This window comes from Miscanthus floridulus, chromosome 7 (genome assembly GCF_019320115.1).
Source record: "Miscanthus floridulus cultivar M001 chromosome 7, ASM1932011v1, whole genome shotgun sequence".
NCBI lineage: Eukaryota > Viridiplantae > Streptophyta > Magnoliopsida > Poales > Poaceae > Miscanthus > Miscanthus floridulus.
In genome coordinates, this window is record NC_089586.1 from 7945685 (window position 1) to 8015195 (window position 69511).

A 69511-nucleotide genomic window follows, 5' to 3' on the forward strand; every position below is an offset into this window, starting at 1 on the left:
CCCGAATGGACTCCGGTGCTTCATTTAGTCACATCAAACCAGCCGTCTGGTTAGACGTCTTAGCTAATACATGAGCTACCTCATTACAATTTCGACTAACAAAGACAAAAGAAATATCATCAAAGTTGGTTATCATCGTCTTGATGTCTTAGACGATTGCTCCTATATGAGACCTATGCAGATTTTTTTTCCATGAGCTTTCCTACCAAGTTTAAGTAGTCCGAAGCAATTACCACTTTCTTGTTGAAGTGTTGATCACAAATGAACTTTAAAGCCCATCGGACAGCCAAAGCTTCAGCCATTTCTGGTTCAGAGACTCTGCAAATTACTTGGTTTGTTGCAGCCAAGAAACTTCCATTGTGGTCCCTTATCACACATCCAGCTCCCATTCTTTCTGATTCACTAAAACAGCAGCATCAACATTTGCCTTAACCCAATCTTCCGGCGGTAGAACCCATTGTTTGGTAGATGCATTAGGTTCACACCTGTCGGAAAAATTGGGAACATCATCGCAAAGCATTACCACTTGAATATATGCTTTTATTTTTTTCAACGATTCAATATGGGTGAACAATATCTTCCCCATTTCTAACACCATTTCTATTATCCCAAATATGCCAGATAATTAAAGTAAAAATAGTAGCCTCTTCATCGGATGCATTAGCCAAAAATTCCCATAACCACTGTTTTGGAGAGATAAATGGCTTAAGTTTACAATTTATACCACACAATTTCTTCATTTCGCGCCATATTTCTGCCACATATTGACATTTGATGAAGGCATGAGACACCGTTTCCACCTGTCCACAAATTATATACTTTGATTGAGGGAGCCTGTGGAACTAATTGACTATTTGACCTGAGCTACCGGTCCGTTTGAATAAATTTGTAGGACTTATCATTCGATTTGAATAATCACGTAGTACCCACTTGCAAAGGCGGTTTGGTATTTGAAGCAACGGTTCCATCTTTACACCCTGTCAAAGAGGTAAACATCAGTTTCTCTATTTTACATACACTCTGCTGTTCAGTTTCTGCCAGCCCGTCTCAAAGCATGGTTGGAAATTGTGTCTATCATATGGGGAAATGTGTACAACATCTGCAGAGTGTATTGAATTTATTCGAATAGCCACGTCCTTGGAATGGACAATCGCTGTGATGAGGTCTCAGATGATTAGATTCTTTTATGTGTAATGAAACTAAGTTAATATGGTAAGTTGCCCACTATAAACCCCGGGAACTGGCGAAAAAGGTTAATACTCTCCCAGGGCCCAAACTCCCTTTTTACATATAACTCCACTCCTACCATATACACCTCCGCCACCATAAACCACCTTCACATACAGCCTCCGCCATCTACCTCACCTTACCACAAAGTTAGGGCTTGCTGAGTACTTTATGTACCCAATCCACTCTATGCTACGTTTTTAGGAATCAAGCTACAGGAGTGTACGCAAGGATGAAGCTGTCAGCATCTACACAAGGATGGAGCTATCGAAGCCCGTACAAGGATGGATCCGGAGGGACATACACGAGGATGAAGTTATAAGGTTATGCACAAGGAAGGTGAAGCAAGAATAACTAAAGGATTAAGATACAAGAATGAGCTTAAGGATGAGATTTACGTTCGCACTCCAAGTTGCCTGTAAGAATAGAACCACGATGTTGTAGGACCACTGTGTTAGAACTCTGATGTTTGTTTGTAAGGCCAATGGCCTAAGCTTTGTAAATATAAACTTTGTAAATGTGTTTTCCCCGTTATCAATAAAACTATGGTTTTTGGTATCAATCTTGTTCAATCTGTGTGTATCAGCTACTGATCCAGGGACTGATACATGATGCACAGTGGACCCTAAAGTAGGGGCCCAACACCGGCGGCGCGGCTTCTCTGGCCGGTGATGGACACCGGCGAGTGGAGACGAGAGAGAAGAGAGAAGGAGCTGGTGAAAGGGGATCCGAGGCCGACGGCGTTGACGAGTGGATAAGGGTGACCGGTTGCCCCCATTGGCTTTGCGCCACGTGTTCGTGCGTTGCTATTGTGCAACAGCGCGCGCTTCATAGTGATTTCGGTCGGAGGGGGAGGGCATTTACAGGTGGGAAAAACACTTATATATTCGGTAAGCAATGGTACAAAGTTGCAAGAACAAAAACAGTAGTCCTGCGTTTTATGACGCCCAGTACACCCTGTAGTAGAGTGTTATAAGTGTGCAGTAAATACCTGCTAGAGTGCAAACATATAAATTGAGTTGCCAATTCAACGAAAAACATTGCAGGACAAAATTGCAAAATAAAGAGATTGAACAGATATTAAATCTCAACATCGATGGTGTGTATTTTCTAGTCCGCTATCATATTCTGCCTTGACCCCTAATGATCCATCACACCATCTCCATTTGCAATCGCCTCCTCCTCATATGGCGAGCTTTGTGAAGTCCAGCAAACTGAAGTCAAAAGTTTCATGCTCGGTTAGGCATTTGGGATTTTGTGTGTTTCTTTCTTCTTCTTCTTCTTCTTCTTCTTTTGCTTCCGGCAAGGATGGATACAGAGAGGTCCTTGGCCTAGTGGTGGCTAGTTGGGACTGCCCACACCAACAATAGAGAGGTTGGCCGGTTGGGTGGCGGTGGTACGCAGGGGTGTCACGATTTCAAAAGTTCTTTAGCACTGTGGTGGTTGCAGGCAACAACTTTATTGGTGGTGGCACCCCCAGAGTTGGTGAGGCTTCAACAAGAAGTCTTGCTGTATGTTCTCTTATTTTGGTAGAGATATAGCTTTATTTTTAGGAGTGTTTATACAAACACTGAGTTTTTTATTGAGCAAAATTCCAATCGCAATAGCCACAAAAGTGTGTTGTAAATATATGGGAGATTGCAATCGCATAAACCCTAATAGTGGGAGGAACCAATGATTCGGTACCATCTACATACGGCATGTCGTAGATCTGAACCCAACTATGACTAGAGAGCATACAAATCCAACTAGAAACGCCAAGAGCTAAGCGACAAACAACATCAACGATAAACCCAGAAACGCACCACAACACCACAAGCTAAACCACAAACAACACCAAAATCAACAAATCGAATAATAAATTCAATCGCAACATTATCTATTTATGTACAACCTAGATAAAGGAATATAATGAAGAAACGAATCAATGGAGCAATCAGAAAGGGAAGATGTGAAATCAACTAACTCTAGCAATCCCCCGGCGTCGCTGCGCTCCGAGGAGAGGATGTGTTTCCCCAAATCTGAAATAAAACGAGCAGCGATGAAATCAGCTTGATGCGCAAATGGCTAGTGCATTTCCCAAAATCAAACAGTATACCAAATAGTAAGAAGTGGGACCTAACTCTCCGTGGAATAAAAAGAATGTGAAAGACTGGGTCAGATCTGGTGGAGCTAGACCGCAACAAGTGACACATCAGACGGATCGAATGGACTAAAAATCACAGGCTCCGAGAGGCAAGAACCTTTGAGAGAGTTGTTTAGATTTTCCTTTTTGGTCTGTTCGGCTGTGGTTTTTGCGGCTGAATTTGGCTGATTCAATAGTGTTCTATGAGAGAGAATAAGCTGCGGAACAGGCTGTTTTTTTTTTTTCCTTCCCTTGACGCTAGTTCACATCAGTCCACAGTTGCTTGATTTTATGGAGGTGACTCACCGCTGCTTTTTTTGCTCCGCGATGCCTGCATTATGGCTATGTTTCACCTTCTAGCCGATTGTGAAGGCTCGATTTTGAGAAATCCAAAAGTTAGATGACTGTTAGAATCTTTAAAATCAGTCAGAAGTTGAAACAAACGGAGCCTATATATAAGTGAGTCACTGATACGTGTGGAGGTTAAATACACAGTTTTTCATGCAGTTGAGGATCAAATTTAAAATAATATATAATGACAGTTGAAAGAGTAAGAAACGAACGTAGCCTCAACGAAGGAACAAGTGAAATGAGCTCTCTTAACCCATCTCGCCTGCACACGTACGACATCGCTAACATTCATCAGGTAAACAGCAAGAAATTGCGGCGGCACTCAGGCTTGAGCTGCTGGGGGACCGCGCCGCAGCAGCTGGCCGCGCGCGCGGCGGGTAACTCTCGTCCGGCAGCGGACCATAGAAACAGTATCGAGGTTCCATGCCATCACGGGCTAGAGATCGCTGCTGCTCAACGCTGCCTGATTCCTTCGGTTAGACCTGGAGCTACCTACATGCCTCCGCCCTCCAGGTGCTCGATGGAATGCCCGCCCTCCTGTGGCGCTCTGCTCTGCCGTCCGTATGTACTGCGGCGGCCGCGTGGGCATCTACACAAGGATGGAATCGCAGCGTGCTTGAATGCATTGGGGCTCCTACCGGCTGCCTCAGTGCTTGTGTTAACAAGTTGCCGAGTAAGTTGGCAGCGTAAGGAGACTACCGGGTTTCCAGACATATATGATCAGGATTCCCTGTTCGTCGAACAAATCGGTAAGCTGCTGTTTGAGGTATAGGAAACCACAGTGTGCTTTTTATGTTGTTTTTTTCACAGTTTTGCATGCCCAGACGAAAAATAATAAGTAAAAAACCGTACACAAATGGCAGACTTAAAAGCAGACAATTTAGGTTGTGGTCCATGGAAAAACTGCTGACCCGTTCTTCATTTACAGTTTAGATTGTGTTCTGCGGAAAAACTGCTGATCTGTTCTTCATTTCACTGGCTTACTAGTGGCGATATCGTTTTCTCTTTGCCCATACATCATTGCACATATTATTTTTCTAGAGTCAAAGTCCATCCAACGAGGAACAATATAGTGTTCCAGATAATGGATACTGGGCCAGTGACGACTTGAGGCCCCCAAGTGGCCAAGTCGTCCTCGAACTGCTTCTGCAACTTTTCCCGAGAACCTTTTTGTATTGGCTTGATGACGGGTGTATGTTTAGTCAAAGATTGCTGAAAGGAAGAAATAATGGGTACACACATTTGTGTGGCGTGTCACATCAAAATGGTGAGGCAGGTTGCATTGCGGTAAACATCGTTGTTATGTTCAACTCCGCCTATGGTGGGTGCCTATGGGGTCCCAGCATAGCAAGTCCTAAGCCCTGGCAAAAGAGGAGGGTTGTGTTAGGCTTGGCGAGCCAGCCAATGTAAAAACTTAGCTACTCTTATGGAGATGAAACCCAAAAAAATCTCGTTGGGGGCGTAACCCTCTAAGCGACGCGTCATGTCGGAACCCGGATATGGTGTTAAATAAGCAAGGGCTGGGTCGTCACCCCCGTGATGCGCCGTGTCTTGATCTGGGCACGGTGTCAAGTGAGCAAGGATCGGGTCGTCGCATCCTCAGTGGCGCGGGTATGGTGAAAAATGAGCAAGGGTCTTCACACCAGTCTCGACGGGTGTGAAGGGTAACGAAGCTAGTCGAACCAATTAGAATCCGTTTAGGTAGCTAGAACGTAGGGTCTCTTATAGGTAAGTTAAGAGAGTTAGTTGATACAGCGGTTAGGAGGCAGGTAAATATATTGAGTGTCCAAGAGACTAAATGGAAGGGACAGAAGGCGAATGAGGTGGACAATACTAGCTTCAAGCTCTGGTACACAGGGACATCTTCAAATATAAATGGAGTAGAAGTTTTGATTGATAAGAGCCTTAAGGATGGGGTGGTGGAGGTGAGAAGACAAGGGGATAGAATCATATTAGTCAAACTTATCGTTAGTGATATGGTCTTGAACGTAATTAGTGCTTATACCCCCAAGTAGGCCATGATGAGAGTGCTAAGAGACAATTTCGGAAAGACTTTGACGACTTGGTTAGAGCGGTACCTAGTAGCGAGAAGCTTTTCATAGGAGGGGACCTTAATGGCCATGTTGGTTCAACAAGTGCAGGTTTTGAGGCGGCTCATGGAGGTTTCAGTTATGGTAGTAGGAACCAGGAGGGAGAGGAGATCCTAGCCTTTGCTACGGCTTTTGATCTGATGATAACCAACACTTTCTTTAGTAAGAGAGAATCTCACTTAGTGACCTATAGGAGCGGATATTCCTCTAGTCAGATCGAATTTGTTCTTACAAGAAGGGGGGATAAATGCGCTTGCGTGGATTGTAAGGTGTTGCCAAGTGAATGCGTGGTTTCTCAGCACAAGCTAGTGGTGGCTGACTTCCGCTTTCTGGTACGAGCTCGTAGGGTTAAACAAGCCAAGATTGCAAGAACAAAGTGGTGGAAATTAGAAGGGGAGGCATCAAAATTCTTCAAGGAAAGAGTTATTAAAGAGGGCCCTTGGGAGGATGAATGTGATGTAAACAACATGTGGGAGAAGATGGCAACATTCATTCGGAAGGTTGGGGCAGAGGTGATGAGGACATGGCACCTTCGGATACGAACAATGATTATAAGGTGCGCTCGTTCCTACATTTGCATAGTGGCTTTGGTTATAATTCACTTGGTTCCACATGTACATGTCACTATTTGATTGTAGGTTCAAATGTGTTTCATAATGTAAGTTCATCAAAGTTGAACTTTCGGTTCGTCGACAGCCCGACAGTGCCTCATTGGGAAGGCCATAACTCATCCATCCGGAGTGCGATCGAGGTCAATGAGCACTTGATGGAAAGCTTGTTTGATAAGCTTTCAAATAGATCTGGTTCCATCTCAATATCACGTCAGCAAGGCCTCCAAATCACCAATATATTCTATCGCTATTTCTGGCGGGAGCTACACTGTCGTCATGGGCTTGTTAGACATCCTTGGGACCCAGGCCCAAGTTGGAGCACGCCCCAAGAAGATGAAGAACACCTAAGAGATGGCCTTGGACGTCCTCCTCCTTGGCCACCACCTTAGGAGGCTAGCAAGGACGTCCAAGCCAAGCCAGAGGCCCAGTCCAATCCGAGTTCGAGTCTGCCTCGGCCATCAGGACCAGTCTGCAATAAAACGGACGCCCAGGACGCATCCGAACTCCGTTTTCGATGATCCACATATGGATGGAAATATAATTTGATAAGGAAGCCAATCCAAGTGGTTTCACATCAAAAGCTCTTCGGAATCAACGGGAATCATCGAAACAAGTCAGCGTCCAGAATCTGTCAGGGTGCTGCGACACTTTCTTTTGGGCCGTTGGGCCTTGTAACGTGTTGGGACACCTTTAGGACATGAAGAGGGATCCTTGGACGTCCCTTAGGCTATATAATCAGTAGCCACCACCTACTTTAGGGTTTGGGTTTTGCTTAGATTATTCTGTCAAGAAACAGTTTCGCCGTTCTTCGGTTTGTGAGACCCCAACTCGTGAGATTAATCATACATCTACAATTTGGTTGCGATCTTTCTTGTTCTTGCTTGTGTTCTTTGTTGCGCAGGCAGGGATTAGCCTTCTTGGCGAGGTCAATCTGGTCCGTGACTCGGTTGATAACCAGAGGAGCTGTGGTGCTAAGATTGCAGGGTTCGATCTTTCGATCTGAAGCCGGATCAGTGTGTCATTCTCCGCCACAACGATAGTTACCATCACCTGACGAAAGATCAGGATCCCCGTCTCCATTAAGAGGTACTTGGAGTGACCAAAGGAAGTGGATGCGACTTGAAAGACGCTTGGTGGTGGAACGAAGAGGTGCAAAAGGCTATTAAGGAAAAGAAGGAATGCTATAAGCGCTTGTACCAGGACCGGTGTGCAGACAACATAGAGAAGTACAAGGTGGCAAAGAAGACTACAAAACGAGCGGTGGGAGAGGCGAAGGGGCGGACTTATGAGGGTCTTTATCAACGCCTGAATACGAAGGAAGGAGAGAATGACATCTATAGGATGGCGAGAGCTCATGATAGAAAGACGAGGGACTTCAACCAAGTCAAGTGCATTAAGGATGAGAGGGAGCAGCTCTTAGTGAAGGAGGATGAGATCAGATATAGATGGCAAGAGTATTTTGATAAGCTATTCAATGGGGAGAATGACAACTCCACCGTTTGGTTGGACGACTCGTTTGATGACACCAATAGGCGCTTTGTGCGTAGGATCCAAGAGCAGGAGGTTAGAGAAGCTTTGAAAAGGATGAAAGTGGGTAAAGCGATAGGACCTGATGGTATTCCGATGAAGGTGTGGAGGTACCTCGAGGATTTAGGTATAGTATGGCTATCGAAGATGTTCAACAATATCTATTGATCGAACAAGATGCCGAAGGAGTGGAGAAGAAGTATATTGGTACCAATCTACAAGAACAAGGGAGACATCCAAAGCTGCACTAATTATAGGGGAATTAAGTTGATGAGCCACATGATGAAGCTGTGGGAGAGAGTTATAGAGCATCGACTGCGAGGAACGACGCGGGTACCTACTAACCAATTCGGTTTCATGCCCGGAAGGTCAACCATAGAAGCAATTTTCCTAATAAGACAAGTTATGGAGCGGTTCAGGGAGCAGAAGAAGGACCTACACATGGTTTTCATTGACTTGGAGAAAGCCTATGACAAGATACCAAGGAATGTTATGTGGTGGGCGTTGGACAAAAATAAAGTCCCAACGAAGTATGTTACCCTCATTAAGGACATGTACAACAATGTCGTGACTAGTGTCCGAACAAATGATGGTAACACAGATTACTTCCCGATTAAAATAGGACTTCATCAAGGGTCCGCCTTGAGCCCGTATCTCTTTGCCTTGGTAATGGATGAAGTGGCGAGGGACATTCAAGGGGATATCCCTTGGTGTATGCTTTTTGCAGACGATGTAGTGCTAGTTGATGAAAGCCAGGCAGGAGTAAATAGAAAACTAGAGCTGTGGCGGCAGACCCTAGAGTCCAAAGGTTTTAGAGTAAGTCGAACTAAAACAAAATATATGAGATGTGACTTTAGCAACGCTGCACATGAGGAGGGAGAGGTGCGGTTGGAAGGAAGTGGTGCCTAAGAAGGATACATTCCGTTATCTAGGATCGATGCTACAGAAGGATGGATATATTGATGCAGACATTTGCCATAGGATCAAAGCAGGGTGGATGAAGTGGCGCTAAGCATCTGGCTTTCTCTGTGACAAGAGGGTACCACAAAGCTTAAAGGCAGGTTTTATAGAATGGCGATAAGACCCGCTATGTTGTATGGAGCAGAACGTTGGCCTACAAAAAGACGACATGTCCAACAACTGAGTGTCGCAGAAATGCGTATGTTGCGCTGGATTTGCGGTCACACAAGGATGGACCGAGTTCGGAATGATGATATACGTGATCGCCTAGGGGTAGCACCAATCGAAGAAAAGCTTGTCCAACATCGGTTGAGGTGGTTTGGCCATGTCAAAAGGAGACCTCCAGAGACACCAGTGCATTGTGGAGTCCTGAGTCGAGATACCAACGTGAGGAGAGGTAGATGAAGACTGAAGTTGACATGGAAGGAGACAATAAAAAGATATCTGAAAGGATGGGATATACCTAGAGATCTCTGTTTGGATAGAATTGCTTGGAAAGCTGCTATTGACGTGCCTGAATCGTGACTAGGGGCTCATGTTGAGTTTCAACTCTAGCCTACCTCAACTTGCTTGGGACTAAAAGGCTTTGTTGTTGTTGTTGTATCGTTGTTCTGTCCTCTGATGTTGGCATCTGCTTAATGCTCAGATTCTGTTGTGCTTTTGGTCTTTTTATATGTCTTGCTCCAGGTGTTTTACAGCTTAAATTATCCTTGATCTCGGTTGCCTGTGCACACCACTTTCATTTACTTATATTTTAAGACATGTGCTTTATCAGATTTGTACTTAAACTATCTAGGCTGGTATGGGCATAGCCCTAAAGAAAAAATAGAAACAAGAAAAGAAACTCATACTGTGCAAGTCGTTGAGACTAACTCGCCAATAATCATCAAGGTAGAGCAGATTTGAGACCTCAAGATGTGTAAGATTCAGTTCCTTTGAATCTTTAATTTAGATACCGTGCTAAATAATTTTTGCTATTCAATACGGCATTATAATGCCTAGTTCAAACTAGCCTGTTTAACATAATGCTTTTTGTGTACCCCTGTTGCTTAAAAGATCTGATTTCCTGCTAATTTATATTGTGGCCATGCTACAGAGACAGAAGTATTGTACCTTTTTCCATATGCATAGCTGTTATACAACATATCTACTTTCTAAGAAACCGTATCTCAGGGAATGAAATGTTTTGACTGGGAGTCAAACACGGAGTGCCTATGAAGTAGGAACAGAGAGTACAAGCAGTGCACGTCTCATTCCACTGTTGCAGCTAGTGCCATACAGCTTTGGCACGAATTGAAAACTCCATGTACTAAGTCATCATCCAAGAGTTGAAATGATTACAAAAAATTGCAGATATGGAGTGGGCTGGGTTGGCGTTTCCCAGGGTTTTTGACTGGGGTTTCGTCATGCCGCTGGCTGCTTTTGCTCCCGTGACACCTAGGGTGAGTGCTTCTCCTTGCTTTTGCCAATATTCCAGACTGACTTTGACTCGGGAGAAGCTTGAGCCTCTGCCAGAGAATTCATGGCTTTTTTGGAAATCCTTGTGCCGTCTATTACCTACGCAGTAGGAAAAGAGCTTCAGGATGTCATGATGCGGAAGATCGGGTACTAGGAGACGTGGAAGACATTTGCGTTGACCAACAGTGACCTGCAGAACGCCTATAAGAGGATTCGGAAGCTGACCATATTTCTGTGCCGCTAACAGAGCCCCATCTCACAGGCAATGCAGTATACGCGCCAGGTGAGTTCAGAGGTATTTAGCTTCCTTCCTATCAGTTGCCTTATTGTGTTTGAACTGAAAAGTTGTTTTCTTTTTTCCTTCTCAACTTCTGTATTGTAGATTTCTCCCTTTGTTTCCTACATCTTACTAGTATGAGAATGTGCTGGAGACTCATTTCATATTTGTTAAGCATCATTTTGGGCCTTTTTCTGTTGATGTCATTTTAAATGAGTATGATAGTCAGTGCTTTACGTTTTTTGTGTTAGCTTGCAACAGTACAGAGGCAAATTTTGAACTATGTGAATTAGGTTTGATCTCTAAGGTATTAAAAAGGAACACTAGGCAGTATTTATGCACCATTACATACCTGCAACCAACCATCCATGTTGAATTATTTACACTCTGCTATAATTTCACTTGACCAGCTCCGTTCTTTTTCTTTTCTAACTTCCTGACAAGATATGCTTCATGATTTAGACAATGCAAACTGTAAATTTATTTAGCAAGGCGTGACTGTTTACTTTTGTAAGTGATGGAAAACAGCAACAAAGTTGAGTGTTGGGCTCAATAGCTTATTGGTTGAGTGTTGGGCTCAATAGCTTATTGGTTGACAGCTGTTCTTCTGTTGCACTTTGCTCATTGGGCACTCAAATATTGGCAGTCTTTTTCGTCGGATGTACAAGTGAAAGTCCACTGGTTTGTTTAGTGGAGCCATGATGGTTTCTAAATGGAATTTAATTGTCACACAAAAGTTCTGGCTTTTTTCGTTACACGAAATGTCTCAATACTAAGCATGCAAGGTCATTATGGTTATTGCCAATTCTTTGCAGGTAACTGTTGAAAAGCAGAACCTATGGAGTTCCCTGTTTCTGCGTTCTTGTTCCTTGTGCTACCGCTCTTACTGCTACTGCCGACTCATGCGACCTGCTCACCAATGCATGGGAACGAGACTGATCGCGCAGCACTACTTGATTTCAAGCTATCTTGTAGTGATCCTCATGGATCCTTTGCCTCCTGGAACATGAGCAGCCACTTCTGCCTCTGGAAAGGCGTCTCATGCAGCCGGAAGCATCCGCAGCGTGTCACTCAGCTAGATCTCACTGGCCAAGGGTTGTCTGGGTACATCACTCCATCCCTCGGAAACCTTACATATCTCAGAGCTTTGCACCTGTCAAATAACAGCTTCACTGGTGAAATCCCTGCTTCCTTTGGCCATCTACATCGGCTAGAGATGATTTCCTTGAGCAATAACTCACTGCAGGGATGGATTCCTGCCGAGCTCTGTAATTGTTCTAACCTCCAGACCTTATCCTTGTACTCCAATCATTTAGAAGGAAGGATTCCTGACAACATTGGCTCCCTCTCGAAGCTTGTTTTTCTGACTCTGTCAGGAAATAACCTCACTGGACCCATTCCACGATCAATTGGTAACATGACAAGTATCAATATACTTTCTCTTTCAGAGAACTACCTTCAGGGAAGCATCCCTCAAGAACTTGTGCTGCTGTTTGAGGTGTCATTTTTGGGTCTTGGTGGCAACTTGTTCTCGGGAAGGGTGCCGCAGATGCTGTTCAATCAGTCTTCTCTAGTTTACCTTGGCCTGGAGATGAACCATCTCGACAAGGCGGTGTTACCTTCTGATTTTGGAAGCCATCTTCCGAATCTGCAGCACCTCGGGTTAGATTCTAACAATTTTGAAGGGCCTATCCCTGCTTCTCTAGCCAATGCTTCAAAGATCCTTGATCTTGGGCTGTCCCGCAACTATTTCAGTGGTACAGCACCAAGCGCTCTAGGCTGTTTACATGATCTTACCTTCCTGAATCTTGAATCCAACAGTCTTGAAGCATCTGACAGGAAGAGCTGGGAGTTCATTGACTCATTGGCCAATTGCAGCAAACTTCAAGTAATTGCACTTGCTATGAACAACTTAGGAGGGGATGTGCCAAGTTCAATAGGTAATCTCACCTCTGAACTTCAGATATTGTACCTTGGCACAAACCGTCTATCTGGGATGTTTCCACCAGGCATCACGAACCTCCAATCCTTGATTGCCTTGTCACTTGAAAACAACCAGTATATTGGTGCAATTCCCCAGTGGGTTGGAAAGCTTGGGAATTTGCAGGCATTATACTTGGAAGGAAACAGCTTCACGGGGCCTATCCCACTTTCCATTGGTAATCTTTCACAGTTGACATATCTCTATCTTCAAGACAATATGATCGAAGGGGCTCTTCCGCCAACCCTTGGTAAAATTAAGAGCCTCCTAAGATTGAACATTACTAACAACAGACTCCAGGGGAGTGTTCCAGCTGAGATTTTCCGTCTTCCATCACTCATAAGCTGCCAGCTATCTTTTAACAAGCTTGATGGCAGTTTGCCTCCAGAAGTTGGCAACGCTAAACAACTAATGGAGCTGCAGTTGTCATCAAACAAGTTGTCTGGAGAAATCCCAGACACTCTGGGTGATTGCCATGGGTTAGATATCATAGATTTGGCACAGAACTCCCTTGTTGGAAACATTCCAGTATCCTTGGGGAACTTGGAGAGCTTGAAAGTGTTGAATCTTTCTCGCAACAACTTGTCAGGAACCATCCCCAAATCTCTGGGAAGTTTGAAGTCGCTCGCTCAAATAGATCTTTCGAATAATCATCTTGTAGGTGAGGTCCCTACAAAAGGTGTGTTCCTGAATGCATCCGCACTCATGCTTGATGGGAACTCAGGGCTGTGCGGTGGGATTTCTAAGCTCCATATTCCTCCATGCTCTGTTCCATCTTCACATTCATTGAAGCGAAAGCGGTCTATCAGAATGAAAGTAGTAGCCGCTGTAGCTATTACAGTCATATCTCTACTTGTGATAATAATCATTCTTATGATATTTTATAGAAAGAACAAATCGAAACAGGCAACTACGCTCCTACCTTCATTTGGTGGAAAGTTTCCCGCAATCACTTACAAGGATCTAACTGAAGCAACAGATAGGTTCTCACTATCCAATTTGATCGGCAGGGGAAGATATGGCTCTGTCTACAGAGCAATGTTGCATGGAGAGACTAACTTGGTAGCAGTGAAGGTTTTTGACATGGAAACTAGAGGTGCAAACAGAAGTTTCATAGCGGAGTGTGAAGCTCTGAGAAGTTTAAGACACCGCAATATCGTTCCCATCCTCACTACCTGTTCGAGCATTGATTCTGGAGGAAACGATTTCAAGGCATTGGTTTATGAGTACATGCCTAATGGTAGCCTCGACTCACTGCTACACCCAAAGGAAGATGGTTCCAATGTTCTCTGTCATCTGACTCTGATGCAAAGGTTGAACATTGCTCTTGACATTGCAAATGCATTGGAATATCTGCACCACAGTAGCCAGAGGCACATTGTTCACTCTGATCTGAAGCCTAGCAACATCCTTCTCAGCAACGATATGACGGCCCGCATCAGTGATTTTGGCCTCGCAAGATTCTTGGATAATGCAAGCACATCAAGCACGGTTGTGGTGAAGGGAACTATTGGTTACATTGCTCCAGGTAATGCTCAATGAAAAAAAAAATTATTATTGAAATTTAAGTTTGAAGATCTCTAGGATTGGGTGAACTTGATGCCATTTTGTTAAAAAAAAATACACAACCTCTTCTTCGATTTCAGAGTATGCTAGTGGAGGACAAGTGATGGCTCCTGGTGATGTGTACAGCTTTGGCATAATCCTGCTGGAGATGTTCACTGGGAGGAGGCCTACTGATGACATGTTCAAGGATGGGCTGAGCATTGTGAGCTTTGTAGAGGCAAGCTTCCCTGACCATATACTGGAGATTATGGATGCCCGACTGCAGGAAGAAATCGACGACTTCGGAGTTTACAACGAGAGCACGGTTATGGTCATGGAATGTGTGCATTCTGTGCTGAGCATTGGGCTGTGCTGCACTCGCCAACTGCCCAACGAGAGGATGAACATGAGGGAAGTGTCCATGAAGCTCCAGGCCGTCAGGGAGTCATATGATAGAGGCGAAGCTCTGTAACTGCAAGTGATCTCTGTTACTAGATTTCAGCCAAGGGCATGTGTGCAAAATCATGCCAGAAAAGTCATTCGCTCTTTTTTTTTTACCAAAAGGCTTTTGCTCTTTTGATTTGCCGAATTGAAAATAAGTGCAAAACAATGCATGAGAAGAGTGGAGAACAGCACTTACCTTGAGGTTCCAAGGTTTAATACAAATCGCTAGTTTCTTGCATTAAGTGAATCTGAAGTTTCTGGGTTTCGTGGAGTTCATAGATTCATGATTTCCATGAATGTTGATTATTATTGCTACTCTGTAACTGTCATCATCGTGTAATTTATCATGGCTGTTTCTTTCATTTACAAAGGTGTTGTCCTCTCACCAATCTAGTAGCTAGGGAGCAAAGCTATCTACCGTTCAGTGCCTCAGTGGTTGTTTCTACCAGTCTAGCGATAGGGGAGCAAATTAAAGCTATTGCTCAATCCATCATCACGTCCAACTGAATGAAAGTGTCCCTTCCACATCCTCACTTTCTTTTGGTAAAGGAAATGGTGCACAAATGCATGCTTTTTATTCAGTGTTAGCCTAAACGGTAAACAGTAAACAGTCGGCGGCAGGGGCTCGAGTAATGTTTAGACGGTGTACACAGCGTGCACATGGCATCTGCCGGGGTCGCACAGATTCATGAACTCAATTTGATGGAGCCGTAGCTGGCCGGAATACGCGGGGTTCCACTGATTCGTACAAAGTTATCAGGGTCGCATGACCCCGATAATTACACACTGGCTTCGCCGCTGCATGGCATTAAACGGATTACACGTTTTTGTACTATATACATATAAATAACTATTACGACATATACATATGCCTAGAAATAAATATAATGGTGAGCTGGACAATATATTTTCAAGTGAGAATGACTATGAGAGGGTTGAACACACCTTTTATGAACTGAATTTGAATGTTTTGTTCTCTTACATTGAAATTTTGAATTATGCACATACCTAAGAAAAATCGAACTACCAAAGTAGCAGCTAGCAAACAGTTGTCAGTGGTCATGTAACAGCGCCCAAAATTTCTATCACCCACTTGAACGTTGTTGTTTCCTAAACGGTCAAAAATACTGTTGTAAACGGTGTGTAACCGGTTTAATATCGAATTGTGTACACGGTTTAGACCGTGTAATCTCCGTCTTTACCGTGTACACGGCCGAACCGTGTAATGTACCGTTTACCCCCTAAACTACACGGTAGGCCACTGAATAGCGTTTACACGGCCTGTGCACGGCCGTTTAGGCGAACACTGCTTTTATTAGAGAAAAAAATGGAATGCGTTTATTTGCAAATGTGTGGAATAAAACTCGACTAGGTATTTACTCCGTCATACTTATGAGTTATGATTTTGATTCACTACATCTGCAACGGGAAAAGAAGAAAGGAAAAAGGTTATCCAAGAGATCAAGCTTAGAGGCGAAAAGATGTACACCTTTTTTAAACTATTTTGAAATATTTACACATTAAGTAGTTAAGCTTTCTCTAAAATATGAAGTAAAACAATTATAGAGCCAAATTTGAAGGAAGTACAATAGTCAAGGAAAAGAGAAATTCGAACGGAGAATAGTTAGTACTCCATCCGTTTTTAAATATATGTTGCCGTTGACTTTTGCGCAAAAGATTGACCGTTTATCTTATTAAAAAAATTGTGCAAACACAAACAATTATAAGTTATACTTAAAATACCTATAACGATAATTCTACAAAAGTTTTGAATAATATGAATCTGCGCTATACATACATTAAAAAACGGAGGTAGTAGTAAGAAGTGAAATTTTATTGCTTTTGTTCAAGTGAAGAGTTGATCAGGGCCGTCCGCGCCTTGATCCGACGGCGGTGGTTCGGTCGCGGTTGCTGCAGTCAGTTGGCCCGTCTTCTTCCTGTGTCTCCCCTCTCCCCCTCTGCAGCTTCGAAGGCCAGGGAAGGAGAAACGAGAAAGGCGGAGAGGGAGGAGGAAGAGGCCGAAGAAGGGAGGGAGGCGTGAATGGATAGCAGGAACGTGGTGGTGTGCGACAACGGCACCGGGGTAAGGGCCCGTCCCCTCCCTAATCTGCTTCTCCCTGCCCCCCTCTCCCATTCGCTCCTAGATCCGCTTACCGGCGTGCTCATGTTCCAAATCTTGGCCGAGTTTCTGGAGTCGTCCCCCGCGAAATCCACCTCTGCCTGTTCGGGGCCCGGTCTCCGAGTCGGTCCATGAAGGCATGGCGGGGCCATGGGTGATCGGGGATCAGTAGTCGTGCCGTGTGCCCCTGGAAGGCGGCTGCCTGGCTGGGGGCGACGGAGCGACTGGAATCACTGGGGTAGTTTAATAGCGTTGGAGACTGCGGCGCCATTGCCTATAGGATATTTTGTGCTAATTTTGCTGTGTTGCATTCGGAAGTACCCTGGCGATTTTCTTGCCTCCACTGACACAATTGGTATTTAGGTTGAGATGACATCTGCTGCCACATCTAATTGTGAAGTGATGAATACAGTGTGCTAGATTGTGGTGAAATGCTTGGAATACACACCGTAGGTTTCACCTGAGCTATTGGTGGTTTTGATGAAACCCAAAGGCTTGCTAATTTTAGGATGTTTGGTCAATTCTGTAGTTCTTTTCTTTGCTGCCAATGTGCAGGTTTTGTTTTTGGTCTTTTCCTTTTTTTCTAATAGAGAACAAAAACTAATATTATGCATAGCAGACATGTAAGACCATATGATTGCCCATGGCTTTTATTAGTCTAGTGCAGCCAAAATTTCCTGAAACCAAGGGATCTCTGAAAATGTTTTATTACAGAACTTGTCCTACATCATTATGGTGAGCCACATTTGTCTTAGACATATGCATGAGGCGGTGTAGCTTCTCTTGACTCTTGGTTCTTGCTAATACCAAATATTTGGTTGTCAACATATGTAGCTTTTTCTTAATCTGTAATATGGTTAGATAAAAGTACCCCAGATTACAAAGTGTTTTTTTCCTGTCTCCAATATGATTAAACAACAATGAGCCAAATTAAGTGGATATCTCCAGTCTCTAGTATGGTTAAACAATAAAACCTCAGATTAAAAGCGGACAATTTCATTTTTCTAATTTGAAACCTTTGGTTGCAGTATGTAAATTGTGGCTTTGCTGGCGAGAACTTCCCTACATCTGTATTCCCGTGTGTCGTTGGAAGGCCATTGCTTCGCTATGAGGAGTCACTCCAGGAACAAGAATTGACGGTCTGAACTCAGTGCCTCATAAAATCCTTTTCGGTCCTCATTTTCTTTCTTACATCTTATGATAAGTGCTCGTGTACAATGCAGGATATTGTTGTTGGAGCAGCATGTGCTGACCTGAGGCATCAACTTGATGTATCATATCCAGTCACCAATGGGTTTGTTCAAAATTGGGATGATATGGGCCATATATGGGATCATGCCTTCTATAGTGAGCTCAAGGTATATCTGTCTCAATATGCTTTGCTCTGCTTGTGGTGCCAGACCCTTTCCCCAAGAAAAAGAAAACATATTAGCAACACCCTTAAATATATTTCTTCAAGTAAAGCAACACCTTTCTCGGTTCTTCATTTAGGTTGATCCATCTGAGTGTAAAATCCTACTGACAGATCCACCACTCAATCCTGTGAAAAACCGTGAAAAAATGGTATGCTATTTTCTTTTATCAAGTTGTCATGTACTTCCACATTGCAGTTACTAACATCAATCACTGACAAATTGGATTCCCTGATGGACAGATTTTTTCTCGAATACGCAGCAGAGCTGCATATCATTTCGTTAAGAAGAAGAGTTGTAAAATACAACACACACACCACCCACACACCCCTTAACTTTCAGTTACATTCGCGCCTGTCAAAATAAAACACGACCAACTACTAACAACGGTGATGGGATTAACCGTTTGCTATAGGGAGCCGTGCAAGCTCCCTTGCTCCAGCTAAACACCACAGATGCGCTTCCTCTTCGATGTGTGTTAGGATTCTCTGCACGTTTGGCGACGCCCCGTTGAATACACAATCGTTTCGCTGCTTCCAAATCATCCATGCTCCCAAAATAATCAGGGAATTGACTGTAGGCGCCAGCTTGTCTATCTTGATGCACCAATCCTCAAATGAAGTGTCCGCAGAGCTTGAGGAGCTAGAACTGAGAGTCCCACTTTACTGAGCATTTGAAACCACACTTGTTTAGCGAAAACACAGCCAATGATGATGTGCTGGATGTCCTCCTCGACTTGATCGCACAGCACACAACAGGTTGGGTGGGGTAGTCCTCTTCTCGCTAGTCTGTCTGCCGTCCAGGAACGTTTGTGAACTGCCAACCAGATAAAGAATTGGCATTTCTTAGGCGCCCAGCTCTTCCAGATGAGTTCCCATGGTTCAAAATGTACTGCTCCAATGAAGGTGTCATAAGCCGATTTTGACGAATATTTTCCAGAAGCTGAGAATCTCCATTGGTGCTTGTCTGGGACGCCCGACAATAGCTGCACTTCCTCCAGCAGGTCCACGATTCCTATGAACTCGGCAAGAGCAGCGACACTGAGAGCACCCTGGATGTCGTCAGTCCATTGAAGCTCATGCAACGCTTCACTAACTTTACGTCGATTCCGTCGCCGTTTCGGGACCAGGGCAAAAATGTGAGGAACTAGGACAGCAAGGGACAAGCCGTGGAGCCAATTGTCGGTCCAGAACAGAGTAGTATTTCCATCTCCCACAATTGTGTTCGTGGCTGCAGCAAAGAGAGCTTTGATTGGCTCCTGCACTTGAATAGGGAAGGTAGCCCATGGTTTGTCCGGCTGAGTTTTTTTCTAACCATAACCATCTCATCCGAAGTGCCCAGCACAAAGATTTTAGATCATGAATCCCCAGACCACCAAGTTCGAGTGGTTGAGTTACTTTCGGCCAAGCCAGCAAGCAGTGACCCCCTTTTGCATCTTTCCTTCCTCGCCGAAGGAACCCTCTATGAATCTTATCCATGGCCTTCAATGCCCAAGGTGGCAGATCCACCGCCATCGCAAGATAGATAACCATGGAGGTCATAACAAATCTAACCTGTACAGTTCGACCGGCTCTATTCATAAGGTCTGCTTTCCATCCCAGTAACTGGTTTGCGAGGCGATCAATGATAGGCTGGACTTGGGCTTTCGTCAGCTTCTTGACTGATAAAGGTAAACCAAGATATTTGCAAGGAAGCTCTAGAATCTCGCACGGGATCCGCTGTTGTACCAAATCCAATTGCTCGGTGGTGCAGCGAATTGGGGTGACACTGCTCTTTTGAATATTTGTTTTCAGCCCTGTAGCTGCGCCAAACACCCGTAAGATATCCATGACAAGGTCAATATCCGTAGCAACCGGACGGAGGAACATGACCATGTCATCCGCATATAGGGAAACCCGATGTTGGAGAGGGTGTCGTGCTAAAGGTTGAAGCAGCCCCATGTCATTGGCCTTCTGTACAATCGCATTAAGAATATCCATGACCAATATGAACAACATAGGAGACAGCGGGTAGCCTTGTCGCAGTCCCCGTTGGTGTTGAATTTCCTGTCCTGGTGAGCCATTAAGTGGAAGAGGAGAAAAGGATGCCGCTGATGATATCTCCGAAACCTCGATGCCTTAACACCTCCAACAGAAAAGGCCATGACACAGAGTCAGAAAGCCTTCGTTATATCCAGCTTGAGAAGAATGCGAGGGAGTTTTTGTTGGTGAAAGAACCGGGCAGTCTGCTGTACCAACATAAAGTTGTCTTGTATACATCTTCCTTTGACAAAGGCGCTCTGATTGTTGGCCACTAAATCATGAAGTTTAAGGGCCAGCCGATTGGCCAAAATCTTGGTTACCAACTTAGCAAAGCTGTGAATCAAGCTGATGGGCCGAAAGTCCTTGACCTGATCTGCTGCCTCCTTTTTTGGAATGAGGGTGAGAAATGCTGAGTTGAGCATCCACAAGTTCTGAATATTGCCACACTGGACTGCAATTAGAGCCGCCATAATATCTGATTTGATGATGGGCCAACAACTCTTATAGAAACGGCCGGTAAAACCGTCCGGACCAGGGGCTTTGTCAGAAGGCATACCTTTGATCGTTTCCCACACCTCTTCTTCGGTAAAGAAGGCATCTAACTCCTGAAGGTCCTGTGGCGGCAGCTCCAGCTGTTCAAGGTCAATTGAGATGTCACGCTGTTCAGCGGTTCCTAGCAAACTGTTGTAGAAATCAAAAGCTGCCTGCTCCTTGTCTTCCTGTCTTGTGAGGATATTACCATTTGCCACAAGCTTAGGAATGAAATTCTCTCTCTTCCGGTGCCGGGCGTGGAGGTGGAAGAGGGCCGTGTTGGCATCCCCATCTCTTAGCCAGTCAATACGAGATGGTAATCTTGCGATAGTACGCAGCAGCGATGATAAGGCAAGGCCATGCTTTTTTAACATACAACGCAGGTTGGCTTCGTCGCTAGATAGCTGTCGAGAATCTTGTGCAATCTCAAGTTGGTGGACAATTTCTTTGGCTAAAAGAAGCTGTGACTTAATGTGTCCAACTCTCCTTTGACTCCAGCTTTGAAGGGCGCGAGTGAGAGCCCTGAATTTGAGAGCACGAGTCTCTATCGGGCAGGGCGTTGCTTGTACCGATCCCCAAGCTGTAGCCACTTCCTCCGGAAATCCCTCAATGGATGGCCAGAACGCTTCAAAATGAAATCTCCTCTTACCACCCAGTGACAGAGGACAATGATCCGAGTCTTCAGTCGCAGCACTTTGCAGCAAGCATCGAGGGAATTTTTCCTCCCAATCCGAAGAGCAAAACACTCTTATCAAGTTTTACCAAGGTGGGGGACTCTTGCTCATTGGACCAAGTGAACCTTGGGCCAATTAGGGGGATATCTGAAGGAACGGAAACGGCGACCAGAGGGGGGTTAAATGGGAGCCTCAAATTTCTTTCGAAATCTTCGACCACTGTCCCAATATCAATCCCCAAAAAGCATACACGATAGACTTGATGACCACGACCCTAGAGAAGGGTGGATGCTCCCTCAGAACACAGCGGGTCACCACAAAGCAAACGGAACACAGATCGGAGCCCAAACGAGCAAACTCCCAAAAGAAAACAGTACTGCCCCTGCAAATATCGGACACGTCCGGTATTTTCAGCAGCAAGCTGACCAAGGGAGAAAAATCCAAAACCCCGTCAAACGGTGTCCAAAAAACATGAAATTTTTAACCATAGCTCTTAAACACCAAGGGAAGGTCTCCACCAAATTTCAGCTCAAAACTCCAAAGTTAGAAATATCGGACACGTCTTAGATCATATCGGACGCGTCCGGTATGAGCGAGCAGTTTCTCGAGAAAAATCAAATCAAGCCATAACTTGATCAAATCAACTCCAAATGACTTGAAACTTTGCACAAGGGTTCACAATGGAGTAGAAAGGCAACCTCTAAAGGATCATGGCCTGAGACAAACTTTAACTCCATGAATCGAAGGAATTGAAGAATCTCCAAAAAACAGGTCAAGAACTAAAATTGCCCGGATCTGCGATCTCGTGAGGAATTAGTGGATTTCCTTCGGTGGAAAGCTTTCACTCATGTGATTGATCGATCCAAGGCAACAAGAACGAACCAAAACAATCCCAAAACGAAGAATCGAGAGGGGAAACAAGAGGAGACAAAAGGAGCTCGTGAAGAACACCAAAATCACATCAAGAACACAACTAAATCATAAATCCCGGAGGGCATACGGTGGTTACGGCCACCGATTCCTTCAAAACCAAGTCACAATTTGAGTTGTGGACCTCTCTCATACATGGAAGCAAACTAGAGGAAGAAACCCTAAAGGAGAAAATGAAAACTAGAGGAGGTAAGAGAGATGGGGGCTCCCTCATCCTATTTAACAGGGCTATTACACATTCCCAGTTTTGCCCCTGGATACAAATGAGTTGAACCGCTAAGCCCAAGGGCGTTGTTGTCCAACCCGGTGTAATCTTGATCCGATGACCACCGCGCCTTCTCACCGGTAGCTTCGCTTCGACGCGAACTCCCCGATGCCGCCACGTGCCGTCCGTCCCTCCTCGGAACCTCCGCCCGGGTTTTGAGGCACAAACCCATAAACCGTCCGTCCGATGGTTTTGAGACCCAAACCATCAAACTGTCCGCGGGTAGCGTACTCCATACGCGTCCCCCGCCATCCGACGCGTGTCACCGCCGTCCTCGACCGGCCAGCCCGCTAAGTCCTCCTGAGCCTCACTCGACTCGCGCGTCCGTCGTCTTGACCCGGTCAACACCGTCACTCCATGTCTTCTTGCACTTGTCGATGTCCCAAGTGTCAGCCACCGCGGCTAGTCACCCGGCCTCTGGGTCCCTCGGTCCAAGCCTCACGTCCGTCCTTCACCGCTCCTGGTCTGTCGGCACGGCACGTCCTCCTTGACCTTTACCTCGCCGTCGACCACCGCATCCGAGCTCCACACCTGCACAACACAAGCCAAAAGACACGTCGCACACATAGCTTTCGCCATGGTAGGGTTAGTCACCACTCAACCCACTTCGTGGATCACATTGACAATCACTCATCACAAAACGAACACACAAGGGTACTTGTCAATCTTGTGTTCGCAATCTCCTCCTTGATGAGTGCATTGTCAACACCAATACACAAACAGCTTGAGCAAAAGAAAAAAAAAAGAAGAGAAAAGAAAGAACTCACCCAAACGACCAAAAGCCAAGAACCGGGTTATTTAAAAATGAGCAAAACTTGGTCCCCAAAGACATGGGCAACGGCTCGACGCAACCAAGTAAAACAAAGCTAGCCCTCAAGAAGAGGCAACGGGCTCAACACCACTAACAAAGCTCGAAAAACCGAAAACCTGCTAGACCCTCCAGAAGAGGCAAAGGCTCAACACAGAAGAGGCAAAGGCTCAACACATCTAGCAAAACACCTTAAATGCAACTCCCCCTGAACAAGTGCAATCTCTCTCAAATGAATGCATATCTCTCAACTTTAGGTGAAATTGGAAGTTTTCTCCCCTTGTGTCCCCTTGTGACATTGTGAGTGTGGAAACTTCTCCCCCTTGTTGACACATGCACTTATCAAGCTAGAGCCCAAGAATTGCAACTCCCCCTCAAAACAAGCTATGAATGCAGAAATGCACGAATGCATAAGCTTCAAGATTATAGCAAGTAGATTGAAAGAATGCTCTAGTGGATGCTGTCATGTATATATAGCAACACATACAAGTGCTAGCAAATGCTCAAGGTGACCAAATGAGACGAAATATAGCATTTAAGCAAGTTTGATCAAGTTTGAGCAATTTTAAAAGAGGGTTCACCACCAAAGGAGCACATAGCAAAAATAGACAGGAGATCGACCTTGTGCTACACATGTATGCAAAGTGAACTATCCCAAACAAAGTTCACACATCATGTCAAGAGACAAACTAGTGGTTTGATCAAATTTTAGACACCAATTGAAATTTATCGGAGTTATGCAGCTTATTACCAAAGTTTGTCAGACAAGTGTGTGTGAGAGGTTATCTGTGCCATCAAAACCTGACTTAGCGACCATGTCAAGCCTATGCCAAAGGCAATCAGAAGCTTAAGACAATGATCTCGGTATCCATTACAGAGCTCAAGTTCACCAATAAGTGCAATTTGGAGCTGTCTCGATACTCTGACATAGGATAGTATAGACCCATACCGATCTTTTCAAATCACTGAGTTTGATTTTCAAGTTTTAGCACAAATTCAAGTTTCTCAAGCAAGTGTGTAACTCAAAGTATGAGCCATAGCAACTAAGCATATACATGAAGCAAGAAAAAGATCTCGACACATTCTACACATGCTAGTGCCACAAGTAGTGGTGAACACATTTCATGTTTCAACAAGTTTTAATCAAGTTCACAGTTTGGAAAACAAGCTTAGCTCATAACATGCATCAATTGATCAAAAGGAGCCTAAGCCAAAAGCACATCATGTATATCCATAACATCCCCAACAAGAGCATAGTGTCAATCTAGCTACTATAAGGATGAAGCTCAGGATGCAATATGATACATGATGATATGATATGCAAGTATGATATAAAAACAAAGGCTAAACTTCAAAGAAAAGCAAAACTAGAATACAACAACCAAAGTTTCCCTCCTCTAAAAAGGGAAACAAACTCCAAGCTCCCCTCGCAAGCGAGCAAACTGGGCTTGGTCAAGTGGTTTGGTGAAGATATCTATGAGCTGATTTTGGGTATCAATGTGGTGCAGATCGATATCACCTTTCTCATAGTGGTCACGCAAGAAATGAAAGCGAACTTCTATGTGCTTTGTCTTTGAGTGAAGGACTGGGTTTTTGGCTACACTTATGGCACTTGTGCTGTCACAAAACAAAGGCACTCGCCTAAACTCTAACCCAAAGTCTCTCAGAGTAGCTATCATCCAAAGCAACTGGGAACAACAAGCAGCAGCAGCAACATACTCAGCTTCTGTGGTGGATTGGACGACGCTAGACTGCTTGCGAGAAGACCAAGACACAAGAGAAGATCCAAGAAACTGACAAGTCCCCGAAGTGGACTTCCTCTCAACACGACAACCAGCATAATCCGCATCAGAATACCCGCAAAGAGAAAGAGAGGAGGAGGCTAAAAACCAAAGACCAAACTCAGGTGTGAAACGAAGGTACCTGAGGATCCGCTTGATGGCTTGACGATGAGACGTGCGCGGCGAAGACTGAAAGCGCGCGCACAAGCAGACTGTGAACTAGATGTCCGATCTCGTCGCCGTTAGATACAGCAGGGACCCGATCATGCTTCGGTATTCCTTCTAGTCCATGCCTTCTCCCTCCTTGTCCTCATCCAGGGCCATCGTGGTTGACATAGGCGTCGAAAGAGGCTTGGCCTCACCCATATCAATTTTCTTGAGCACGTCCTTGGTGTACTTGCCTTGGTGCACGAACGTCCCCTCACGAGTTTGCTTGATTTGTAGCCCGAGGAAGAAAGTCAATTCGCCCATCATGCTCATCTCAAATTCCCTGCTCATAGTATCTGAAAACTTGGCAACAAGAGCATGAGAAGAGCCACCAAAGATTATATCATCCACGTATATCTGAACCAAAAGGATGTCTGTGCCTTGCTTGAGGAGGAACAAAGTCTTATCTACGGAACCCATCCTAAAACCCTTATCAAGCAAGAAAGCTTTCAAACGCTCATACCAGGCTCTCGGGGCTTGTTTCAAACCATACAAGGCTTTGTGGAGTTTAAAAACATGGTTGGGGTACTTTGGATTTTCAAAGCCAGGGGGTTGCCTCACATAAACCTCTTCCTCTATGTACCCATTCAAGAAGGCACTCTTCACATCCATCTGATACAGCTTGAACCCTTTCGAAGCTGCAAATGCTAAAAGAATCCTAATGGCTTCTAGACGGGCAACAGGAGCAAAGGTTTCTTCATAGTCTATTCCCTCTTTTTGGCAAAAACCCTGAGCCACTAATCTCGCCTTATTTCTCACCACCACCCCATCCTCACTCTGCTTGTTCTTGTAAACCCACTTTGTACCTATGGGGTGGCACTCTGGTGGAGGTGGAACTAAAACCCACACTTGGTTCCACTCAAAGTTCTCTAACTCCTCGTGCATAGCATTAACCCAATCGGCATTAGATAGTGCGTGTCCAATATCTCGAGGCTCAAAAGAAGCTACGAAAGTAGAATGAGCGAAATGGGAAATATGATAAGACTTGGAATGCGTTACCCTTTCGTCGATGTCGCCGATCATGGTCTGAGGAGGATGGCATCGCTGGATATGTCGAGGTGCACCCAAAGACGAAGTCGCCTCCCCCTCATCCATAGCTGGGGCCTCCTCAGTCGATTGAGGAAGCGGCTCGCGCGGACCCCATGAAGTAGAGGTGGAGGGCTCGGGGCCGTGAGCCGAAGTGGTCGAAGCTAGCTCGATCGGGGCAGCCGGTTGAGATGGCTTGGGATCATCCCAATCGATGTCATCGTCATCCTCAATGAAAATGCTGTCACCCATCTCTTCATCACCTGCACGTTCAAAGACAGAGATAGAAGAGGGCATGGTTTTGTCGAAGGTGACTTCACAAGTCTCCACGACACGGTTAGTCTCAAGATTAAGCACACGGTACGCATGTGAATGAGAAGCATAACCGAGAAATATACCGTCCGAAGATCTAGATTCAAACTTGTCAAGATTACCTTGCTTAAGAATGAAGCACCTGCAACCGAAGACTCGAAAATGACTCACCTTGGGTGGATGCCCGAACCACAACTCGTAGGATGTCTTCTTTAAGAAAGCACGAAGAAAAATGCGGTTTGAAACATGGCAGGCGGTGTTGATGGCTTCGGCCCAGTAACACCTAGGAGTCCTATGCTCATCGAGCATCGTCCTAGCCATTTCAACCAAAGTCCAATTTTTGCGCTCAACAACACCATTCTGTTGAGGGACATAGGGCGAAGAAAACTGATGTTCAAGACCCAAGGAAGCACAGAAGGTGTCAAACTGAGAGTTTTTGAACTCAGTGCCATTGTCACTGCGGATAGCTCGTATGGCATTCTTTGGTAACTCAGTTTGCAACCTCAAGATCAAGTCACGAGCATGAGAAAATGCTTCGTCCTTGCCCTCCATGAAAAACACCCAAGAATAGCGAGAAAAATCATCCACGATCACAAGAACGTACCACTTCCCTCCCTCTGACCGAACCCGAGCCGGACCAACAGTGTCCATATGGAGTAGCTCACTGGGTCTCGTGGTCATGACCTGAGTCACTGGAGGATGGGAAGCAGCCACCATCTTTCCGTGGCGACAGGGATGGCATACCAGATCCTTCTCAAACTTAAGTTTGGGCAATCCTCGGATCATGTCAAGAGAACTCAACCTCACTAGGAGATTGAAGCTCAAGTGACCAAGTCTCCTATGCCACTTCCACAAATCAGAAGAAGATCCGGCAACCAAACAGCGAGAAGAACCGAAAGACTGAGAGAAATCAGCTCTGAAAACTCGGTCGAAAGGAACGATCTGACAAACTAGATGTCCCTGAGAATCGAGCACACGAGAAAGTCCAGTCTTAAAGCGCACCTCAAACCCATCTTGAAGGAGTTGCGAAACAGAGAGCAAATTAAAATGCAGGCTTGAAACAAGAGGAGACAAAAGGAGCTCGTGAAGAACACCAAAATCACATCAAGAACACAACTAAATCATAAATCCCGGAGGGCATACGGTGGTTACGGCCACCGATTCCTTCAAAACCAAGTCACAATTTGAGTTGTGGACCTCTCTCATACATGGAAGCAAACTAGAGGAAGAAACCCTAAAGGAGAAAATGAAAACTAGAGGAGGTAAGAGAGATGGGGGCTCCCTCATCCTATTTAACAGGGCTATTACACATTCCCAGTTTTGCCCCTGGATACAAATGAGTTGAACCGCTAAGCCCAAGGGCGTTGTTGTCCAACCCGGTGTAATCTTGATCCGATGACCACCGCGCCTTCTCACCGGTAGCTTCGCTTCGACGCGAACTCCCCGATGCCGCCACGTGCCGTCCGTCCCTCCTCGGAACCTCCGCCCGGGTTTTGAGGCCCAAACCCGTAAACTGTCCATCCGATGGTTTTGAGATCCAAACCATCAAACCGTCCGCGGGTAGCGTACTCCATACGCGTCCCCTGCCATCTGACGCGTGTCACCGCCATCCTCGACTGGCCGGCCCGCCAAGTCCTCCTGAGCCTCACTCGACTCGCGCGTCCGACGTCTTGACCCGGTCAACACCGTCACTCCATGTCTTCTTGCACTTGTCGATGTCCCAAGTGTCAGCCACCGCGGCTAGTCGTCCGGCCTCTGGGTCCCTCGGTCCAAGCCTCACGTCCGTCCTTCACAGCTCCCGGTCTGTCGGCACGGCACATCTTCCTTAACCTTCACCTCACCGTCGACCACCGCATCCGAGCTCCACACCTACACAACACAAGCCAAAAGACACGTCGCACACATAGCTTTCGCCATGGTAGGGTTAGTCACCACTCAACCCACTTCGTGGATCACATTGACAATCACTCGTCACAAAACGAACACACAAGGGTACTTGTCAACCTTGTGTTCGCAATATCTTTGAGCGCTGTGTCATCTAAACATCTTCTGAACCTGCCTATTGATGTTGGAGTTGTTGTTATCTTGTTCGCCGATATATGAGATTAAAGTCTCCAGCAACCATCCACGGACCCATGCATTGGGCTCTGATATCTCATAGTTCTTGGAGAAAAAAGAGCAGCTTGTTTGTCAGCTGTGCGTTGTGGTCCATACACGCATGTCATCCACCATGGTGTTCCATCAACCGAAGCAAACCGTACCGAAACAGAGAAAGCATCCAAAACATCCGCCGGTGCCCAACCAAACAAGGCGGCCAGGGCCTGGATGTGAGCTTGCGTGAGGGGCTGTCATCAAGGGGCTGGCTGAAGATTTGTGCATAATCATCAAGAGCCTGCTGGTTGATTTGCACCTTATCATTGACAAGCCCAAGGGATCTCATCGCTGTCTTCTCCTGCGGGTTGAGGGGTTGCGGGGGCGTCTCCACGCCCACACTAGCGATTCCTTTGCTACGGGGGGGGGGGGGGGGGGGGGGGGGGGGGGGGGGGTTGAAACCAGCAGGCACTATCTTTCCTCCTACGCTTGTGGATTGGTGGGGGGCTGTTGCCACAGCCACCGCCTTCTTGGTGATGTTTTGAAATGAAACTTCGTCGTTCCTCGGTTCTGGGCGGAGAGCTTTCAGCCGCAGCTTGAGCTCGCCGCCGCGAGTAGACCAGCACCGAACTCACGCCTTGTCTTGCTGGTGTCCGCCTCCCGGACCTGGGCGTGGCGGGTCGAGCGGGAGACACCCCAGCCAGGGCCGCAGGGGGAACCTCGCCTGGTACCGGGGAGGCCGTCGCCACTGAACTGAGGAGGCCTCACCCGGTGCATTTGCTCGAGGAGACTGCAGTTCGTGTCGGAGAGGCCACCTCAGGAGCGTTCCGGCCAAGGACGTCGGTCACCGCTGGTTGCGTCGACTGGGCAACCTCCAATTGAAAGACCACTTCCGATTCACAACCTGTGTCGTGGCCATCATGGTGTGCCTCAGGTCCCTGGAGGAGACGGCACCGCTCCACTGCCCCTGGCACGGCGCCTCCTACGGCGAATACGGCGACGTGGCATGTTGCAAACTCTCGACTTGAGCCCCTTCGCCGGCCATGACCGCAGGGGCCGCCATGGACGGGACAACATCCGTCGCGTCTGGGGGAGAGATCCGCCGCCACACCGACATTCTCTTCGGCGGGGCAGAAGCCAGCTTGGCCGGAACACTCCAAGGAGCGATGGCCCGGTGCACGACACCGGAAGCAGCGAGTCCGCCGGCGACTGACTGCAGCCCGATGCGAGGGAGACAGGCAATTGAAACACCGACCCCGGAGATCCTCAGGGACCGGTCGACGGGGGCGGCGTGTAGCCAGGATCCGCCGACGGCGAGCTCGCCGACCTTCCACTACCAGATAGCCATCCTCATCAGGCTCAGGCTTCTCCGGCGAGGAGAGGACAGCGCCCTTCTGTAGCACCACTCTCGCCCGGAGAGACGGCTTCGCGGCAGGCTCTGGCTACTCCAAAACATTTGAATTTCAAACACATATTTGAGACTCTAGATGATTTTAAATCAAAAACTTATCAATATCAAACATGTAGATCAGGATGGCCACTAGAATTTTAGTATTAACTATGTGAACATTTGAGATCGTTTAGGAATTCTAAATTTTAAATTTCAAAATCTATAACCTTCGAATACATATTTGGGGCTCTAAACATCTTCAAATTTAAAACTTTTTAATTACAAAGTTGTAGATTCTATTGAGAACTATAACTTTTGTATAGACCATGTCAATATCCGAGATCGTTTGATAATTTTAAATTTCAAATTTCAAAATATGTGCACTTACAACAATATTTTGGGACTCTAAACGGTTTCAATTCAAAAACTTTTCAACTATAAAGTTGTAGATCTTGTCAAGAGCTATAATTTTGATATAAAGTTTGTCTTTATCTAAGTTCATATGAAAAGTTATGAATTATTTTTTTGTTGGAATAATTAACCGAGGCGGACGACTTAAGACGACAGCCTCCGTAAATTAATTTACGGAGGCGGACGCTTAGAACGACCGCCTCCGAAAATAATCGATTAACGGAGGCGGACGTCTTAAGTTGCCCACCTCGGTTAATGGATTAACGGAGGGGGGCGCCTAATGCTGCCCACCTCCGTTAAGTATTAACCGAGGCGGTCGCTCGGCCGACGGCCCTGCCACCGATTAGCGGAGGCGGCCGCCCAGCCCGCCCGCCTCGGTTAATCAAAACCCATCGCCTCGCAAAATCATTTGTGTAGTAGTGGCCGCCGCCCGCCCCGAGCCCCCGATAGTAGGCGGCAGCCAGGCGCCCAGGCCAACCTCCGGCAGTCCTACTCGGCTGCTCCGCCTACCAGCCACCGGCTCCACCTTTGAGCTGCCGACGGGGGCGCTCGCTGGTTGGGGGAGCGACCGGAGGCCCACCACCGGTCAAGGGAAGGGACTGGATCTCCCTTCGCCCTCCATGGATCCACCACCGAAGGTCCTCAATTGCTGTCGTCGGGGGTGGTCGTCGTGGTGGGGGAGGGCTGCCGCGGGCACCGTCGTAGTGGGGGAGGGCCGCCGCAACCGTTGTCATGGTGGGTGTCTGGGTGAGGATCACCGTGCCGCCGGTTGGGGATGATGTTGGGAACTGTCTTACACTGCTGCAAAAAATCGGTTATTCGGTTCGGAACCGAAACCGAACCGAAAGAACCGAGAACCGAATTGGCATGTTCCAGTTTTTTTGAGAACCGATTGGTTCCAGTTTCTCAGGAACCGAATTTCTTAGGTAACCGAGGAACCGAACCCAAACTGAACCAAAGAACTGAATGCCTAGGCTGACTAGTAGAGATATAAAAGTTAGGATTAGGGAGGCTGTGGCTAATAAATAGGGTAGGCGGTTTTTTACAAGAGACTGTCTCTGTAAATTAATTTACAGATATGAGATATTGTATATTGGACTGTAGTCTCTGTAGATGGGTCAACCATCTCTTAATAATAAATTTCAGTATGTATTTTTAGATAAAGAAAAGTTAGACCGCTTCTGTAAATAAAATAATATGTCTCAAAAACTGTTTCTGTACTGGTTAATATCAAAATCTGTTGTTGGCCTAGTTTTAGACGTTCACAGGGCTAGCTATTCATACGGTAAGTAAGCGTCTGTATATATTTTTTTTTTATGGAACAGGAGGGTTTGAACCCCTACTCGAAATTTTATTGAATTTTAGAACAAAAGGGGTACAAAGTTGAACTCACGAAACAAAAAAAGGTCATAAAAAAATAAGGAAAATTACACAAATGTTTCTAGCCATAAGTCAATCCTAGGAGGATAAGCTGTCTTTGCCCGTGGCATAACTAGAGAAAATTCTCTCTTGAAGACCGATTTACAGTGTTGAACCGAACGAGGGATGCCTTTGAAGATAACATCATTGCGCATCATCCAAATTGACCAGCACATTGTAAACGTTGACCGGCGTCTGTATATATATGCCTGTACCATATTATTCGAAGAATTTTCAAGTGTAAAAGTTGCCCATGTATCTTCTCCAAATATATATTTCTTTTTTAAAAAAATAGTGAATTTGAAAAGGTACTGTCGAAACACAAAATAACGAACATGCAAAGTAAACCATTCGGCCTCCCTAGAATTGATTTTGCAAGCATGATATCCAGTCCCGACATGTTAATTTCTCGAGATTTTTATACAGGAACTTACGGATGCTGTTTTAGTTTTACACAAGGACCTTCTACAATTAAGTCGAGGAACAAGAGAAAAATGAAGCAGAACGTACGTACATTACATGCTGTCTGTAAGAAAACAACCCTACGTACAGGTACAAGAAATACATCATCAAAATTAAAGGCTAAATAATGAACAAAAAAATCTATCAGAAATGAGCAACAGTGAAAGCAAGCAAGCAAGGAAGAAGAAGTGAGGAAGCAGCAGGAGGAAGGCTAGGTAGCGGCTGGGTTTCTTAGCGTCCAGAGGAACTCCTCGACCTGGTAGTTTGTGTCGGCGGAGAAGACCCTGAGGCACATGGGGGCGGGTTCACGTTGAGCAGCGACAGGATGGACGACGGCAGCGACCAGATGCCGTCGCCGCAGATGAGCCCCGACGCGACGGCCGACGCGAACACACCCGGTCCGACTTGCTCCACAGGTACAGCACGATGCTCCCCACGCACATGTCGATGGTGAAGAAGGAGCCCAGGAAGAAAGGCACCGCCATGCCCAGCGCGCTGGGGATGTAGTCCTGCACCCACCACCGCCGCGCCTTGGCCACCTCCTTGAGCGCGCAGATGGCGACGGCGAGGAGGAAGAAGGCGAGGCAGAAGCGGAGGCAGTACTTGGGCAGCTGGTTCCACCCGTTCACCCCGAGCAGCGCGATGCCCCGGTAGATCTTGGCGTACGGCGCCGGGTACCCTTCCTCCAGCCCGATGTCGTACGCCTTGTAGAAGATCCAGAACACGACGGGGCTGATGACGCAGCCGAGGCCGGTCCCCATGACCTGGCTCACGAACATGGACCACGGCGAGGTCAGCGTCAGGTACCCCGTCTTGAAGTCCTGGATGAGGTCGGAGGCGGTGGACCCGATGCCCATCATGAGCCCCGCCACCACGCCGCCGTCTTCCAAGCCCACGCTGGCGCCGAAGATGAAGATGGCCAGCTTGCCGTAGCTGCTGGAGAGGGACCAGTCCGTGAGCCCCGTCCCGTAGGCGTTGCAGAAGGCGAAGACCGGCGCCACCACGTACGCCCACACCACGTGCTTCGGCTGCAGCTGCAGCTGCCGGAAGATGTGTGGGATCGCCACCACCGAGATCGCCGCCAGGAGCACGTACGCCCCCGCGGCGATCGACGTCGGGATCTGGTCCTTGAGGAACACCTATTATTCCATTCATTATATAGCAGGTCACCAGTCAGTCAGGCATATCATCATATCATCGAACAGCCAACGTGCATGCATTGCCAATTGCCAATGCCGACCGACCTGCGTGCGGCGGCGGTCGTCGAAGCTGAGCGCCTGGCGCTCGGTGACGTCGACGCCGGCGAATGGCTTGGCGGCGGCCTCTGCTGGGCGAGTGCGCTTGAGGTACATGTCGTAGGAGGTGCGGACGAGGATGGACAGGAAGTTGAACAGCCCATCGCCGATGATCATGGCGATGGATCCGTGGCAGCTCGGCGTCGTACCAGAGCCCGCGCTTGCTCTCAATGTAGGGCCACATGAGCCCCCAGCTCACGACGGATCTGAGCAGCAGCGAGAAGTTGATGATGTAGGGGCAGATCATCCCGACGCCGACGTAGGTCGCCGAGAAGTCGAAGAAGAAGCGGCGGCGGTAGGCCTCCATGCCGAAGGTCGGGAAGGAGCTGAACCCGCACCCGGGCCCTGCCGAGTAGAACCACTGGAAGAGCGACCAGAGGAAGCTCCCCGCGAAGGACTTGAAGAGGATGGACACCTGCTGCTTCGCCTGGATGGCGCCCTGCGGCGTGTGGAAGCTGTTGATGAGGTGCGCGGTCGCCGACCCACTCGGGTACGTCAGCTTGTAGCTGATGATCATGATCTTGCGGAGCGGCACGATGGAGAAGAGCCCCACGAAGCTGACGAGGAAGAGGAAGGCGATGATCCACCCCAGCGACGGTTCCTCGACGTTGATGCTCGTCTTGGCCTCGTCGAACCCCTCCGCGATCTTCTTGCTCATGCCCAGGATGTAGGTGCCGAAGCCGCCGGAGAAGGCGATGCTGGAGCAGGAGATGACGCAGGTCTGCACCACCGTGTTCTCCTGCCGCGTGAAGGGCTTCGGGAACACGCCGCAGCGCTCCAGCGCGGACGTCCACGTACTGCACGTCTTCATGAGGAAGAAGGCGAGGAGCCCCGCCGACATGTTGAGCGACGGCACGATCCCGGAGGTGAGGTAGAGTTTCATCACGATGAAGATCAGGAACAGGCCCAGCGCCGAGCTCACCACCACGGACCGCACCGTGATCTGCTCCGACCACGCCGGCAGACGCTCCCCCTCGAACGCCTTCTCCGTCGACAGCGCCTCACGCGCCGCCGCCTCCGACCCCTCCATTGTTATGGATCGGTCGTGTTCGTAGTATAATCGTAGCGCTAGCTCCTGCTAGCCGCTGCTACGACGACGTCGACAATGGTGGCGCGGTGGCGGGCAATGCAACGGATCGATCGATGGGTCGATTCCCCTGCTAGCTGACCGGTGCCTTGGACGATGACACGCGCCACGGCCGGCCGGACGGACCGGACGATCGAAGAAAGCGGAGGAGGAGAGAATGCATGCAAAAGGAGCGCTAGCTAGCTAGATAGGTGGGTGATATGCAAATATGCAATTGGCTAGTGGCCGTATAGAAAGTGCGAGCTGAGTATTTGTGCTCTCCTTTTTTTTCATTCCCAGCTGATAACAAAGTACTAGGAGTAACATAAATAATTGTTGGGATAATAATTGCTGAAGAAAATCTTTTTTTTACAGGCTATATAATTATCGGGAACAGCAGCGATACTCCAGGCTGGATCTGCAGCTCCCCCTTCTTACTCCATCTGGAATTAATTCTGGATTGTTTTTTTATTTTTATTTTTGTGGTCATTGTTATGGATCAGGCCGGCCCTCTGCTTGCTGCTATCAGGCACAAGAACCAGATACCGGAGCGATATATGGTGTAGCTGCGGGCTGGCGACGCCACCGGTCTGCCAGAGCTCAACGCGCTCCATGCATATAGATGGGCGACAACGACGACAGCGGCGGCCATGAACGACAGCTCCTCATCGCTTCCTCCTCTGGGCGCAGTGACGAAGCCAGAAAAAAAATTTAGGAGGAGCTGAACAAAAGAATAGATGTTTTTTATCTTTTCTTAACCTTAGCCCCTCCTACCTAATACATGTATGCATAAAATTTTAAGGGGTGACTTAGAAAAACTCCACGTGCTCAGGATGGGTAGGGGGGCTAGCCCCACCGCTCGCTACATCCCTGTCGACTGGGCGGTGTCGGTGACCCCCTCCGTCTCCACCAACGACCTAGACAGCAGCAGCAGCAGCTGGTTGCGCGGTAGGCGCCATTCTGATGCTGACACGATTAATTGCTAATCAGTGATTAGGTGTTCATGTAATCGGGTTAATTAAGATCCTGTCTAAGTAGGTGTTTCGTGTAATTAGGTGTTCATTGCTAACCATATGTTGTGATGGACTGATCTTAGCTAGTATGGTTGTAATTGGGCTTTGCTACGGTACTCCCAAACAACTGTGATGTCGATTAGCACATATTAATAGAAGACATAGGGAAAAAATCATTTATTGAATCTAATATACACGTGTGATCAAACGACTTACCTATTTGACATGTGGATAACATCTAAAGTTTCTTTCCTCTAACATGTTTGTTTTGTAAAAAAAAATCAAACGTGATTTGTTTGTAACACTGGTACAAGTGCACCTGTGACAAGCATGTGTTTATGAAAATAATTTCATATGCCATATTACCTCGTCCTCCTTTTTTCTCATCATTAGCGTTCACTTGACTTCTTCGTCCTTGATCAACTCCAAATCATCCCCACCAACCTCTGCCAACTCGTGCAGTCAGGTATTCCATTTAAAAGAAGATAAGTACATAGATATTAGAGTTAATTTGATCTGTGCCATTATAATTGTCACGTTTTTGAAGTGCGCCATTACTATTTGTCTAACTACGCCAGTGCCATTATAATTCCTCGGTTGCTTGAGACACGCCACTATGTACGGCCGACGCCGTCTTGGACCCACTGTCAGGCGTACAGGAGGGAGCTGTATTTCTGCATGGACCATTTTGCCCTCCCGCGAAAGGATAAGGGTACCGACGCCCGCCTTGTCTGTTCATTCTCCGTCCTCGTTCCCTACTCCCTTCCCCAATCCCTAACCCTAGAACTGAGCGGCGGCAATCTTCTTCACCGACGGCTAGGCGCTTGGCAGCGGTGCACTAGATCTCGGCAAAGTGGGCATCCTCGATCCATGAAGGTCGACGTCGTTGCACCCCCGGTCTAGTAGGGTTGCAGCGGGCATGAAAGAGCGGCGACATGCCACCTACGCCAGCGGCGGCAACGCCGGAAGACGTTGACCCTGGATCCAGGTATGTTCTCGCGATGTGGAACGCTAACTCGTGGTTGACTGTTGTGTGGGTTAACTCGGGACGATTATGCGCTATAAGTAGGTTTGAAAGTAGTCTTTTTCGCTATTCATTGTTCCAATTCAGCTTTTACGGTTATCGTTCTCATTTCTGTTGTGCTAGGATTTCTATATTTTCGTTAGAGATCAAAGTTGAAGCCTTTATGACGAAATGCAGTGATGGGGAAAAAATCGTACTGTAAGAGAAAGGTTGTTAAATGGGCTGTGGAGGTAGGCATGATTACATTTGATTTGCTGCTTTCTAGCCTATCTAGTGAGGTCAGTTGGAGCTTTAACCAGAAGGCCACAGTTTGGTTCTTTGACAAGACCACGGGTGAGGATGTAATGATTGTGAATGAAGTGCAGTTCCAAAACTTGTTTGAATTGTTTAAGTCAGAGATGCATTGCCAAGTCATCTTAGTTGTGGTGGAAAAAACTGTGTTGGAACAACATGAGTTTGATGATTTAGACCCCTTGTGTGTTGTTCTACCTGACTTAGATCCACACCTACCACATCCCACTGGTCCAAAACCGTAGCTTGATCCACCAATGCAGTCTGAACCACAACAACGTAATCATCCAGAACCACATGTTGATCCATCAATGCAGCCTGATCCATCAATGCAGCCCACTACTACAGAGCCTAAACAATCCAAAGGTATCATATTTGAGACAATTTCACTTTGTTACAATTGTCAGTATCATTTTGGTAGCTGCAATATATCATGGCAATACTAAATCCTACATATATGCCATCCATGCAAGTGATTCAACCAATAATATGGCACGAACACAATATTGAAAATGATATTTGCTTCACTTGCACATTCCATTTGGCATTGCAACACAACCAGTCTTTTTCAGGTGCTCGCAGCACAAGCAAAAAGTTTTGTCCAACACCATCAGTACCTCGCTAGCCATAGCTCCATCCTCCAAGAGAATGATAGTGTCGTGAAGGGTAAGTAATAGAAAAAATCAAGCTGAGAAAATAATTACTTAGCAACAAAAATTGGGAATTAGCAGATGAAGAATATGGTTTAATACTCATGGATAAATTAAGCTGGCCATGAACACGGTAAGTGAGAAGGGGAATTACCATAATGTGGCGTCAATCGATCACTATAAAGACATGGCCAATTTACCATGATATACAGTTACAATATTCAAATAGCTTGAGACCATGCTTTTACTATAATCTGTATATTCATTATAGTAAATTACAGCATGAACTTTCACTATAATATGTATATGCATTATAGTAAATTACTATACTTTACAAGAATAACCATGCCTTTTCATGTATGACTAAAATCAAATTTACGATAGTCAACTAATATGAAAATAGCCATTTACTAAGTTCTGAACTTCTGATATCATCATTCACATATATTTGGTTTTACAAGCTCTTTTGGAGAATAGATTAGAAGGACTAAATCAATTTCAGACCGCAAGAAAAGTGAAAAATAGTAAAATTCTGCAGCAACAAAGACCAGTACTAATAAGTCAAATAAGCATCTAGATTTTTTTCACAAACAACTGAAGGATCAACTAGTATTTGTATATTGCTTCTGAAATAACCGTAAAAGTAATGTACTTGCGTTACCAGTAGTAGCGCAGTAATAATCAAGCAGTAATTGTTTTTTTCTCTAATTGGCATAGCAATAATCAAGCAGCAATTTCGTTTTTCTTTTTTACTTTAATTGGCGTCATCAGTAGTAGCAATAATCAAGCAGTAATTTAGATAACCGGTCTCTAAACGTTTTTGAACTATTAGGAATATTTTTTTTCCTCCTCCCAAACCAAACCGTAAAAGGAGCCATTCCAATAGCTAAACCCGTCACTGACATGACAGTAATTTGGCGCTTTGCAATAATAATAAGTGAGAAAAAATTACAAAAATCAAATACAAATAATTCCTTGCTGTATCAGTAATAATATATTCATCTATACTTTACAAAAATCAAATACAAAATCCATCAAAAATTTAAATCTATCAGCCGTAATAATATTCCACGGAGTAACGATTCCCTGGTTGCGCTTGCCGTCCGTAACAAGCATGAATTGTGGAGGAAAAATCAAACAAAATCATCTCTATTTTGTACATATAAAATCCATTGGAAAACAAAAAACCAAATCTAGAATCATCTCTGTTCCTGGTTGAGCCACCGTTGCATGAGGTTGGATCCGTCGCTTGGAGAGGGTGGACGCGCCGGCAACAGCAGGGCGAGAGGCTGCCGCCGTCATCTGCCGGCAACGGACGCGAAGCATTAGGAAAGAAATCTGAAGAGAAATAATATTGAAGAAAATCTGTCAGAATTAGAAATAAGAGATGCAGATCACAGAGACGCAAGGGTAGGAAATCTCATGGGAGGAACGAAGGCGCCTTCCGCTGCCGACTTGTCATGCCGCTGCTACTGCCATAGGAGCCGGTGAACGGAGGAGCCGCCGACGCATCTAGGATAGAGGAGCCGCCGACGCCGCATCGGATGGAGGTCGCCATGAGAGGGGCACCGCGGGGGGTCGGCGCCATTGTCACCAAGGGGATGCCGCTGCCATCACGGGGAGGCCGCTGCCACCGCCACCTATTCGTTGGAGGAGCGCGTCACCGCCGACTCGGGGGAGGAGCGCGCCGCCGCCGATTCGGGGGAGGAGTGCCCCGTCGTCGATCTGGTGGAGTGCACGGGCGAGACGCACTGTCGCCGCGGGGTGCCTTCCGCGTGGGCAGGCCGCGCCGTCGCCGTGAGGTGCCGTCCGCGCGGACAGGCCCCGCCGTCACCGCCGTGGATGACACTGGGGAGGGCGCCGCCGCCACGGAATCCGCTGGGGGAGGGAGCCCGCCGCCGGCAGGATGGAGGGAGCCGTCGCCGGGTGGACGGGAGGCGCCACCGCCGGCAGCATAGAGGAAGCCGCCGGGGTAGGCCCTGATGCGGCGCCCCATGCCCCTGATGCGCCGCCGCCGGGGCCAGCAGAGGACTCGCCGTCGGTGGGAGCGAGAGGGGCCGCCGTGCCGGCCCGTGAAATCCAGATGCGAGAGAGAAATGACAGGAGATTAGTGGGGAGGTCATTTCTATATAACGATGAAATAGAAGGTAGATTAACGGCGCATTATTTAATCAGAAATTTCAATACGGCTGCGGTTTGTGAGTATAGTAGTAAAAACATCGGCCTTTTACTGTTGCGGGAGTCGCAGCTGGCTCCGTGATTTTGGGCACGACGACGGACGGTGGTGCTCGGCCGGCGCTCTAAGTATTATATACGATCCTTTTTACTCGGGTGCTATTAAAAAAAGTTCGCAATTATTCATAAGCTATTAAAAAAATTAAGCTCCACTAGTGTTATCGTTTTGAACTTCCTGGCTCTTCAAGCCATTCTATCTATGTTCTGTTTGTTTTTTATCATTTGGCAGCGCTTACGTATGGAGCCGGTCAGTGTAAACGTCCAAAATACCCTTCTCTTGTCCTATCCTCTTCTTATTTCTCTCTTTGTCTAGTGGGGCCAAAATGTCAGTGACCCGGCTCCACCTTCCTCCTCGCCACGCGCCAGCCTCGCGCAACGCTGATGCCGGGGTGGAGCTCGCTCGCCCGCGCCCGCGCCCGCACCGGGGCGGAGCTCGCTCGCCCGCGCTCACTCCTCCACACGCGCACCCGTGACGGCCAGGCAGAGCTCGCCTGCGCCCGCGCCCGCTCCCATGAGCGGCCGGGGCGGAGCTGCCCTCCACGCGCACCCATGGTGGCTGGGGCGGAGCTCCCCCTTGAGCGCGCTCGCGGCGGACGGTCTTGGCGAGCAGGTCGTCGATGGTGGAGAAGATGACGAGCTCGGCCTCAGCACGGGAGGACTTGAGGTCACACGACGACGGGATGTAGTGCTGCACGTACGGCAGGCACGTCTCCTCCCCGAGCCTGGACCGCTCCAGCAGCCACGTCATGAATCGGACACTGCGCTCGTCGAAGCCCGGCCACACGCAGGAGTGCTCCAAGAACGTCGCAAACGGGACGTGGCAGTTGGGTTTGGTGCGGAAGCATGCGAAGTCCACCAGGTACACCGCGCGCGCGCCGGAGCATCAGGTACAGGGGCTTCAGTCACTTGAGTTGCGCCGAGGAGTCGCAGTGGAGGAGGGTGCGGGGAGGCAGCATCCGCGACGCGCGGGTGATCTCCACCGGGCGAGCGAGACGGTGGCTGCGACGAGCTCTACCGGAACGCGCGCAAGACGATGGCTGCCTCGAGCACAGCTGGCAGCTGCGCCTATGGAGGGTCATCCAGGCCGGTAGCGGCAGCATAGTCGGGCACGATGCGATGCTCGGCAGCGGCCACGTCGGTGCAAGGCAGCGTGAAGCAGGTAACATGCGCTTCGCCAATGGCATGGATTAAAACAGGAAAACTTAATTCATTTCCACAGAGCAAGCTTACATACGACTTTCCCTTTTAGAAAACCCAGCCCTTAGCACAAACCTTAGGGATTATCTTACAAGCGCAGGAAGATCACGGGGACTTCCTTTATTCTCTAATTTACAATGGTGGAGTAGCTACTAAGTAAGTGGAGTATTAGTACTAAAGGTGGACGAACTCAGAAAACTCCTGAGATCGTAGTCTTCATGGTGTATGTGTGTGTGGAGAGATGGTGGAGTGGTGGTGTGGAGTGGAGTCTTCAGTGGAAGAGTTCGTTGTAAATTAGAGAATAAATGAAGTCCTCATGATATTTCTGCGCTTGTAAGATAATCTCTAAGGCTTGTGCTAAGTGCTTGGGGTTTTTCGAAAGAGAAAGTCTCTGTGGAAATGAACTAAGCTTTTTTGTTTTAATCCCTGCCTTCCTTTAAGATCATTTATATGGGACGATGTCTCTATGCTAGGGACCCTAGAGGAGAAACATCTGCGTGTGTTGTTCTCGTGTTAGCCCTGGTAGCGGCGTTTGTAGAGAACCCTATGTGCGTAAATAAGTGTGTCCCTTCGAGTGGAACTGTCTGGGAAGACGATAGAGTCTGAGTCATGTGTGTGCATGACTGGGGATAGCGAGGGAGAAGACCGGATTAGCCTGGTTCTGAAACGAGTCAGTGATGCATACGGTGAATACCAAGTAGGACTGACACAAGCATAGTCGCACGACCGGCTGAAACAGTGGTCTCGCCAGCCTGCAAAAGATCCTAAAAATATTAATCCACATATTCACTAATCGCACGCATAACTAATCACTCACTCATCCTGCATCCACCATCCACCCACCATATTTGCCTAGTGCTCCAAATAGTTGCAAAAGAGTTTGGGTGCCTGAGCCACTGCCGGATGAGTGCTTGCGCACTGTTCATATTTTGAATTTAAATAGTAGCGAGTATTTTGAATAGTGCCACGAATTTAATAGTGACCACTGAATTTAAATAGTGCTATAAATAGTAACTCGAGAATTTTAAATTTGAATTCTGAATCCGAGATAGTTTCTCAGTGTTTGCTGTAATATCTACGCCACCGCAACAGTGTGTGTATATATATATATATATATATATATATATATATATATATATATATATATAAATGGAATGAAATTTAGTTTAATTTTACTCCAACACTCTTCAGTACACTTGGACTAAGATGAATTCATACACATAAAAAGGACATGAGAGTTGAGATCGTGGATGTGGATCTGCACTGGTGCTAGCCGATGGCGGTGCAGGGCTTGTAAAATCAGCGCAGCTGTTGCTGTGAGCACAGTGAGTTTGTGAGACAAAGAGCTAGCTACAGCCGCTGCAAGAATCAACTGCCGAACCGGCTGAAGGCACCTAATTTCCCTATCACCAGCGATGGTATATTTCCTTCTTCCTGCACATGTCTTTGCAAGAATTCTGCTCTTCCACGGCGTCATTAAGCTTTGGTCTCAACCAAGATTCAGACATTAACGACAATCCAACTGAAGCTTGTTTGGATGCATGTGTATTCACTTTAATCCACATGTGTTAGGGTGAGATAGAATGGAATTTAGTTTAATTCCACTTCAACTTACGTGGATCAACATGTCCGCATCAAACGGGACCTGCCTGGAAGCCATCGGCGACAATAATCTATCCAGATAGGGCCTGCAGATACGTGGGTGGATCTCTGCATCATTGGTGCTACCGTGCTGCTAGCCGGTGGCGGCCGGCGTCGTGCTTGAAAAAGGTCAGAGAACAGGGGAGTGTCTTGGTGTACTAAGAGCATCTCCAAGAGTTTCCTAAACATTCTCCTAATCCTTGGTTTTTAGAAAGAAGTAAAAAAATCCCTCTCCAACAACTCCTAATACAACCTCCTAATATTTTAGAAGTTGGGAAAAATCCCCCTCGTTCGTGTAAAACTACGCGGACTCTCGTCGCGCGTATCCTCCTCGCGCTGGTTTTCTCCGGGAGTCGACGTTGTCCTGTTCCGCGGCGTCTTAGACTAGCCCGGGTTGAGCGCCTGCTGCGGATGGACGAGGCCAGCACGGCCGCCATCAGCGTCGCGCTAGCTCTGGCGCCACCACCTCTGCGGACGTTGTCTGCGATGGGTCTGCCGTGGCTGTCGAGCGTCGTCGCAGACTCGCAGTCGTCATCAGCGCCGCCGCCTGCTAGGTACGTGCCCTCCGCTCTTTTCTTTATTGTCTGGCAACCGTCGCTTTTTTTGCCTTGAGTAATGGATGGTCTTGGGAGGAACCACGTGCAAGGCCTTGGGAGGAACCAAGGCCGGTGGACGGTCGTCGGAGCTGCATGCAGATTGATCTTGGTTTGAGTTTGGTCATCTTCTCATCCTGACCTGGTTACAAAACGCAGCTTCATTCTCTTCGTTTTCGTTATCATTCTGATCTGGTTGCACGTCGTGGCGGACGCTCGCGTCAGTCGCCGCGGCGCTCCACCTTGTCATTACCGCCCCCAGCCTGCCACGCTCAAGGACGTGGACACGCAGGCAGGGCGAGAGGTGCGGGAGGAAGAGAGCATCCCGGAGCTTGAGGAGGACGACGCCGTCGTCAAGCAGGTAGCCAGTGAGTTCTCAGCGCCCCGGAGTGGCGCACGCAGCCGACGCAGCTCGGCTCGGCAGCGTCAGCAGCAATTGTCGAACCAGCCGACCAAGTGGCGCCCAACGACGAGCTGATCAGGAGAAGATGAAGTTTTGGAATCTGATTTTGGGGAACTGTTGGAGTTGTAGCTTTTTTCTGCCTTCCAATATGTTTTAGGAAGTTTGGAAAACCAATTTTTTAGGAGTATTTTTTTTAGATACTCTTGGAGATGCTCTAATGTCGCTAGCTGTCGTTTCGGCGCTCGGGCATGCTAGCTTGGCATCCAGACAGAAGACGTGCGGGAAGGCAAAAACAGGAGTGACGCGTTAGAAGTTATTGTAGGTAGGGAAGTCAAAAAGGTTTTGAGGGTTAGGGAAGTCAAAAAGTTAGAAATAGTATTTCGTTCTCTGACAGTATTATTTATACTTCGATCAACCTATGCTCCGGGCAAAGAATGCCATCTCTTTCGCGCAACCTACAGGTGGGTGAAATCTTTCTTTTTCCTGCTTCCTTTTGGGGAAAAAAAATCCATGAAATCGTGGTGTATAAGGACAGTCCTAATGCACAGTTTCTAGCGCAGTTTCTAAGAGCAATAAATTTCATTATATATAGACTCAACTCTTCCGATGTATAGTTTCTAGAGTAGTTTCTATAAGACAAAAAAAGTTAATGAACCGTGAATGTTTTACAAAGAGAACATTGATTAGCTGTGGCAAGGATACACGTAGCACTCACATGGCCACAAATTAGTAGTATCTAGCTCGTGTTCAACAAGATAACTCTGATGTCCATCCTGTGCTTTGACGACGATAGCTTGCTTTCGTTCTTTGACGCACAGCGACACATGCATATAGTTGCACAAAATACAGATGGCAAAGCTGACGCTGAGGCGTCGAGGCGTCAGCGTCCTCGGCGAGCTCGTCCTGACCTTCCGCTTCGTTTATAATCGGCGTCGGAGCCTCCATGACTGACGACATGTAGCTAGCTAGCTACCATCACATGCGTGCCCTCCAGACGTCTGGTGGCATCGGAGAGCTCCCGATTCTCACCGCGCCGGCGATGGTGAGCAACCCGTCTCCGTCGCAGACTCGCAGATCATCTGCGCCTCCTTCAATCAGGACAGCGCGCAGTCAACAACAGGTGCGTGCGCTGAGAATACCTGTCCCGTGGTGACTGGTTAGATCGATCTCTTTCGTTAGTTTCTCCATATTATATATGAATCTGCAAGTGGGCTGGGCAGTTCGGCTTGGACGAGCATGGCCGCCGCACCATCCTCCTCACCGACGAGAGGGAACGCGCTTCGTCAAGACCATGACCGACGTCGCGCTTGACGGAGACACAGAGGAGGGACGCGGCAGCGCAGCTGGAGCAGGAAATCTAGGCGGAGAAGGAAAGAAACGAGCGGTTTCTCCCCAATGCAGATTGGCTCGTTTCCTCGCGCATAGACTTCGTTTCTCTGTTAGGAAACGGTTTCTCTATTTTGCCTTATCTCTACGCCAAATCTACTGCCACGTCAGCAATTTGCTTACACTATTAGAATGAACAAGTTTTCATAGGGTTAATAATCCTAGGGAAAGGCTGAACAACCGTAAGAAAACGGTTTCCCTAGAGTATTTGGTAGGGAAAGCCCCCTAGAGAGGAATTCGACGGGAAAGGCCTACGGTTTTGGTGGAAACGGTAGGGAAACATTATTTGCCTAGGGTTGTATCCCCTAGGGAAGCTTCCTCAGATACGCAGCTCCCAGTCCGATGTGGAAAGCTAGACAGCGTGGAAAGGTTGTTTCCTTAGCAATCTTTCCCTAGGAATTAGAACTCTAGGGAAAGAATATATCATAAAGGACAATACTTCAATCAATTCTTTTACACAGGATTTATATTTGAATTCAAATATCATTTTATAGTTGAATTCAAATACAAAAATATTTTTAATTCAAATTCACACATGAACACATAATTTAGTACTCATTTCATCCAATGTATAACCACAAATCCATACATTTAGAGTTATAATATTATCATAATACAACCATGCTGTCATCCATACTTAGCTTACAAGACCTGCTGCTCCTTTTGGTGCCCACCAGTACTTAAAACAAAATATGCAACCAGCAATAACAACTACAACTCATGGTTTGACAACAATCAAAAGAACGGAAATTGATCTTCCTCTGCAGGAGGAGAGTACGTGCCTCCACCAATTCACTGGACTTGTCGCATTTACTCCACCACTTGTAGTCCCATTCACTGGACTTGTCGCATTTACTCCACCACTTGTAGTCCCATTAGGATGGCCACGAAATACTCCACAAGCGATCCTACTTATTGTTTCATCCGGAGTTTCCACTCCAACAGATGAGCCAAAGGTACCAGCCTATGAGATTAAGCAGGTCTAAAGTTAGAAAAAGGTTGAATTAATTGCATATAAGGACATACCCAGTGCAGAGAGCTCCCGCTCTGTGCGGGGTCTGGGGAAGGATGTTAGTGGCAAGCCTTACCCTCGCCTGTGCAATGCGAGGAGACCGCGACTCAAACCCAGGACCTTCCGGTCACAGGCGGTAAGACTCTACCGCTTGCACCAGGCCCGCCCTTCTAATTGCATATAAGGGCCATGTCAAAATATACACGGGAACATGACAAATTGACAATAAGTACAAACTGAAGCTAGAAACAACAATCAACACAGTAGCACCTTGGAAACTTATTAACTCCACTGTGCCACACAAAATTTACCAAGTCAGTCTCAATATCTCATTTGCATTTTAACCGGCACTCCTAACTTCAAGGTGTAAGTGTGGCTCTCTAAAATATTTATCATTCATAGCTGTAAAGCACAGGTGCTGCAAAATTCTGGAGACAATAGCTGCATTCATTCCAAATATATGATGTTTAGGTACCATCAGCTTAGCAATGGTCCTGATCATTGCAGTGGCCAACCAGTCAATTGACACTTTCAAAAAAAAAAAAAACAGGTTTTTATCCCCAGCCCCCAAGGCACCTTGAGATTAATTTGAATGGAAGATTCAAGTGCAAGCTTTGTTAAGATTTGGTTGAAACACACACAGACAATAAGAAGACCATAAGATTTCTACTTGCTGTGTTACACAAGTTTAACATGGACTGAAATTCATTAATCATCAAAATAACCATTTTAAGACAGCCAGGCAGCTGCTGCATGTATAGTGTTTTGTGAGAGAGAACAGCCACACACAACTGCAGCAAACACTGAAACTATCGGCCGAGCATGTTCATGCAGCTGCAGCAAACACTAAAACTATCATCTCTATCTGTTGCTATCCAGTGGTAGTTTGCAATTTATTTAGAATCAGCACATGTACATATGTTGCAAACAACTTCAACCATACAAGGAATATCGGGGGAAAAGTGGCGTCTGGTATCAAACTTACATTGTCTTGAGAGGGATTTGGAGTTCGTAAAACAGCATATATTGGAGGCTGAGGTGGGGGAGGCAAGGGAGGAGGAACTGCTGTGGCTGGCATACCAGTGTGGAAAGCCACACTCTGCATATAGGTTACACGCAATTAGAAAGTTGCTAGATTGACACTCGAAAGCATTTGTGTTTCGCACCCACTCCTGTGAATGACAGCCGTTGTCATTCCAGCCTTGGTACATCCAACTACGGTCTTCTACTGACATGTCTAGTTATTGTAGCAACAACAAACCCCTGTTCAATATCTAAAACCCTTATCAAACCCAAAAATAGCAATGCTATTACAAACAGCACAATTAACAGCACAATGTACGGAAGAGATGAGACAAGATAAATTTCCTTCTCACCTTCAAGATTTGCTTGCACAGCAGCACAAATGTAGATGAGCAGATCCCTGCCTTTTTTATCCCCCTCAAGTCTGCCTTGCAAAAGTCAAGATCTTCTCCCACGCTTGAATCTGAAATGTGCATATCAAAAATGCAAATGTACATTAGTTACTTATTGCAAGTAAATGTGATCTATGCAACAACCAATAATACATGCATCCGATAAAAAAAAATTCACCAAATCTAGGGCAAGCTATTAGTTCCTTGTTAAGTCAATGTTTATTGATATGCTCAAAAAAAGTCAATGTTTGTTGATGCGATCTGCATAACCAAATTTATTATGAGTTAATTTGCTATCATTCTTGTTCAACTCATTCTGCAATAATGTTGAGCTGCTCACAATATTATAAACCAAAATGTAGATATCTAAAGCCTCCTACAGCAACAGTAGAGGACACCAGAAACTGGAAACAAACTACATGATTAATAAGATCTGAAATTTACCAGGCTGAGATCGAAGGTCCCAACGAAGAATCGCGTGGAGCGGGAGATCCGTGCAGCGCGTGGGGAGAGAGATCCTTGCAGCGCGGGCGGAGGGAGATCCGTGTGGCGCCCAAGTCGGAGCAAGCTGCGGCGGCCTGAGGGAGTGGCGGCGCGGCGTGGGGATGGAGGGAGCTGCGGCGGCCTGCTCCACGCGGGGGCACGCGGAGGGAGTGGCGGCGCGGCGCGTGGACGGAGGAAGCTGCGGCGGCTGAGGGAGTGGCGGCGCGCTCTGGTCCGCTCGGGTGCGGAGGTCGCGGGAGTCGGAGGGAGTGGCGGCGCGAAGGGTTTTCACGGGGCGCCAACAAAATTTCACGGTGATTTTTTCAGATGTAGGGTTTGGGTTCAGCCTTTCCCTCCTAGGGAAACTTGTTCCGCCACTTTTATGGACGTGATAAGACTCAACCTTACCGAAATCATAATTCTTGGATGTAACGTAGAAGAAGATATTTTTTATATAAAAATTATAGGTTTGGATGAGATTTATAACTTTCTAGTTTTGAGTTTTTTATTTAGAAATGTTAAGATGCTAAAAAAAATAATATTTTTATATGGTGTCAAATGAAGGTACTTTTTATATCAAAGTTAGCTCAATGAGGTCTATAATTTTATAGTTCTGAGTTTTTATATTTAAGTCGTTAAGATGCTTGAGAAAATAATATAAAGTTTCAAGATCATATTAATTGTGAATCAGCGCTTGTTGTCTCAAAAAATTATATTTTTCTTGTATCGTGTCAAATGAAGATACTTTTTATATCAAAATTGTAGCCTTTCATTTAAGATGGTTAAGATGCTAAAAAATATAAAATTTAAGGGGCATTATTAATCGCGTACCAAAGCTTATCTTTTTAAGAAAAACATATATTTCCATATGGTGTTGAATAAATATAAATATATTTTTTACATGAAAGGTGTAGCTTTCGATAAGATCTACATCTTTGTGCTAATCAAATAAGGAATATAGGATTTTTCTAAGATCAGTCGTATTGTTTTTGAACTGAAAAGATCACATCGGATATCGGCTTTCATTTCCACGCCAAACTCTGTGCAAGTGCTGGGTAGTAGCAAGTCGAGGCCCACAGTCGAGGGTTCATGTGCACGGAATTCGGTGCCGGCGGAACGACACTACCGTCCGAGGTCCGATGTCCGATGTCCGGTACGGTGCTGGAGTGCGGAGGTGGCCGAGGCCCGAGGGGCACGGGGCCGACGAATCGGCACGGCAAGAGCGGGGGGTCGCTCGCCGTTGGGCCGCCCGCGCTACTCCCCAACCAACTGCGGCCTGCCTTTCCATGGCCAGGCTGGGCAGATGAGAGAGACCCCCATCCATGGCGTTTCCAGGCTTTGGTTTCTCCGAAACGAGATCTTTCGCTTCAAGACATCGTCGTTCAATATCCGTTGTTTTAAAAAAGGGCAAATGCTAGTATTTGACTCGCTTCACAAGCTTTGCAACAAGACCGTACACCCAGTTCTGCGGCTGCTCGGACGCCGTGCACCCAGTCCACATCAAGATGCTGAGCCACATTACTCCGGTGGGTCCAACGCCCCCCACCTGCACATGGGCCCACCGTCCCGCCCCGCCCCCGCCGCGGGATCAAATACGCCACCTCCGCCCGTCCACTCCCTCACCGCCCCGTCCGTCTCCTCTGCTCACCCCTCCACTCCACGGCCATGCCCACAGTCGTCGCTCCCTCCCTTAGGGATGTTTTCCTACGGTTTTGCCATCTAACCCCTAGGGAAACTTATCTTTCCCTTGGGTGATTGAAAACGGTTGAGAAAAAAAATATACCATAGAAAAACTTATTGATTCAAGTAGTGCTAGTTGGCAGGGTAATTAATAGAGATACAAATCACCATAAATATAGCATTGTGACTCCCCTAGCAGGGCCTGTGCAACACCACTCGTCCACTGTCCATGTATCCATGAACGATAAATCAGACGATGCATTATCAACTGCAACAAATTAAAAATCTAGTTGCGGAAAAAACGGGAAGTGCCAAGTCATAACATTTTCTCGTCCTCCACATTATAGCACGCGCAGTGGTGGATTTATGATGAAAATTTACGGGGGCTAAAGTTGCAAGTTTATCCTAGTCTTCAACCTCTAGCCTCTTCTTCTTAAAGTAGGCACGGCAAAAATTCTTGGAGGCGCTCCAAATGAGAGACTCGAGGGGAGCTCCATGGGATTAGTGGCGGTATGGGGCTTGAGCCCCCCTCCCCAACACCCTTCCACCTTGCCCCACCGCTAGATCTGCCCTGAGCGCGCATGACACATTCCAGCAGGGAATCACAATTTTTAATGCATAAATCATATTAATCAAAGGTGTCATCAGAAAATCGGACAAAAGATTAGCAGGGATGATGTCGGACCCAATGAGGCCACCAAGTTGCCTTCTTTGTGGAATTATAAGCCAAAAGACTTGGTCGTATATACGAATTTGTACACTGCCCAGCATACGGTTCAGCTCAAATTTTAGTTGCCCTCGTCGATGGATTTCACTTCAGCATACGGTCTAGAGATGGCAACGTGGGGAATTTCAGAACATGAACGGAGCCGGTTTAATTCATATGGGAATTGAAATGGAAAGAAGGGTGAGTATGGTGAACTATGTCCTCCGACTTTGTTCTTCCCGTATCTATATCCCACGAAGCGCTCATATCGTCATAGCTACTCAGTATGGTTGGTATATTATTTTTTATAAATGACATGTTTCAGTATAAGTAGTGTACAATATATATGTAGATTTATTGGTAATCTGATGTCTTCTGATAATGATGAGTTGATGGTCTTGTTGATTTGCAAAGACGGGAAATTCCTGTAGGAATCGCCTTCTCCACGGGGATGGGAAAAATGATCTCCAATTACATTCGCGAAGAGGAGCACTCGAATTTTTTACTATTTAGCCCTTTTTTCGAAAGTTTCTCTCAAATAAACCCCTGGCGGAAAGAATTTCAGAAATGGACCCTTGGCTCGGCGCCACGGTCACTGGCGCCGAGGTCCTGGGCACGGGAAAATGGCCTGCCAGGGGCTCGGCGCCAGAGTGACTGGCGCCGAGCTCGGCGCCATAGTGAACGGTGCCGAGACACCTGCATTTAACCCAGCCTGCACTTCTTCTCCGAGCGCTCTTCCTCTTATTTCTCCTCCGTCTTGGGTTTTTTCTCGCCACTTCACCCTACCTCACAATCACCGGCAACTTAGAATTTTGGCTAAGTCCCTAAATTTACCGTGAGATGGATATATAAAATTTTGGCTAAGTCCCTAAATTTACCAAACGTATGGTTAGCAAGCAGAACAGAATGGTCGATTGGGTCGATTGATGCGCGAGCAGAACAGAAGGGTTGACCTTGCCCTTTGGAGGCCTACGTTTGGTGAGGCCGATGGTTAGCAAGCACATCAAACACCCTAATTTTACCGTGAGATGGATATATAAAATTTTGGCTAAGTCTTTAAATTTATCATGAGATGGACACACTGAAATTTGCTAGCCAAAATTCTAAGTTGCCGGTGATTGTGAGGTAGGGTGAAGTGGCGAGAAAAAAACCCTAGAAAAATAAAGAAATAAGAGGAAGAACGCTCGGGGAAGAAGTGCAGGCTGGGTTAAATGCAGGTATCTCGGCGCCGTTCACTATGGCGCCGAGCTCGGCGCCAGTCACTCTGGCGCCGAGCCCCTGGCAGGCCATTTTCCCGTGCCCAGGACCTCGGCGCCAGTGACCGTGGCGCCGAGCTCGGCGCCAGTCACTCTGGCGCCGAGCAAGAGTCCATTTCTGAAATTCTTTCCGCCAGAGGTCTATTTGAGAGAAACTTTTAAAAAAAAGACTAAATAGTAAAAAAATTCGGGAGGAGCACGAGGAAAATTCCCATCCGCGAGGGAGGACTGGGATGGGAACCTAACCCGTTGACATCCCTATTAGTCTATTACGGTCACAGTCTCACAGAAAAAATTATATGCTTTAGTTGGATTGTTGGAACCTTGGAAGTATGGAACCTCCTGCTCCCGTCGTTGTTAAATAACTATCATTTTTTTTCGTGACCTAAGTTTCAGTAGATTTATAGAAAATACGTGCAACACTTATCTTTAAATAAATTTATTATGAAATATAAATTCAGCGATCTAGCTAATGATATTAATTTTGTACCATAAATATTATTATTCCTTTTATATATTTAGTTTCTCAGGAGGAACGAAGGGAGTGTCACTATGCATTAAATGGTTAGTTGGAAGCTCGGAACATATCATGTACTATCAAGCAGCAGGAGCACTGACGCCGTCCTTGCTAACCGTTGAACCAAATGTCATGGGCTTTTTTTTTTGGTAATATACAATATATGATTTCATTCGTGGTTATCGGTAAAATCACGGAGGGGAGAAACAAATGCCAGATCATATAAAAGAATTTTATTTATGAATCCTCCATGGACGACACGACGAAGGTCCGACACAAAGGCACAGCTGGAGAGACCTGTCGCATCCCCACGCAGCGCAGATCGCCATCTCTCATCTCGACCCAAGCCCCGCCGCCCCGCTGGCCACTGCACTGAGCAGTAACCACCGGTCCTCCTGCCGTCCAGTACACAACCCGCCACGCCTCTCAAAGATTCGATTCCCTCCTCCCTCCCACTGTCTCACATGGCCGGCGAACTGCGCCACCGCCGCGTGCCGTCGGATGACGGGGACGGGGACGGGGACGAGGGCGTCGTCGCCTCCTCTCAAAGATTCGATTCCGCCGATGGCAACGGCAAGGCCGGCACTTCTTCGTCCGGCGGCGCCGGGGGCGAGGGGGCGGAGCCGCGGAGGGAGAAACGGGACGCGCTGGGGTGGCTGGAGTGGGGCCGCGGCTGGATGGCAGTCGTGGGGGAGTTCCTCTTCCAGCGCATCGCCGCCAGCCACCTCGCCAACCCGCTCGAGCTGCCCCCGCTCGACGGCGTCTCCATCGTCGTCACCGGCGCCACCAGCGGCATCGGGCTCCAGATCGCAAGGTGCCTGCTTCCCTCCCCCCCTTGTTTTCTTCTGCCCACACCACAACATGTCATGGATGGATCTTTTAGCCGGCCGTTGCGATTCGCCTGCTCCACGATAGTTAGTAGTTAGTTGCAGCTTTTTCCTGTATTTGATTCGAACGGTTGATGATAATTTAATCCCGAGCAGATCAGTTTAGTGTCTGGGCACTGTGATTAGTGTTGCTGACTTTTGTGTGCTGTTTGGTTAACCAGAGTTTTCAGTTTTCTCCCTTGTAGTTTGTAGAAAGAGAGTGCAAAAGGTTGTTGTCTTGTTCATTCATGTATATGGAACTACTACTTAACCAATCATGTATTTGGTTGTTTTGTGAACTAGTATGGTTTAAGTATTTGGTGTTGTTAATCTTTTATGATAAAGCGAATGCTTCACCAACTGACTGCTGGACACTCAAATCTTCATCCCCCCGAGTAGCACCTTAACATGCCCTGCGCTGCTGATCTGAAAGCTTGATTTTGTGTACCCCATCACTATTAAAAAAAAACATGTCAAACTGCTCTACAAAATAAACATGCCAAATTGCTCCATTTTATATCGGAGCACCTAAGTCTTCGTGTCATCATCAGTGTATGTAAAATAAAAGTAAAAGGCCTTCTTGTTGTCTTCCATTTTACTTCAACCTCTGGGGATATTTTTGTTGGAATTCATGCTTGCACGAAACATGGTACAAAATTACAAATCAGCAAGCAGGCTCCAAATAAGAAGCTTGCATCTTGTTCTCAAATTGGAATTGGTGGTACTAACTGGATCCTTTTACCTTAATGTACAAAACAGGCAACTCGCTCTTGCTGGGGCACATGTTGTGATGGCTGTTAGGAGACCCAAGGTGGCGCAAGAGTTGATTCACAAGTGGCAGAATGAAAATTCAGAAACAGGAAGACCACTAAATGCCGAGGTAATTCTGAAGATACTTGCTGTGAGGTCCTGGATGATGAATGAGGCTGTTTAACTTGATGAAATTTTGTATGGCGTGACCTGGTTGTTGTCTGCAGACATATTACTGTTCTTTTCCAATCTGATGCAATTAAACATAAGTATGAGCTTCTGCTGTTTGTTTAGAATGACTTCCTTATGAATATTAAGCAATATTTATGTACTTAACTTACTACATATATTACCTATATGTATGTTCACCACACTTGCCACCTATAATCAGTCACCAGAGACACATATCATGATTGGTAGAGATGAAAGGCCCAGTTACAACTTACAAGTCATAACTTCAGAATCATAAATTTGGTTTAGTTGTCTGCTATTTTACATTATTTACACCTTGCTCTTTAAGGTGATGGAACTTGACCTGCTCTCCCTCGACTCAGTCGTAAAATTTGCTGATGCTTGGAATGCTCGTATGGCACCCCTACACGTGTTGATCAACAATGCTGGCATCTTCACTATAGGAGGTCTGCAAGATTATTTATTGACACAATCGTTTGGGTTTTGACATACTAAATCTCAGGTTTCAATTAAGCATGTATTTTAAATTGTAGCAGAGATATTAACCTTTTCCATTCTATGTAGAACCCCAGCGTTTTTCAAAGGATGGACATGAAGAACACATGCAAGTGAACCATCTTGCACCTGCGTTACTGGCGATGGTGCTTATACCTTCCCTTCTCCGAGGTTCTCCCAGCAGAATTGTTAACGTTAATTCGATTGTGAGTTTTCTTGTCCCACCATTAGTGGTATTGGAGGCACAGTTTTGTACCATGAATGCAAATACTTTGAATTCTAATTTAAATTTAGAATCAATGAAGTTGCAACTCTACAATTCTTTTGTGGCTACATTACCATTATCTGACCTGTGTGTGTTTCCAATTGCAGATGCACACTATAGGTTTTGTTGATGCTGAAGATATGAACTTGATAAAACATAAATATAAAAGTTGGTTGGGATATTCAAATAGCAAGTTGGCACAGGTAACTTTTTGTTAAAGACTGCTGACAAAAGTTGCTCCCTTTAAAATGCTAGTTCCCTTTTTGTACCTTTGAATGAACTGCTTATTTTTCTGTCCATCAGAATAGAAGTGTGTACCTTTAATCTAGTAGATCTGAATTCTTCTTGTTTCACTCAGGTAAAATTCAGTAGCATGCTTCATAAGAAAATTCCTGCAGAAGCTGGGATCAGTGTAGTTTGCGCTTCTCCTGGAATTGTCGACACGAATGTTGTGAGTTCCATTTCCATTTCATTTGTGGCACGATCATTTGTGCTGTTTCAAGAGGTGGATTATTATATATAACATAACATGTATGCCTACCTAACATTCAAATTTTGAGAAACATAGAGGTTTGGATAGCCATCACTTATGATTAGTTGAACGCAATGATAGAAAAGAAAGCTCAAATTAAAAGGTGCATATATTGTTAGATGATTGATTCACATGTATCGTAAGTTCTACCACTCCCTAACAAAGTAATATTTATCACTCATCCTGATTTAGCAACCTATTCTTCTTTCTGTCTTTATTCACTATATATAAATGTTAGCTCAACACTTGTTACATGACGCAGGCAAGAGACCTTCCTAAGATTGTTGTAGCTGCATATCATTTGATTCCCTACTTCATATTTGATGCTCAAGAAGGTGAAGTTACTGAACTTCTGCTGTTGCCTCCTGTCAATCAACAGCTTGCGCATCTTCTGATATACACAAACATTCTGTTTTGGATCCCATTCAGGTTGTAGGAGTGCATTGTTTGCAGCATCTGATCCCCAAGTTCCAGAATACTGCGAGATGCTGAAGTCGGAAGACTGGCCAGTTTGTGCTTGCATTAACTATGACTGTAATCCGATGAATGCATCTGAAGAAGCACACAATCTTGAAACCTCACAGCTGATCTGGGAGAAGACGCTCGAGATGATTGGCCTTCCGCCAGATGCCCTGGAGAAGCTCATCGCCGGAGAAACAGTTCAGTGTCGTTATGGACAACAGGAGGCAGAATAGGATATCGCACAGATCCAAAACATACCACTTTTTAGTTAACAGTTTAGAGGTGGTTTGAACCAGCCTTTGGTTAGAGCACCTATGTTATATCATTTTGATCCTGAATTTGCGGGGGAAAACAGAGGAAGGAAGAAAAAGAATTTAACAGCTACCAATCTTTGCTCGTTTTTTTTTGGGTGTGTGTGCAAATTGATGTTGTAAAAGAGTTGTAGAAACAAATCTCCCCTACTGTTTGATTATTACATATCAATGATATACTTGAGACAGAACTTTGAGATACCTACCCTGGGTCCTTTTTCCTTCTACGAAGCTTTTTTCTGGTGTGCCCAAGTGCAAACATATTTTCATTGGTTGACAGACTTGATTACTAGTACTGCTGACAAAATTCATGGAACACCGCAAGTGCATAAGCTGGCGGTATAGAGATGATTTAAAAGATTTAGTCATCAAATTCATTTCCTGCTATGCATGTGCTCACAAGCTAAGGCGAAATATTGGACACCAAGAACAGGATCGGCCTCCACAGGTCACGCTCACAAATGGGACAAGGGCACAAGGCAGCAAAAGGATATTTGCCAACTAGAGGGTTAAGATCCATATATTAATTACAGGCATCACCCTTCAATAGAACAAAGTAAGTTGATAACGACTGCTGGAAACAACTGTTACAGCATAAACATGACGCGAGTTGCGAACTTGATTCCTCTCCAGGGACCTAACTGACACTGATTTTCCGCCCAATGCATGAAATGGCACGATGCGTCAGCATTCCAAGATAGCTGCCCCTAAGCATTTGGCGGCCAGAGCTTTGGATCTTGAGTTGTGTCCACGATGGTTGGAGGCAACCACTGCCACATTGCCATCCCAGGGAACGGTGCAGGGATTGGAGCACTTTTGTTTGCTAGAGCTTGCTGTGGCGGCACAAATGGAGTAAAAGCAGCAGGATGGTATGAAGCTGGATGCGGGAGATGGGGAACATATCCTGTAGGAGCTACACTCATAGCTTTGACTTGCTGCTCCAGCCTATCCTTTTCTACCTTCAGTCTCACTTTCTCTTCACGGAGCTCATTCTTCTCCTCCTGAAACAATAATAGAGCATTTCCTTAAATAAAACATACAGATTTGGTCAGACAGTAGGCTTCTTACAGATGCGTGGGACGGTGGGAGGTCACACTGGCCATCTCTAAACTTGCATATTTAAAAATGGCAAATCTAGTCTAGAAACTCAATTGGACCAAGCAATGGCTGCAGACAGATTGGGCATGATTCTGAGTTCAGTACAACTAGGTTTGCCTGCTTGGACCCTGGTGCAGAAGCAGAAGACCAAAGATACCATGCATTTTCAAGAAACAACAAAACCTTAGAAGACATTGAGAAGCATGTGGAGGGCATCAAATATTCTGAAATCCAGTAGAAAGATTTCTAAGAAGGATAGGCTGTATGAGGAAGATACCTTCAGGTCCTTGATATTCTCCCGCAGCTTCTCATTTGATTCTTTAAGCTTTTCTGCCTCACCTCTAAGTTGTGCCACCATACGGGCTGCATCACTCAAGATGTTTGCTTTATCCAACTTTGCTTGTTTACCAGGATTCATAACTGAACTTAATTCCAGGAACCTACAATTCAAAATAACATATGAGAACTAAGATATGTGCAAGTGCATTCACCATATTGAGCAATGGTTTGAGAGGTATAGTATATTTGCAGTACCTGTCATTCAGCTTATCCCTCCTCATTTTCTCACGACAAGCTTTGGATTTTGGACCAGATGAAGATGGCTCATCTCTACCCCTGCAGAGACCGAAGTATTTATATTATAGAGCAAAACATAAGGAAATATCATGTACAACAGTACAAGTTGAATGCTATGTTCATAGTGTTAGTGATTCCATTGGCAAGCATAAGAAAATGAAACACAAAAGATCACATGGGAATTAAAATTTGATGGAAGATAATTCACAGCAATATGCTACACAGTCACTATTATCAGATTGTGTTTGCACACTAAATGTTTTACAATCTTGTTGGCATCTCAGAACCTTTAAAGCCTAAGGTTTCCTGTTTGGTGCTTGAAACCCATGAAAAGGAAGGACAAGATGCCCAAATAGACACACATAATGGATAGGAACTTGACAGACTAACAGAGTTAGTCTACATGCACATACTTCACAATCAGAATGAAGAGTAAAGACAATAAGCAATACCTTTTCCCCAAATTAGATTGCTCAAATCCACAAGCATCTCCATTGACATCCTCAATCCCAAGTCTGCTACAGTTGCAAGTAAGTACCAAATACGTCAACAGGAAATACACAGAGAGGAAATGCACGTGTAGAGTAGCTGCTCAAGTATCTGATAAACCATCGTGCTGCTTTTATTTCAGTCAAACATAAGAAGCAAGGGTAACGTCTAGGATCATGATAATGCAAATCACTACAATATCTTATATAACGCATGATGAGCTGCAAAAAAGGCTATTCCAGCTAGCACACAAGCTTCAATTGCTTGGAGATACTTGTACATGATAACAGCAGCAGTAGTCGTATATAACAAGTGTTTGTTAACCAGTAATGTTGCATACCACTATTCACAGGTATCAGTTGCCACCTATGAACCAACTAGCGCTACAAAGCTCTGAACCTCAGATGCACATATCAAATCCAATCTACTCAGGAACAGGGAAAAGTGAAATTTCCCTAACTCCATAAACCGAGAACGTAGATTAGGTAACAGAATTGCAAACTGAAAACTGCCAGATGCATAAGCCTTCCTCCTTTCCTTTCGGAAAAAAAAAACAAAAGATAATATGCGCATGCTGTTTCAAATAGCACATAGTTTTTAGAAGTTATACATCAGCCAAATCAAGTAATTTGTCTACCACCGCCCACAATTTTTTAACCAAAAAAAAATAGCAATCAGCAGCGACAACGACCTCGGGAGTATAAAATCCATGCACCGCGCCATAAACCGAAACGCGATCTACATATACACTACGAGAAAGGGCTGTTCCGGTTGGCATCGCCTTACCCTCCGTCGCAGAATATGGCGAGATCCCCGTCGTCGCCGGCGCCGCCGAGGAGGAAGTCCTCCACGGGGTCTCCGCCTACGGCGCAGTCCATCGTCGCGGTCGCGGTCGCGGTCGCGGCGGCCGGGGGATTCCGCGGTCGGGGCGAGGCTAGGCTAGGCTAGGGTTCCGCGGGGTCAGGCGGGCGGGCGAGAGCGAGACGAGAGGTCGAGAACGAGCCGGGACCGGGAGAGCGCTTTTGCAGAATGCACCCTGGATGCGACCCCAGTTGTTAACAAGGTCCTCGCGGAGGCGCGGGAGAGGGACCCGTTTGGAATTTCGGGAGATGCGAGGGGCCTTGATGCGGTGAAGTTGGTGGAGGGCTGGTTGGTGGTGGCTTGGCAAGAGTTTGGAATGGAGGGGGAAAAGGGATATGATATGATGGCCATGTGAAGAACAAGATGGATGTTGGATGGTCTGTGTTTCGCCGCCATGTGGTCCTGCTCGTCGTTTTGTGTGCTTCGTCTGTTTCGATACGAGAGCTAATTGCTAGGTAATTAAAATTAACTAAATTAGCTTTGGTACATCCAGATAGAAGGGCTAATAAATGGAGTACTTTTGATAAGCCATTAACTAGTTATTAGCCAACTAATTAGCTAACCTTAGTTAATTTAAGCTAATTATAGTCCAAATAGTAACTAGTCCTACAGCCTGTTCGGGAGGCCGTAAACGATCGTGGATTATTTACTGCTGGCTGGTTTGGTGTGAGAGAAAAATACTATTCCCGGCTGGAAATTTACGATCATTTACGAGCAAGCGAACATGCTGCTAGCCAATCCAAACAGCCCCTTAATGTGATTCGTGTATTGAGGACATGTTTGTTTTAGCGATGACCTATCGGTATTGAACAGGTATCTGGTGTCTTATCCCATCGCAAAATTATGTGAAAGAAAGTTAAAGACTGATATGGGTATTAGCAAATGTACCTCTTTTATGTCTTATGTTGTACTTGTTTCGTTCTAAATTATAAGATGTTTTGACTTTTCTGTATATATAGTTTCTATCATATACTTAGATATACACTATGTCTAGATATATATAGTAAAATTGAGAGTACATAAGACACGATATAAGACATCGTGAATATTGAGAATAGGGAAGTTTATATCATAGGCAAGACTCATGCTCTTCGTGGGGGAGAAACGTGGATTTTGAGCGAAGATGGTAGGGTGGACCACAGATATGAGAGGCACAGAGGATGCACAAAGACTGGCCCCTCCGTGTGGAGACCAAACGGCGAGCGCGTGGAGGTGGAGTCAACACTGTACTTGACAGTGATGGGCCGTAGTGGATGAAGTATATATTTGGTGGTGGGCTTACTCCTACCTGACGGATCAGATTCCCTTCACCAACTTGGTTGGGCTGTTTTCCGGAGCCCACTATCTTCAGTTGTTTTGCAGTGGGCCAAATCAGGTGTGACCGTGACATGCAAACCACCTGATGCCTTTATTCTACTCTCCCTCCTTTTTTAACCTTTACAAGAGAGAACAAATGCCTTGCGACTAGATGAGACCGAGACTACCAGGGAGGAAGCAGGAGCTGACATTTCTCACACTGATCAGACATTTCCATTGAATTTTCCTCTAGATTCCATTTTTTTTTTCTGGGCCCACAAAGAGCACAAGCACAAAACATTGGTGAACATTAACCAAATTTCCTTATTAAAAAAGTTTAACAAATTTGAGTGATTTATGGTTTTAGTTTGCACTACAAGTGCTTCTTAGACCTTCAGCTTACAAGATACGCATTGTTCGAGAAAAAGACCTTCAGCTTACATATCCTATGCCATCCTCAGTTCAGCAGCAGTGGGGCCAACACTGCGTAGAGCTATGATTATTCGGCTATAAAAAGGAGGGCAACTTCCTGGCTTTGGACTTTCGGTCCAAAATTCCATATATGTTTTTGCAGCTCCACTTGATCTTGATGCCTGTCAACACACACAGAGACAGACAGATGGATGCAGCATGCTGCTCCAGCTCCACTCACCCTCAAGAAAATTGCAATCGGTCCAAGTGCTGCCTGCAGATTCCCTTCTTCTGCATGCCTCTGCTTTATACCCCTCCCACACACACACACACACACACACAAAGCAATGTTCCATGGATGGATGGATTCCCCTCCTTTTTATCACCCAACTACAAGAGTGCAACGAGGGGTTGCAAACACCTGGAAATGCGCCGGGTAATCTGCCAATTGCTGGGTATTATTACTCATCACTAAGCTAGATGCATGATCCACTACCGCCACCTAATTGCGGCTCATCAACTCATAAAAAAAAGAAGTTACTGCTTTTTTATCTGAATTAATTAAAAAAAAGGGGGCCTAATTCAGGACTAATGAAGAGATACTTGTCTAATCTTCTAGACTAGTGGTTTTTTCCTCAAACATTTTTCCTTGACTGTACTAAGCTTCTAAAGTTCTTGTTGTACAGTACAGTAGAAGCCTGCCGTGGGGAAAAGACCAAATGGATACAAAAAAAAATGGCATATCAGGTGCAAACCAGGGAACCTGTGCAAACTTAAAAACTACGAATCAGATCCACAGGATGACAATCCAATGGATGGGGTGAGAGGTGGGACTATTTTGCGCTTAAACCCTCCCACCTACCAGCTAGTTTTCCAAAAAAAAAACCTAGCCCCTCCCAGCCCCATGCGCCAGGCGCTATTCCGCGAGTAAGCGCCGCCAGGCGGTTTGTTTCTGCGACCAGGCCGTTCCGCGAGCGAGCACCGCCAGGCGATTCCGGCGCCAGGTCCCCGTCGCCCCTGCCCTCGCCGGCCTGGTTCCTTTCACCCCCGCCCACTTTTTGGCCGCCCCACCGTCACGCCTGCAGTCGCTGGCCTCCTACTCGTCTCCACCCTCGGCGGCCTCTTGGTCAGATGAAATTTGCCAAGAAAAGAGGTGAATCTTGATACAATATGCTCGATGTGTAGTCACTTAGATGAAGATTGTGGCCAGTTTTTTCTTTCCTTTACTGATTGATGCTGGCCGGTTACAATATTGCTGTTGCTCCTACATAAACTTGTTTTTTTTATAATATCGATCTAGTACAAAAACTTGTCGATGGAGTAGTTTTAGTTCACAAAGCCTCTGTTCTCTACTTCCGTTGTTAATCTGAGTAGTGTTAATAATGTAGAACCTCTACTTACAATTCTGAAATTTAATTAGCCTGTGGCATCAGTTGAGGATTAATGTCCTATAATGAGTCATAACTTACTCTATGTTCCACCATGTAGGCTTGCTAAACTCGTTGTGAAAGAAGCAGGCAACAAGGATATGGCGAGCCATGATGAAGGGAAGAATAACAGCGTCCCTGATCAGAATTGTTACCAGAACTGCTCTCCTTGATATGCCATGGACTCCGCCCAATTGACGTCCCTCGCTTTCGAGCAGTTTGCAAGCACTGGAATTCTTGTGGATTCACCATCTACCATTTTTTCAATGTTAGGTGTGTAGTCACTTGTCCATGCAGAAGTTCAGTAGCAATGTGGTTGAGAAATGCCTGAAAGTGTTCAAGGAGGCTGACAAGGCGAAGATCACACATCCACTTGTCCATGCAGAAGTTCAGTAGCAATGTGGTTGAGAAATGTCTGAAAGTGTTCAAGGAGGCTAACAAGTGCTAAAGAAGTGATGAACTGATGATAGTTTGTCAGCATGTAACAAGAGCAATTTGCTATCTTGTGTTATTTTTGGATTTCAAAAGGCATAAACAAGATCACAAAATAGATGTGTATAAATTAGTATTCTTTGGTCATGTACTTCTACCTATACCTGTACTTCACACACTGCTTGCGCCCGGTGTTGCATAAGCCATCTGTGATGGAATAAGTTCAGTTGAACAAGCCTTTGCCACAAACTATCTTATCTTTGATGTTTTGTTCTCCACACATGGGAAGATGTTGCTATTGGTTCAGTTCAGTATTTGTTTTAACTCCACTGAAAGCATTTGGAAAAGATTCTTAGCATCCAATCTTTTCTACAACTAACGCATCTACTGGAAAAGGTTCTTAAGCAAATGCACTAATCAATAAGTGTTTACAAGCAGCATTCCAAAAGGTATTAAAAGGTTACACGAACTTGAAATATCAGCCAACAACATTGTTTGGGCAAGTGCGTGCATCATGATCCCCTACTTGCTTACATTTTCCACATGTCCGTTTACTTTTACCCTTGCTTGCAGCCTTCATCTCCTTGCTCTTCTTAATTCTTTTGCATCTCCCTTTCGACTTGATATCATTTGGTGGATGTATATCGACTTGATTTGGAATTTTACTACCAAGGAAAGATTCATACTCATCCTGTTTATTAACTCTCGTAGCAGGCGTGATCTTTTGGAGAGGTTCTACTAGGTTGGATAAACTAGAAAATAAAAAGTTCATCCCTTGTTCAGAGTTCTTGGCCATCTGGATAAGATCTTCAAACTGGTTTCGTGAATCTGAAATCTTTTTCCGCATTGCCACCTCCATAGGATCTTCAGGCTTTTCATCTAGCAGGTTACCTTCTTCATCAAAGAATAGTTCCCTATAAAATTGAATATGTGATCAAGACTATTGTACAAAACAGCCATAGAAAAAAATCATACAATACAAACATTTTACATCTTTTCTCCCATCTCTTCATAATATAAATCGATGGTACCTTATTTTGCTTCTCAGCTCTAAGCACTTGTATGATATGACGACACGGGATGCCATAGGACTCATATAATTTATAGGAGCATCTACCAAACATGTCTGACTTGTTCAACTGAACCACTCGCTCTTTTCTAGATAGACTGCTGATGGTGACAATTTTTATATCTTCACACTCTGTAATGCCTTGAATAATGCAATGGTCTCTTGTAGCTATGATTTGTTCCTGAAATTTACTGAAAACTTCATGTGTATATATCACACTACATTGCTTCTCCATGGCCCATGGTGTCATCAATTTAGGAGTGGTGTGAAGACTTGCATTGTCGGCCTTTAACTCCTCTTGGAGCTGGCACTCCAAAGCTGTGTCAAATCTCAGCCAAAACTCAACAAAGGTCAATTTTTGATTAATGAAACAATTAAAAAAATAATTTGCACTCTCCGATCGTGACATAGTCCTAAGGATTCCTGCTAGAGGTATGTCCATAAAGTATGTCGGAATCCATGATTGACACATGGCAAACTTTGTGGAAAACCAATTGAAAGGAACTATCGACGAAATACGGTCGGCAGTCTACCTAGGGGTATGCCCAAGGTAGTAGATTGTCGGCAGACAGATGCGCAAGTCACAAACAAGACGGTGACGCAAGATAGACACGAGGTTTTATCCAGGTTCGGCCGCCAAGAAGGCGTAATACCTACGTCCTGCGTCTGATTGGTATTGTTGTATATCAATGAGAGATGATTTTTTAGAGGGATCCCCTGCCCGCCTTATATAGTCCGGGGGGCAGAGTTACAGATCTGGAAACTAATCCTAGTCAGTTACAATTGCCATATGTGGCCAGATAAGGATTCCTACTCTAACAGACCAGGATCCTGCTTGATCGCCAAATCTGCCTTGACTCCTTATGCGAGACTCCAACTAGGTTGGCTGGGCCGCACGTCGTCTTTCGGCTGGACCGAACCCATCGATCCAGGCCGGCCCAAGCTTAGCCGTAAGGGTATAGGGGTTAATACCCCCACAGCTAGTCCCCGAGCACCATGTATTATGCTGCGACACGCCATTTTGACCTTCTCCGACAAGTTTTGCCTGAGTCCTTGACATCTTTCGACCACCGTAGTCATCGGAGAAATAGGTTGTCCGAAGAATGTATGGTGCTCTTAAGAAAAAAGAAAAAGATTTCCGTCCTGGGAAGTGTGCCCACTTGTATTTCTGAAAAGAAATGTAAGTGCGTCTCGGAGCGTAGCATCTTTGATCATCAGAGGCGTAGCGGTCAAAAAACAAACACATTCACCGCAAGGTGAAGTGTGCCCACTTAGTCCCCGAGCCTGGTAGTAGGTGAAGTAGGCACGTGGTGCCAGGGTCTAAAAAGAATTCCCAGTTAAGTTGAGTACCTAATCGTCATACAGGCGATACGAGATGCACCGGCAGGTGCATCGTACCGATGTAGTCCCCGAGCTTGCTGGAAGGCGAAGTATGAGCCTTGTAGCAAGGTCTAAATAAATATCTCTCAATTGTATGTGAGTACAAATCACATGTAGCCAAGGAGAACGATTCTCCGATCAGTGGTCGGGATAGCCCCCGAGCACACCAGCTGTCGGAGCAGTCCCCGAGCATGATAGTAGTCAGAGTAGTCCCTGAGCACGTCAGTGGTCTGGGTGGTCCACGAGCACGGCAGTGGTCTAGGCAGTCCCCGAGCACGACAGTGGTCTGGGCAGTCCCCGAGCACTTCAGTGTCTGGGCGGTCCACAAGCACGGTAGTGGTCTAGGCAGTCCCCGAGCACAGCAGTGGTCTGGGCAGTCCCCGAGCACAGCAGTGGTCTGGGCAGTCCCCAAGCACAGCAGTGGTCTGGGTAGTCCCCGAGCACTTCAGTGGTCTGGGCGGTCCCAGAGCATGGCAGTGGTCTGGTCCATCCTTGAGCGCGAAACAGGCATCAAAAACTCGAACGCCATTAATGTATTTATTCGTTGTATTTATTTATCTCTATTCTCTGCTAAGTCCAATCTGACACGCCTAGTCAAAAAAGCAAATGGGTATAGTACGTCATTCTGTCTTCTTACTCTTTTCTGTCAAATAATCGCCTGGCACCTGTATGGAGGTGCGTCAGTGTGGGCCCTCTTACACTATCAATGAAGAGGCACGTACACTAGTAACGAAGGAGCGCATTTATTGGCATTGATTTCGAGGTTGTGTGAACAACCGTCTGCGGCGTGTGCGCACGACTCCCAATAATCTCGGGCGAACAAAATGACGGAGCTCTTTGTTTTATATAATGTAGATCTGGTAAGTTACTCACACCGTTCCCCATTGTCATCCGTCGCCGCAACCTTCTTCTTCCTCCTGCCGAACCCTATTCCTTCGAAAATCATCGCCAATCCCCTCGCCACCGCATCCACCCCCTTAGTGAGGACAGACCAATGGCGAAGAGAGACGCCCAGAAGAAAGGCGGGGTCATGGTGAAGGAATGGTGGAAGTCGTGGAGCAATGAGTAGACCATCGAGGACCTCGTCGCCATGGGAGTGCTTCACAACAAGGCACTCGCGGGATGGCGTGCGCCGGAAGGAGAAAGCTTCCCTGATCCACAACCAGGTGAGATTGTGGTTTTTGAAGACTTCTTCAAACGGGGTTTCGGGATTCCAGTGCACCCATTCCTTCAGGGTCTCTGCTTGTACTACGAGATTGGGATTTGCAATCTGCATCCCAACTCGATTCTCCTTATCTCCACCTTCATCCATCTCTACGAGTCTTATGGTGGCTTCCAGCCCCATTTCGACCTCTTTCGCCACCTATTCTGTCTTCAGAAGAAAGGGAGCGGTGGCTCAAAGATAGCTAGAGGCGTCTACCTGAATCTGCACGACGACATGAAGGCACAATACTTGCACTGCCCCTGGAACACCTCGCTGGATGAGTGGTACAAGAAGTGGTTCTACATCCATAAAGAACCAAACACCATCACCCTGTGCGACGTGGGGCTGATTCCAGAGAAGAAGAATAGCTGGACAGAGAAGCCCAAGAGTCTGGAGCAGATTGCCGAACTGCTCAGGATGAACCCATGGGGAAAGCTAGATGGCCCAAGTGTGGTCAGGAACTTCATCAGCTAAAGGATCCAGCCCTGCCAGAAGAGGGTTCATCCAGGCTTTGAGTACCAGGGGAGCGCCGATCCAACAAGGACCAGGAAGGAGCCGCTCGACAAGATGGAAATCAAGGCCAGGATTGGGGAGCTCTTCAACCTGGCTGATCCTAATTACGTCAGGCTGAACGACATCGAGCACGCCTTCAAGCTGGCTCGACCTCCCCCAAAGGTAAATGATGCCTCCTTTTAATTGTAGAGTCAAGTTGTAACCATAAATTGACTGTTGTCCCTGCTTTGTTCCTTAGTGTAATGGTCGTGACCGGGCAGCAGTGTTCGTGTCACCTCCCCCTGGTGTAGAGTGGCCTCAAGCTGCCGACCCAGCCGCCTAGACCAGCACCAGGACCGACGACGTCCACTGGGCGGCACTCGAGACTATGGAGGACACATCGACTAGAGCCACTGGCAAGCGTCCAGCGGCCAGCAAACGACGCCAAGCCATCTTTCCCTTGTCGGACAACGAAGCAGAGGATGCGGACATCTTTCGACTCGTCCCTCGAAAGAGGAGAAGATAGATGGGATCATCGGAGCAAGGTGGCTCCTCTGTGCTAGCAGCGGTCGCATCACCGACCACTGCCACACAGAGGATAAGTGAGGGAAACACCGAGCATCAAGCCCCAACGCCTGTACCAGAGGTGGAAAGAGACCCGGTGGAACCTGCCGAGCACGCGGAGTAGGGGCGGTCGAGGAGACGCTCCTTCGCAACATCATTCCACAAATCGAAGCTGTAAGTATCTATATCTTTGACATAAGCTTGTAATTTGCATTGGATACTATTATCCTCTGAACTTGTCTCTGATATATTAGGTCGGCGTCCACCGAGAACCTCGACCAGCTAGTCAGGTGCGGCACAACTTCGCCAGCTATGGCGGGACAAACTGCCCAGCAGCCAGCCGTGGAAGAGCCTATAGCAGGAACTCCGCCAGGACCTCAGCAGGTGGACAACCAAATGCCAGTCCCTGAGTGGCTGGTCGAGAAGATAGCCGAGCAGAGTACAAGTGCTCTGAGCACGAACCCTGCTGAGGCAGATACCATGGCTCTAAGGGAGCCAGATCTAGTTGAGGAGCAGCAGCCAGAAGTGGCCCAGAGCATTCTTGCCGACGCGGCGGCTCGTGGAAAAGCCCTGGTGGTCGTGGAGTCTATAGACTCCAGACCAGCGCCACCTCCCAAACAGGAGGCTGAAGAGGAAGAAGTAGAAGAGGTCTTAGGCCATCCCCAAGATAGACGACAACATGTATATGTGTCGCGCTATCAGAACGACAAATGGGTTATGCACGAAGAAATCCCAGAGGTCGAAGAGACCCTAAGAGTCGAACAGGCGGCCAAGCGTCTGGTGACAGAAGTCTAGGTATGTTTGGCTTGAATCTTTGACCCTATTATGTAGTTGAAACTGTTTGACTTAGCTTATCTGTATGTAGGACTTGATGAAAACCGCAAAATACCGAAAGAGGTGCTTCGACCAGATTGAAGGAATCACGGCGACCAATAAGGAACTTTCGGCCGAAGTGGAATGCTTGCGGCGCCAACTTGAAGCCACCAACCAGGAGAGGACAGATTGAGAAACATACAACCAAAACCTGGTCGGCCAGCTCAATAACAAAGAGCTGGAGAAAACAAGTAAAGTTTCATCTTATCGTAGCAAGTGCAGGACTTGTGTTGTTGTATTCTTGGTAGTAACAGCTGTAATGTAGGTTTAGAAGCTGAAGTGGCTCGCCTCCAAGGAGAAAATAGCCATGTGACCGCAGAGTGTGGTCGCCTGAAGGAGGACAACGTGAAGCTAGCACGCAGCCAGTCTCAACTCCAAGACCACACCAACAAAATGAAGGAGGAACTAAAAAGTAAGTATTCCAGATCACCTTCCTCATTCTGTTGCCCACCTTGCCTTGTCGTGTTTTCACATTTGATGTCTTGTACTATGTTCAGTTTTGAAAGTCAATGCCAAGAAGCACTTAGAGGCCATGATCAGAGAACGTGATTACTAGAAAGCACGATGCCTCAAGGCCACCAAGGAGCGGGACACATGGAAGAACCGATGCCAAGAAGTGGCAATTGGCATTATGCCTGTCCTCGACCTTATCGACCCGGCGCTCACAGAGGAAGAGCCGAGGATGCCCCAGCTTGGACTGGTCGAGAGATGTAGACAAGCATGGGGATGGTTCCAGGAGTTCGTGAAGGAGGCTAGTGAGTACACGGGTGCCCATGTACTAAGCATGGTGCGTGCCCACTACCCCCTGATTGATCTCAAGCGCCTGGAGGCTAGGTACCCAAAGGAGGTAGACCCAGACAAGGCAGAGGAGCTTTGGACGACCCAGCTAGACTTGTCGTCAAAGATAATTGGCGATATTAACCTGTGTGAAGGTGGGACAGCACCTGTATAGGATACGCCATCGACGAGTCAGCTGGAAATGCCATCAGTTGCAAGCCAACCATCGAAGCCTACGATCTCGACCAGCCAGGCACCGACGGGGCCATCCCCTTCAGCTCAACTAGCACAAGAGTCCCCGAGACTCGAGTAGGGTATCGGAAGCGATGAGCAGTAAGTGCCATGCGCCCCGACCAGCCAATGTAATAGGC

General features: G+C 46.5%; 6 protein-coding genes and 1 pseudogene across 8 annotated transcripts; 3 read left to right on the plus strand and 4 right to left on the minus strand.

Annotated features, from left to right (window-relative positions):
* The first annotated feature begins 10289 nt into the window (after window positions 1-10289).
* Window positions 10290-14825, plus strand: LOC136462461 (putative receptor-like protein kinase At3g47110). 2 transcript variants are annotated; one of them, XM_066461558.1, is made up of 4 exons: window positions 10290-10333; window positions 10457-10644; window positions 11442-14135; window positions 14254-14825. In XM_066461558.1, exons 3-4 carry the CDS (start codon window positions 11465-11467, stop codon window positions 14622-14624), a joined length of 3042 nt encoding a protein of 1013 aa, XP_066317655.1. In that variant the 5' UTR covers window positions 10290-10333; window positions 10457-10644; window positions 11442-11464; the 3' UTR covers window positions 14625-14825. The 2 variants fall into 2 exon arrangements, with proteins under 2 accessions (XP_066317655.1, XP_066317654.1); XM_066461557.1 differs by having other exon boundaries at window positions 10457-10632.
* Window positions 14826-16525: 1700 nt separating this feature from the next.
* LOC136462463 (actin-related protein 2-like) lies at window positions 16526-35232 on the plus strand. The gene is made up of 4 exons (XM_066461559.1): window positions 16526-16679; window positions 17744-17854; window positions 17939-18073; window positions 35192-35232. Exons 1-4 carry the CDS (start codon window positions 16638-16640, stop codon window positions 35198-35200), a joined length of 297 nt encoding a protein of 98 aa, XP_066317656.1. The 5' UTR covers window positions 16526-16637; the 3' UTR covers window positions 35201-35232.
* LOC136462462 (probable metal-nicotianamine transporter YSL8) lies at window positions 32469-35175 on the minus strand (annotated as a pseudogene).
* A 9854-nt stretch (window positions 35233-45086) lies between the features above and the next one.
* Window positions 45087-51835, minus strand: LOC136465002 (uncharacterized). The gene is made up of 5 exons (XM_066463912.1): window positions 51728-51835; window positions 48121-48649; window positions 47638-47747; window positions 47247-47360; window positions 45087-46213 (listed from the first exon to the last, which is right to left on the minus strand). The coding sequence occupies exons 1-5, from the start codon at window positions 51833-51835 to the stop codon at window positions 45968-45970; spliced, it is 1107 nt and encodes a 368-aa protein (XP_066320009.1). The 3' UTR covers window positions 45087-45967.
* A 728-nt stretch (window positions 51836-52563) lies between these two features.
* Window positions 52564-56392, plus strand: LOC136462464 (dehydrogenase/reductase SDR family member FEY-like). The gene is made up of 8 exons (XM_066461560.1): window positions 52564-53132; window positions 53944-54064; window positions 54455-54572; window positions 54691-54827; window positions 54994-55089; window positions 55245-55337; window positions 55681-55753; window positions 55848-56392. Exons 1-8 carry the CDS (start codon window positions 52783-52785, stop codon window positions 56111-56113), a joined length of 1254 nt encoding a protein of 417 aa, XP_066317657.1. The 5' UTR covers window positions 52564-52782; the 3' UTR covers window positions 56114-56392.
* Window positions 56393-56668: 276 nt separating this feature from the next.
* On the minus strand, window positions 56669-59503 carry LOC136462465 (transcription factor ILR3-like). Of its 2 annotated transcripts, none has more exons than XM_066461561.1 (5): window positions 59141-59503; window positions 58318-58383; window positions 57824-57904; window positions 57567-57729; window positions 56669-57192 (listed from the first exon to the last, which is right to left on the minus strand). In XM_066461561.1, the coding sequence occupies exons 1-5, from the start codon at window positions 59230-59232 to the stop codon at window positions 56899-56901; spliced, it is 696 nt and encodes a 231-aa protein (XP_066317658.1). In that variant the 5' UTR covers window positions 59233-59503; the 3' UTR covers window positions 56669-56898. The 2 variants fall into 2 exon arrangements, with proteins under 2 accessions (XP_066317658.1, XP_066317659.1); XM_066461562.1 differs by having other exon boundaries at window positions 58318-58380; window positions 59141-59500.
* A 3756-nt stretch (window positions 59504-63259) lies between these two features.
* LOC136464934 (protein FAR1-RELATED SEQUENCE 9-like) lies at window positions 63260-64100 on the minus strand. The gene is made up of 2 exons (XM_066463877.1): window positions 63766-64100; window positions 63260-63695 (listed from the first exon to the last, which is right to left on the minus strand). The coding sequence occupies exons 1-2, from the start codon at window positions 64098-64100 to the stop codon at window positions 63260-63262; spliced, it is 771 nt and encodes a 256-aa protein (XP_066319974.1).
* Between the last annotated feature and the right edge of the window lie 5411 nt (window positions 64101-69511).

Bases quoted from the DNA above. Each gene is read 5' to 3' on its own strand.
- LOC136465002 (XM_066463912.1), bottom strand. From the start codon at position 51,835: ATGGCCTGCCAGGGGCTCGGCGCCAGAGTGACTGGCGCCGAGCTCGGC. The intron at 47,361-47,637 runs GTGAGAAGGAAA...ACCTATATGCAG, and splicing joins TGTGCAAGCAAATCTTGAAG to AGTGTGGCTTTCCACACTGG. The intron at 46,214-47,246 runs GTAAGTTTGATA...TTAATCTCATAG, and splicing joins CAAATCCCTCTCAAGACAAT to GCTGGTACCTTTGGCTCATC.
- LOC136462463 (XM_066461559.1), top strand. From the start codon at position 16,638: ATGGATAGCAGGAACGTGGTGGTGTGCGACAACGGCACCGGG. The intron at 16,680-17,743 runs GTAAGGGCCCGT...CTTTGGTTGCAG, and splicing joins TGTGCGACAACGGCACCGGG to TATGTAAATTGTGGCTTTGC. The intron at 17,855-17,938 runs GTCTGAACTCAG...TGTACAATGCAG, and splicing joins TCCAGGAACAAGAATTGACG to GATATTGTTGTTGGAGCAGC.
- LOC136462464 (XM_066461560.1), top strand. From the start codon at position 52,783: ATGGCCGGCGAACTGCGCCACCGCCGCGTGCCGTCGGATGACGGGGAC. The intron at 54,828-54,993 runs GTGAGTTTTCTT...TTCCAATTGCAG, and splicing joins TTGTTAACGTTAATTCGATT to ATGCACACTATAGGTTTTGT. The intron at 55,338-55,680 runs GTGAGTTCCATT...TACATGACGCAG, and splicing joins GAATTGTCGACACGAATGTT to GCAAGAGACCTTCCTAAGAT.
- LOC136462465 (XM_066461561.1), bottom strand. From the start codon at position 59,232: ATGGACTGCGCCGTAGGCGGAGACCCCGTGGAGGACTTCCTCCTCGGC. The intron at 57,905-58,317 runs GTATTGCTTATT...CGGTCTCTGCAG, and splicing joins CAATCTAATTTGGGGAAAAG to GGGTAGAGATGAGCCATCTT. The intron at 57,730-57,823 runs GTACTGCAAATA...TTTGAATTGTAG, and splicing joins AGGGATAAGCTGAATGACAG to GTTCCTGGAATTAAGTTCAG.
- LOC136462461 (XM_066461558.1), top strand. From the start codon at position 11,465: ATGGAGTTCCCTGTTTCTGCGTTCTTGTTCCTTGTGCTACCGCTCTTA. The intron at 14,136-14,253 runs GTAATGCTCAAT...CTTCGATTTCAG, and splicing joins TATTGGTTACATTGCTCCAG to AGTATGCTAGTGGAGGACAA.
- LOC136464934 (XM_066463877.1), bottom strand. From the start codon at position 64,100: ATGACACCATGGGCCATGGAGAAGCAATGTAGTGTGATATATACACAT. The intron at 63,696-63,765 runs GTTTGTATTGTA...TCAATTTTATAG, and splicing joins TGGGAGAAAAGATGTAAAAT to GGAACTATTCTTTGATGAAG.